This window comes from Kogia breviceps, chromosome 11 (assembly GCF_026419965.1).
Source record: "Kogia breviceps isolate mKogBre1 chromosome 11, mKogBre1 haplotype 1, whole genome shotgun sequence".
Taxonomy (NCBI): Eukaryota; Metazoa; Chordata; class Mammalia; order Artiodactyla; family Physeteridae; genus Kogia; species Kogia breviceps.
This window is the reverse complement of record NC_081320.1, coordinates 94,448,990-94,521,078: the sequence shown is the minus strand read 5'-3', so window position 1 is coordinate 94,521,078 and position 72,089 is coordinate 94,448,990. Positions and strand designations below refer to the sequence as shown.

The 72,089-nt window shown below is 44.9% G+C and overlaps 1 protein-coding gene across 4 annotated transcripts; it reads left to right on the top strand.

Annotated features, from left to right (window-relative positions):
- The first annotated feature begins 23,471 nt into the window (after window positions 1-23,471).
- On the top strand, window positions 23,472-49,104 carry TRIB2 (tribbles pseudokinase 2). 4 transcript variants are annotated; one of them, XM_067008093.1, is made up of 4 exons: window positions 23,480-24,211; window positions 24,516-25,102; window positions 29,962-30,254; window positions 46,670-49,104. In XM_067008093.1, exons 2-4 carry the CDS (start codon window positions 24,833-24,835, stop codon window positions 47,136-47,138), a joined length of 1,032 nt encoding a protein of 343 aa, XP_066864194.1. In that variant the 5' UTR covers window positions 23,480-24,211; window positions 24,516-24,832; the 3' UTR covers window positions 47,139-49,104. The 4 variants fall into 4 exon arrangements, with proteins under 4 accessions (XP_058934961.1, XP_066864194.1, XP_066864193.1 ...); XM_067008092.1 differs by having other exon boundaries at window positions 24,367-25,102; XM_067008094.1 differs by having other exon boundaries at window positions 23,491-23,562.
- The last annotated feature ends 22,985 nt before the right edge of the window (window positions 49,105-72,089 follow it).

The following is a 72,089-nucleotide window of genomic DNA, read 5'->3' as shown; positions in this document are numbered from 1 at the left end:
TGGCACCAAGATCTAATCAAGTAGTCACATGAAATTAACCATTACGTAGGGCTAGGAGTTGTGGTTAAGTTTTGCCTTTGCTGTTAACTTACTTGGACTCTGCTAATTCACCCTGCCTTTCATTTCCTCAACCATAAAAGAGAAAAGTTTGGAGTGACTCCAAAGTATTCCAGCAAGCTCCAAAATCTGTAGTTTATAATATGCAGATTCTAGGTTGTCCTGAATTGCTCCTCTTCCTTCAGGACCACCCCTGTCCATCAGCCATCGATTTCACTACCACTCCTGTCCAAATTCCCTTCCCTGAGCCCACTTCTTAGCTATAACCCCATTGATCTCAGAGGCATGAGGTGGAGAGACTTGATGCAGATAATAATAAACAAGCTGCTCTCAATGGACAGAACATGTATCTTGGGAAGGTATTTATTCAGTTGGCTGAGAGGAGAAATACCGTCTCCTTGAATGATACAAAATAAAGGAATAAACCACTTTGTTAAGCCTAAGCTGGAAGCAAACAGAGGACCATCAGCACAACACAGTTCCAACCCCATGAGTTGTCTGAGTTGTACCTGGTGAACAAATTGAGCAGACAGAGAGTGACAGGCTGTAATGAGCACACACAGATGCCACTTGAATCCTGTACATATGGCACCTTTTTTCCAGACATCTTATTTTCTGTAGCCCCAAAGTCTTCCTGATATTTCACATTCATGCTGTGATTTTTTAGCAGGATGAAATGACAGCAGCTCAAAATTATATCAATAATAATATTCTGCTCAGATGAGAATGATTCCAAGAGAATGTGTTCCAAGCTGCTACTGGGACCTCTAGCAACCATCAGGAAAAGAATTTCTTTGTGCCAAATAATTAGGTAGAGCATTTTAGCAAAGACGTTAAGAAAGAATGCTGTGAGGTCACTCAGACCTGAGGAATTTTGTCCCTGTCATCCATGAGCTAAAGGTTAAGTCCCTGAAGTTTTAGTTTTCTTATTTTTAAATTAGAAATAATAATATATCCACCTTATATAATTTTGATGATTGAATGAGAAATATATCATGTATATTGTAAAGTATATCCCCAAAAAAAGATGGTGCATAAGAAATACCCACAAAACGAAAACACTTTGATTGAGGTTCCCTGGAGAGTCTCTAGGTGGGAGATTAGGTTACTATTCAAACATATTGACTTTTTTCTCCCTTCTTTCAGGAGCAGACCACCTCTCCATCCCTTGACCAGACATTGGCCATGTGGCTGGCCTTGGCCGATGAGATATTAATTGACATGACTGCAGGCTTGAGAAGCAGTTGGTCTGGCCTCCCTCTGGCTTGAGCAAAACTCACTCAGGCTGGCTGGCCTGTCCTGGGTGAGGGCAGGAGAAGCAGAGATCAGAGAAGCCACGGTGAGCTGATCCCAGTGGACGCCTAGAAGTGTGTGGACGCCCAGAAGAAGTCACACCCTCAGCGGACCCACAGAGCCATGAGAACAAAGGCTGTTGTCGTAGGCTACTGAGTTTGAGGTTGGTTTGTTAGACAGTACTTTTGTGACATTAACTAACTTATCTTAGTTTACCCAGAAGTGGCTTGGTTTACACCTGTTTTTCAGTGTCTCATCTGTTTAACATTTTCTAGATGTTTCTTTTTCTTCCTTCCTTTCTTCCTTTCTTTCTTTTCCTTCCTTCCTTCCCTCTTTCCTCCTTTTAAACACAGTATTATATTTATTCATTGAACTGAAATGAGCTCAGATGGGTTTGGTAGACCTTCACTTTGCACTTGAAGCAAAGCCTCAGCCATGATCTATCTACTGGCATTGAATGTACTCAAAAGAGACCCGTGGTAACATATGATTAAATCTGAAGGATGGCAGAAAAAACACCACGCCTCTCTTTTCTTGACCCTTTCCAGACAGAATGTAACTAACCTCTCTTTCAACGACAACATGAAGGGGACTTGCAAATAAGACAAAGTGCGCTCAGACACTGGGAGCTGAGGACAGCTAACTCCTTCCATCCTTGAGTGGCAGTGAGAGGAAGACCTGAAGCTGCTGCCCATCACCTGGTGGATGACACAGCTGTGCCAGGGCCACGGTGAAGCTTGCAAGCTTCACGGTGCTCCTAGGCCAACTCAGAGGGCTATACAGGAAACTAGTAAAATATAGGTTAGATACATATGAAGTATGTGCAGGAAATAGTCTGAGAATCCTGCTTTACAGAGTTCAAAGAGAACAGGGTATCATTTATTATTCAGTTTAAACTTACAACTATTTTTAATGATTTTATTTGATAGTAATATGGGCATCAGAGAACTCAAAATAGTGCACATGCATGGTTAATGAAATATAAAGTAGAAATCTCTGTTTCTGAAGAAAGTTAACTATGACATGTGACAAAATGCTAGTAAGCATTTATCTTCCACCATGGAGGCTGTTGTGATATCACTAACCACACAAAAACTAAAAGAGCAATTGTACTGAAGAAGCATCAGTATCCATTTCAAAATTATTTTAAGAAGACAGTGGCCTGACAATCATGATTTAACACACAAAGTGGCAGAAGGTGTGTTTGTAATTATTTTACGGAGCATGACTTTGAATTTAGATCAAATCACAGTTCAAATTAAGTTGGCCCTTGTTGGATTCTGAGTTTTCTCGCTCACACACCAAATGTGAAACTATGATTTTTAACATGTTAGCTCTATTGAAAGAAGTTCACAGAGTTAAATGATTCCTGTTTTACATAGAAAAGATACTTCACATGGAAAGTCAGATTATTTCAATAATGAATCTTGTTTAAATTCATGAAATCAAAGTAGAGCTATTTAAATGTTACTGCAAATTCAGTTTAAAAGTTCCACATTACATGGTACAGCTGAACCTGTTTGCAGGGCAGAAAGAGAGACACAGATGCAGAGAACAAACGGATGGACACCAAGCGGGGAAAGCAGCGGCGGGTAGGGGCGGTGGTGGGATGAATTGGGAGATTGGGATTGACATATATACACTGATGTGTATAAAATGGATAACTAATAAGAACCTGCTATATATATATAAAAAGAAAGTTCCACATTAAAGATTAAAAAAATGTGTTTTCACAATGTAATATAAAAATAAAATTTTAAAACCTGCAGAACAGAACTGGAATTGGTTGTGAGGCAAGTATAATTAACAATGCCATTTACCCCTGAAACGAATATAACATGGTATGGCAATTATACCTCGATAATTTAAAAACAAAAGCCATTCAGACGAGCTGCAGTAATCTACCAATCAAAATAAAAGCTGGAGTAGTCAAAATATAAACATAAATACACGCATGCAAATAAACATCCCAAGTAACTAAACTACAAAACTGTTAACAAAACAAATGTTGAATATTAAAAAAAAAAAAACAGCATACATGTGTCGACAGTCTTTATTCCCTTTCTTTAATCAGATTTTACAAATGTTTGATTTTTGCAGAACTACTCTGTAAGTGAGCCTAAGTGCTCTGCAATGCCATTACACTTTTTGTAAACAGGCCTCTAAATTTTAGTTATATTCTGTTCAAAACCAAATGGGACACACACACACCCAAAATAAACAACAAAATAACTCCTGCAGCTTTTGAAGCTTTTAACAAATTCCAATTAATAAAACAAAGCTTAGGCTCTGTTAGTTTAAAGAGCTGTGATGGTGACAGCAGTCATGTCTGCTAATGTCACTACAGGCCCCGGAGGACGTAGGTACCATTTATTGTCCCCACTTGATGAAAGGAAAACACGTACACAGGCGAGAAGTGCCCACGGATCCAGGAGTAAGGCAGGAGAGGTCACGGCCTCGGTTTACACATGTGTAAAACGGGGGTGATATCAGTACCGCCGCCCTCACAGAGCTGCTTTGAGGATTGAACAAGGTCATTGATGGAAACTGCCAGGCTCAATAAATCTAAGTGACTGTTGTCAAAAAACAAAAACAAAAACAAATGAAAAAAACAAAGCTTACAAATAAGAAGACATTAAACTTTATTCCAAGAAAAGCAAGAGTAGAAATGAACAAGGATGAAGGTGTAAATGATGTATAGGTTTGAGTTCTGAAATTCCTTAATAAGTTTTACAGAATATTCTAAATGATTGTGAAGAGAAATAACTTATTTGAAGAGTCCTGTCTAACAATACATTGGAGGAAGAAAGGTACTCGAATGAGGCAAGAATAGGGCCTGGGACAATATTTGGAGTGAAATACTTATACCCTTGAGTATGAAGGAAATGTTTAAGGATATCCTTCAAAACAGAATTTGTCTGGTCCTACCAAATACTTCAGCATCCATAGAGAGTATTTTCACAATTAAAAACAAGGTCTAGATAAATGAGTCAGTTCAAAGTGTCAAATTTCAAATTTTTTGAATTTTAAAATGAAACTTTGAGTTGGATTGGAGACAATTCATTAAAATTAAAGCGCTAAGACTATTGACAAAATTCAGGAAAATATTGACATAATTTTGGAGACATAAATAGCTTAAAAACCGTTTAAATGTAGGAATACACTCTAAAGCTTTTTATCCAGCTTAGACTGTTTTTTGTTTCAGATAATCCATATAAAGATGTTTTGACATTTGTTTTAATGTACATGGACAAATATTGGTTTTCAGGGGTGTGTTATTTTTAGTTTAAAAAGAATTTTAGTTTTGAAAATAGTTTTGAATAGAACTACATTATAGACCATCAATGTTATAAAATTAATTTGTCAGTCAATAAATATACGTTTTTAAAGAATATCAAATTTCAGTGATTTTGGCCTCAAAATACACCCTTGGGTTGAACAGTAAACTTGAAAGTAACTCCTATTTTAAGTTCCCTTCCAGTGCAATATTGTTTTTCATTCTAAGTAATAGCAATTGATGAGTGCTTCAAAATTCCCGTTTGAATTGCGCAGAAATAAACAGAACAGAGTTTGTGTGTCCAGTCACCCTGGGCCCAGTAATGACAGATGCTCCTGGACAAGGAAGCAGAGGTCTGCTCCTAACAGCTTCTAATTTCTCTCTCTCTCTCTCTCTCTTTTTTTTTTTTTTTTGGACTTTTTGTCTCACCCCAGCTCCCCCATACTGAAATTTTCCCTTCATCTGCAACTCGTCAAAGTCCAGGATTTGGGTTAAGAAAGTTCTGTGTAAATATTTTTAATGGCAGTTTGTGACGGTGCAGGGTTTTGATGTGTTCATGAGGTACTACTTGCATTCTTTTAAAGGTCTTTAAACATCACCATTCACATTTACTTAGAAGAGTCTCGATTAAGTAGTGAGAAATGTCAACAATGTGAGTTAAAAACAAGATACTCTTTTGTTGTCACAATACAAAAAATGTTTTTTAAAAACTTACTTTAAGGCCATATCATTACCTATGTGCTAACTACCGGCTACGTGGAAAGCGTTAAAATCATTGCTCAAGTGACAACTCACGTGTCATGCCTGTTCTTAATTACATTACATTGGTCTAGGGGAAACGTGGTTTCGGGGTCTTTGCTGCATTACAGAAGGCCGCCATAGAAAGTCAGAGTGAAGTGGTCACCAAGAGTTTTAGAGAAAGTTATGATTAGCTTCTGGCACAAAGACCAAGATTTCTTCATCGTTCAAAGTGAATCTGATGGCTCACAGCACACAAACCTGTTACGAAGTGTTTTCTAGAAACCATGAATCATGTGTGGTGCAAGAGTGCGCTTCTCTGCTGCATCCATCTATTAGGCATTTCTATCTTTATTGGAGGTTTAACCCTTAATGCTTCAGGGTTAATACCTTTTGAAAATAACTCAGACGAGAATGCTGAGGTCAATTTAACGTGACAATGCGTGAGTGGCCAAGTATGGGTCTTTGCATGCTAGGATCTATTTCTTAGTATAAAACACACCTGTTCCAAAGGTCATAGACACTCCCAAGGACTTGAAGCTAAAATGAAGGCGATTTGCAGAGCAAATATCCAATAGCAACCATTCATGCGATTCTCAGGACATGACTTTCCAGATACAACTTTGACGCGTGGGCAGTGTTATCAGCATTCTCACGTGGCTGTGATCCTTCTCATTTTATTTTATTTTATTTATTTATTTTTTTTTTTTGCGGTATGCGGGCCTCTCACTGTTGTGGCCTCTCCCGTTGCGGAGCACAGGCTCCGGACGCACAGGCTCAGCGGCCATGGCTCACGGGCTTAGTCGCTCCGCGGCATGTGGGATCTTCCCGGACCAGGGCACGAACCCGTGTCTCCTGCATCGGCAGGCGGATTCTCAACCACTGCGCCACCAGGGAAGCCCGATCCTTCTCATTTTAGATGACACCGCTCTATATGTCATTTCATGGGATTTACAAAGTCACCTGTGAGGAGGATAGACCAATGTTACAATTCTCCCTATATTTATGTATCAAATAGAAAAACTGAAAAAGAGCCACATTCCACTTTTTCAAGTTTTACACGGCTTCATTTGATCCCGAATACAATCTAATAGGAAAAACAGCATAACCATTAGATTCCTTCTCTGCCCAAGGCTGTTGAAGTTGAAAGGAACATGACATTGTGCAAACTTGGTCAATTAAAAAGAAAATTTACTGTAAGGATCACCTGTCCAACCTAGATGTACAAGTAACATCATCCTGCCAGACTTCATAGGAACTGAGATGGAAACCAAGGCTGTCTTCTCTCCCCACCAAGGTCACCTTGAATTTCTTATTTCTGCTTTTCTTCATCTCCTGTTTGGCTCAACTGATTTCCTCCAGGACCTGCCACTGCAGGCAGCCCCTAGGTTCCCACACACAACTGCATAGCTACAGCTCCACCATCCTTGGGTAAGTAGTTTCAGGGCCTCATAAAAACGCAGAAAATCTGGATGACTCAACCCTTCCCATGAGCTGGTTCCCTTGGGGTAGAGTGTTATCCTTCATCATCAGCCGTGGCTAGGGGTACGCGAAGTTTTAGAACAATGCTGGGAAATTAAACATCTAATTAACCTCTGTTAATACTTGCTATGTGCCAGACACTGGACTAAATATTTAATATGTATTTTCTTATTTTCTCTAGTTGACAAACCTAAGTATAGATAGTATTATTATTCTTATTTTACCAGTGAAGAAACTGATTCACTGACTTGTCAAAGACTGCAGGTTAGAAACTTGTGAAGCCATTCTTTTTGTTCTGGGCAATTGATTCCAAAACTGTGCTTTTATTCACTCTACCATATTGCATCTCACAGTCTCTAAATTTAATACTATCTCAACCTTAAGGAATCATTCTGAGATGTTTATGGAGCTTAACATTTGAAGCCAAAGTTTATCTGGATACTTAAATATCTAAGAATTATTGAAGAACATTGGGAATACAAGGAAGACAAAAGAGGGGCACTCACATCACACATTCACACACAGTGAATAAGACAGTGAGACGCTGTTGTAAGGTGCAAGGTAATAAAATAAAGATTACAGAAAACAACCTATTTCATCTATGAGTACTTAGCATGTGATGAAGCTAATAATTCAAATCATCAGAGAAAGAATAAACTATGCCCCAAATGAGGCAGAGACATTAGCCATCAGGACAGTGTCATATTTCACAACATACAACATATTAAATGTTAAATTCTGGACTCATTAAAGGTATACGTTATTTATTTAATACATATTTATGAAACATCACTATTACCTAATGCTACACAAGGCAGCATTGACTCATTTCCAAAATGATTCTTTTGTCAGTTTTGTCATTTCAATAAAATTGATCCTCTTTGAGTCTAATTCTTTCACTCACCAAACGTTTACTGAGCATATTCTCTGGGTCATGCACTAGAATTGCAGTCAGTTAGCACAATCTCTGCCCTTAATTACCAAGTATGTTATGCTTCTGTATTTCCCAAGGTTTAATTCTTGTCTATGAAGAGTTTTGAAATATTCATTGATGGCCAAGAACTTTACTATACCGTTCCTTGAGCATATAGAAGAGGAACAAAAGAGGAAAGGGAGCAGGAGGAGGAAAGGAAAAAAGAAAGATAAAAAAAGGAGGAAGGAAGAAAGAAAGGCAGGGAGGGAAGGAGGAGGAGGAGAAAAGGAAGAAAGAAAAAAGGAAGGAAAGAAGGAAGGAAGATTATTGACTAGTCCCTGCCTTTATTAGAAAACGTATATTCTAGTTGGACAGATATGCAAACAAATTATTTCAATATAATATGATAGATGCCCAAAAGGATATAATGACTGACTGCTAGAATGCACAGAGGAAGAGCATTTAGCTGAATGTAAGGATCCCAGGAAGATTTTCTCAAGGTCATGATTCTGGAGCAAGGTTCTAAAGGCCAACAGAAGTCAGCCACTGGAATAAAGAATAGGTACAGCTTGAATAAGTACATACTGAATTGATTGAATAAATAATGAATGATTGATTGAATGGCTCAATAAGCAAGAGGATGGAAGAATCAAAAGTGTGTAACGTGATTCTGACCCCTAGGCTTTTAATTAGCCCCTGGAGAAAAGAGATAGGCACACAGGGACTCAGTTGTTCTCCCAGAACAAATCTAAAGAGAACTGCTGGGCTTCCCTGGCAGTGCAGTGGTTGAGAGTCTGCCTGCCGATTCAGGGGACACGGGTTCGTGCCCCGGTCCGGGAAGATCCCACGTGCCGCGGACCGGCTGGGCCCGTGAGCCATGGCCGCTGAGCCTGCGCGTCTGGAGCCTGTGCTCCGCGACGGGAGAGGCCACAACAGTGAGAGGCCCGTGTACCGCAAAATAATAATAATAATAATAAAGAGAACTACTCTGTTAGAATCCTTTTGGCTGCTTGTAACAGAATACATGACAAAACAAGGCGTAAACAGTGTTCTGCACAAGTGCTTGTAAATGAATCTCTAAGGATGCAAATGCTTAAGACAGGAATTTGGTTATTTCGCAGCTCAATTTCACAGGCCTCTAGTCAATGTCTCTCCAGTTCACTTGTATAAAAACAACATTCCAGGAGTCTGTTTCCTTCACACTCACACTATTCCACTACAGCACTACTCACTTCCAATGTGTGGTTTGGAAAACCCACACTTCAAACAGTTCTGTGACACCTGGATGTCATATTATTTAACTTAATTCTGACACTTTCTACCTGGAGATACTGGAGATAGTGTCAGACCCCACAGATTAAGGGCTCCATCCCACAGGACTACACGCCTCCACACACTCACACACACACACACACACACACACACACACACACACACACTTCAGACGCCAATTGCAAGTCCAGGTTGTTACCTGTGCTTCTGACCAATGGTCTATAAACTGGAGGCTCCCACAACCCCCTTTTAGGGTTCGATTAATTTGTTAGTGACTCACAGAACTCAGGAAACCAGTCTACCCACTGGATTACCATTTTATTACAAATGATATTAAAGGAGACTAATAAACAAATAAATAGCCAGGTGAAGAGATATGTAGGGTGGGGTCCAAAAGGGTCCTGAGCACAGGAGCTTCTGTCCTCATAAAGTTCAGGGTACTTCAGTTTCCAGGTACATGGGTGCCTCCTGGTTCAACCTGGAAGCTCTCTGAAACCGTCCTTTTGGGTTTTTATGGTGGCTTCATTACACAGACATGACTGATGCAATCACAGGCCATTGGTGATTGAAATCAATCTCCAGCCCCTCTCCCCTCCCTGGAGGTTAAGGGGCGGGGCTGGAATTTCCAATCCTCTAATCAATGTTGGTTCCCTTGGCAACCAGCCCCCATCCTTAGGGACTTTCCAAAAGTCACCTCATTATCATAAACTCAGGTGTAATTGAAAGAGTCTGGTTACACCGGACAAAAGACATCCATTTCACATTTATTACTGTTTCAGGAACTGAGGACCAAAAGAAATGTTCTAACAAAAAATGCCTTCGTTCCATTAGTCACGATTTTATCACATGACCCTGCTTAGATACAAAGAAGCCTTAAGAAAAAAAAGCATCTGCCATTTCAGCTTCTTTAGAAGGAACTGGATTTGACCATCACAGAAGTGTGGGAGAGCAGAATCAGCACATGAGCTAGGTGAATGCTAAAGAGAAGAATTGCCAACACGCACCTGTGATGACCCTCTGTATCCTAAGATGACACATGTGAACATCAGTTCCTAAATATGAACAGTAAGGGATAGTCATTTAGATGTGTTCTGTAACTTGTAATATGTCTTATGCTTCTCTTATGCATAGGATTGTCCCCATAACAAAAGACGTGACTTTCTGTTAAAGATGATTTTGATAGCAATTCAGAAAACATCTTTTCTCATTGCTGGTCTTACACCTTATGTCAACTCTAAGGAAATCAATGCCTCTACTAGAAAGATGGAGCTGAGAGCAAGGGAACATCGATTCCACGCTGGGCTTTCTACCAGGAACTTGACACCCATCCTCTCATTCAGTTCTTACACTGATCCTAAGAGGCAGCATTAAACCGGAACTGAGGTTCACTGGGTCAAGTTTTTGTCTCAAGTCAGAGAGCTGAGTAATGGTAGAGCTGGGTGTCCATCCATGGCTTGTTAAAGAGCATCCCTCTGTTAGAACATGTACATGTCAGGAGGTGATGCCACGGGTATTGAAATATGCTAAACATTCTACTTTTGCAAGCACTCCTGCTGGGAATCTCAGCACTGAGGAAAGCGGGAGATGTCTCTTTTAAGCCCCTCTTGCTTATTCATTTAATATATCATTGGGTCTCACAATGTAGGGTCCATTTTCCTAGTCCAGGACATTTATACAGCTTGTGCAATGATAACCATCAATCCCATTCGAAACAACTACGGGAATGCCAGTGGTTCGGACTCTTTGCTTTCACTTCTGAGGGCCAGAGTTCAATCCCTGGTCGGGGAGCTAAGATCGCACGATACGCATGGCGTGGCCGGAAAAAAAAAAAAAAAAAGAAAGAAACAACTACGAGAACAAAAATACCAAGGGTTTGCCTGAGCTTTGCAGAACCTATTATCCGAAAGATTTATGCAATTTGTTTTGAGTCTACACATTCATTATTCATTCAACAGATATTAACAGAGCATCATGACTTGGACACCTGTAGATGTTTATGAATGTGGATTTGTGATTAGCCTTTAATTCACCAGATATTTCCTGATTATCTCCTAGGTGCCAGGCATTGTGATAGATTCTGATGGGTTAAAGAAATCAGCAAAACCTGGTCCCTGCCCTCAGGAACTCTGTTCCTTGAGAATTATTCTTCAATCTCTCCAGGAAAAAAAAAAAAAAAAAGATGTGTTCTGCCCTTTTCCCTAATGTAGGAGCATAAACATATGTATAAAGCCATAGATTATGGGCTGGCTTTTGTGTTTTCGCCCACTCTAGATGCATTCTCTAGCCTTCTCCACACTGCTCCCGTCCCTGTGGCTTGCTTGATCTGGCTTCCCTTGCCTGACGGCATCCAGTTGGCTTTGCCAATGAGAGGCACCAGTGGGAAACTGGAGGGCGGAGCGGATAAGACGCAGTTTATTTCTCTTCTGCTCCCTCTCGGTGTCGTCAAGGTGTGCGGGGGAGGGACTGTGTCCCCCAGGGACTACGGCTCCCACTGGGTGCCCTCCTCCAGAGTCCGGGGTGCGTTTCTCCAGAGTTCCAACTCTCACTGGGCTCCAATAACACGGTTTTCCTTTCATTCTTTTGGCCGTGGGAGTGACAATGGCTTCTTGCCTTTACTGGTCTCTGGATGCCTTACTCTTTCTTATTTGTTCTCTTAACCTGGCACAGACATCTATAAAAAGTCCCTGTGTTAAAATCTCCTCATTTGAACCAGCTGGGGCAAATGCTGTGTCTTACTGGGACCCTAGCTAATCAGAATATCGAAGTTGACAACATTGGAAAAAATCATCAGATCTCTCCTGTTCATTTTACAGGGACAGAAATCAGGTCCAGAGAGCATGGCACTTGAATGAGGTTGCTTCGTCCACGGGAAGAAGAAATACCAGCTCACCTGCCTCTCCAGCCCCTGCTCCCGTGACGCACACCCCAGACCACCCCTCCCAGCCCGAGACGTGTTTCCTTTGTGGGGTCTGATCTTTCAAGCTTTGGACATTGTCCGCTTCTGCCAGCGTTTAAGCCTGCAAGCTAAGGACATGAATGAACTGAGTCATCCCCACAGAGCTTCATTAATTTCAAGGCAATTTAAGATTTCTGAGTCATAGGTTGCAGCCACTTAGACTTTCCCAGCTGGTACTGCATTTGCCCACACACATTTTTCTTTCAAGATTGCATCTGGGTCTAGCTGCGTGGCTTGCCCACTCTTCATCAGTTTAGGAAGAGAAATCGACCTCCTAGAGTGACCCGTGCCGGGCTATGCTTTTTCCATTTGCCGTGTGCATTGGAGTCTTTGCATGAGGACTTAATGGAATTAGCTGTCTGCAGCTCGATCCAGACTCAAACCACCGGAGACACGCACATTTCCACATTCTATATCCAACACGATATTTCACCCAGCCTCCCAAGGAAACTCAGTTATACCATATGGTGACTCCATTCTCTGAATAATATTTAGCAACTTGATGAACAAAGACTGAATCATATCTTAACTATCTTGGCCAAATATTGTTTTATATAGCCACCGTATTAGTAATATATATGTTTTATTTTTTAACACTAGTACTTCCTGCGACGCCCACTGGAAATGAAGAGCTAGACCTCACTGGAAGGAGCCTGCACCATCAAGGCATTCTCACTTATTAGCGATCTTCTCTTCAATATTGCATTGTATATATGATACATTCAGAAACTCTGCTTTTTCTTTTCCACCAGAACAGCTGCTGGATTGAGCAACAGTCTGCCGGAGTAACACAGCAGGAAATCCTGGGGCATTTCCCAGACGCAGAAAACAAAAGATGTGTATCCATGGGGAGGATAGGGCTGGAGCTCTGGCCCTCCCACCAGGGAGAAGTCCTATAGTCTCAGGATATGGGGAGGAATCTTAGCAAGCCTCTGTGGTGGGTCCCTGTGGTTGGTGATCTTAAGAAAGTCACTTTCCTTTCTGAGCCACAATTATACAAGGAAAATAATGAACACCTCTGATAAACTGTAAGGCAGTAGGCAAGGCCTACGTCAGTCATTTATAACGTGCAGGCACAGTTGAAGCCTTCTATGTGCTAAAATAGATAGCCAACAGGGACCTACTGTATAGTACAGAGAACTATATTCAATATTTTGTAATAACCTATAAGGGAAAAGAATAAGAATATATATATGTATATATGTGTGTGTGTGTGTGTGTGTGTGTGTGTGTGTGTATGTATAACTGAATCACTTTGCTGTACACCTGAAAGTAACACAACATTGTAAATCAACTCTACTCCAATTAAAAAAAGGTATTCCAGACAGTCAAGAGCCTGAGTCTCAATTACTGGAGAATATAATGCATTGCACAGAGTTGTGGGAATAAGGCCACATTTATAGTTATTAAGAAATATTTTTTATAATTATTAGAGCACTGGTGGTTTTTGAAAATCAAGGAAGGGATTTCTGGGGGAGTCCTCAAGGTTTGATAATACTCTCCCCATATCCATGGCAACTCTTGGGGCCATCTTCATAGGAAATTGTTGGCTGTAAAGTGCTGACCTTCTGAGAATTAGGAGACAGGAACCAGCCTAAGCCATTGTTTTCTGAATGGAATTGCATTTTCTCAGCATGCATGTGTACCCAGCACTGTGAGAAGTACAGAACAGAGGGGAAGGGAGAAGATGTGGCCCTTTCCCTCAGGGAGCTCCCGATCTATTGAGACAGCCATGTTCACCTCATATAATTACAGCAGATTAATCAGAATTCAGTATATAGTCACTGTCCAATGATGCCATGCCCATCAGGAAAGAGGATATTCTCTAAGCTAGACGCATCAGAAGAAGGAGGGCTTGGGAGTCATTCAACCTGTGTTTATTAAGTATCATCTTACAGTAGGAATTGTTTTTCTTCCTCTGGGTAAGACTTCATAGAGGAACTGCTTAGCAGACCCCGAAAGATGACTATACTACCTTGTTCCAGTTTTCTATTACCGAGTGAAAAACGGACCTGATACTTAATGGTGGAAAACAACCACCATGGTATTATATGGAGATTTTGTGCAGCAGGTATTTGGGCAGCTGGCAACTCCGTGGTATTCTGTTGGGGGCTGGTCTGGTCTGGGAGGATCAAGATGGCTTTCATTCTCCTGCCTGGAGCTTTGTTAAGGTTTGGCCAGATGACTTGGCTCCACTGGACCCGTCTCCCTCTCCATGTCATCTTTTGAGCCTTTCTGTGAGCTTTCTCCAGGAGGGTAGTTGATTGGATTTATTTGGAGGCCCAGGCCTCCAAGAGACTAAGGAAGAAGCTTCCAGTCTTCTCGAAGGCAAGACCTAGAACTGGCCATGCATCATATCCACCATTTTTTATTGGTCCAAACAATCTCACACGAGTTTATATTCAAGGTCAGGGCATGGGACCCCGCCTCTTAATGGGAGGAGTGTCAAATCTCTGTGGCCATCTTTAACCTGGCACATTTATCCCTTGACTTTGGTCACTTCATGTGTGTAAGACAATCTTGGTGATTTATGGCTCAAGCAAAAATGTGATAGGAAAAGGAAAGAAAAAAATCTCAGATGAGGAAATAGGGTAGTGCATGAGAGGTATCTTTCATTATACTCTGAGTTCCTATATGGTCCACTGTACTCTGCCCAGAACCTAGTACGGTGCTTGACACACAGAAAGTGATCCATCAACAGAACTGAGCTAACTGACAGACAGGCATTTATTACTATATTTCTAGTTGTGTGAGTTAATTTCTCACACTAAATCTCCCAGGAAATGTGCCAGGGGAATCTTATTGCAAAACTAGCAGTTTATTGGGTTGACAAAGAGAACATTCAATTAAGGAGATTTTCCGAACACAATGGAATCATTTTAGTTGTGAAATGTGGACTTAAAAAGTAATCATTTAGAAACATCCAAGAAGCACTTGAAGACTGGATGACAAGATGCAGCCCCTTTTCATTCAAGCACAGACTGAGGGTCCTGGGTGGGAACGGAAGTGCAGAGGCCCAGGCAGATGTGGGTCAATCCCAGGTCTCTCTGCTGCACTCCCACATCCAGGCTCATTCTACAACATCAGGCTTCTAAGAAATTGCTTTACCCAGAAAACAGTGATAACAGCCACCATGCATCCATCACTGTCCTAGCACTGTGGATATAGAGGGAAATTAAAACATGGCACTAGGTCTCCAGGGCCTCCGAGTCTCTAGATCGGGGCATTCTCTGCCCATTCCCAGATTCCAGGGAAATGCTTGGGCATCTCAAGGTAGATCGAGATGGCAGTGGGTAGAGAGGCTGAGATAGCCCATTGCCCAGCCATGGAGCCACCATGCCAGAGGGAAGAATTCTTGAAGAATATCAGAAGTGTACAAATTCCCTCAGGGTAGGCCAGCAGCTGTTAGCTTCCACCCCTTCCTGTTAAACATAATCATCTTCACCCCAAGATTCTGACATACCAGCCTAGAGGATGCTGAGGCAGGCAACTTCTGAAAAGGTTCCTCATGGTTCCTGGTATTCACACCTTGTGTAATCCTCTCCTACTGTGTTTGCGATGGCCTTGGTGGCTTGCTTCTGACAAGCAGACTATGACAAAATGATGTAGGATGTCACTTCTGGGATTAGGCCATAAAGACTTTGACTTCTCTGGCTCTTCTGGCCTATTTGCTCTAATCAAGCAAGATGCCATGCTGTCAGCTGCCATTTGGAGAGGCTCATGTGACTCAGAACTGAAGGTGGCTTCCAGTCAACAGCCAGGGAGGAAATGAGACCCTCAAGTCCAAGGACTTGAAACCTGCCAATAGCTAAATGAGTGACCTTGGAAGCTGAAGCTTTGGGGGGCAATTTGTTATGCAGCAACAGATAACTAATACAAGCATATAAAAGAACAAGAAAATTTAACTAACTCAGCTCTTGGTCTAGTGCCTCTTTCTACTACACCATGTGATTTCTGGGTAATAAGGATCTTTCATCTGGAGGACAGGGAACATCTGGTCAGTGGCATGAAGTCCTAGTATTTTAACTCAGCAGTCATATTTCCCCATGGTCTGACAGTGACCTTCTCTCCCAGTTGTCCTCAGTATCCATAGGGTTCCAGGACCCCTCCCCCACTCCCCCTCAGAAGCCAAAATCCACAGATGCTCATGTCCGTTATATAAATTTTTAAAATTTGCATATAACCTATGCACATCTTCCTGTATACTTTAAATCATCTCTAGATTACTTATAATACCTAACACAAAGTAAATGCTATGGAAATAGTTGCTGATGCAGGCAAATTCAAGTTTTGCTTACTGGAACTTTCTGGAATTATTTTTCTCAAATATTTTTGCTCCACAGTTGATTGAATCCATGGATGTGGAACCCGCAGTTAAGGAGGGCTGACTTTGTACAGGAGCCCTGTGGTCAGGGCTCACCCACACTACTGCCAGGCCCTAAACAGAGCTTCACCCACCTGTCCACAGTCCTGACACCCGGCAAGGTCTGTGCTATGATGGTGCCATTTTAAAGAAGCAGAAACCAAGGTTTAGGGATATTCTGTAATTGACAAAGGTCAGAGAGCTACTGAACCTCAGAATAAGTGCTCAGTAACAGCTTCCCGATCTCTTGAATGACGACGATTGGTTGACTTTTGTATCTAACTCTTTTCTAGGTGCGTTGCAGAGTCTGTCAGGGGTCAAGCGCTGTGGTCACTGAGCAACTGTGTGATTTAGAATGATGATTACTTCCCTGTAGCAAAATACCCTAAAAGTCCTAGCTGTTAGTAAGCTCTCTCATCATGCAAATGAAGATAACGAAGCCTGAGGCTTGATGCACCCCCCATATTTAGAACAAAGGACACTATTTCTTCAACCTTCCTCCAGTTTACACCCCCAGGATCATACACCATCCCCCAGGTCCACACATACAGAAGGACACATTTTCTAAAGTGTTGGCTTCATTGCTAGGAGCCAGCCATCCAGTGAAGAACAAGCCTCAACCTTTCTGAGTTCTGCGACACAATTTGAATAATATAAAATTTCACGTTGTCCCAAGGGATAGCAATTATACCTAGATATATTTTTAATTGCCTAAATGGGGAACAATACTACGAAATTAGTTGTTTGCTTAGAGTTTTATATTTTATTAACCCCCAAAGTACTCATGCATATTTGGATGTGAATTGCACAGATATGGGTGAGACATACCATTCATTCCATCTATGGTCTACTGAGTAGATTGCCCTGTATAGCGCTGAGTCTCCACGCTGCATACGCCCTACTCTAAGCCCACCTGGGGATCCAGGGCTGGGCTCACAAGGTGGAAACCACTATTCTATAGATATTGCCTTTTTGTTTAGATACGCTTTCCTGGTTTGCAACTATCCAATGAAACCATCAAACGAAATGCTATGCAAGGAGCCCCAATGGAGGACCTCAAAATTGTTTTAAATTTAAAACAAAATTTTGACACAGAAGGAAAGAGAAGAGAGAGAGGAGAAAGAGGGATGCAAGGACAAGGCAGAGGGGGAAGGCAGTGGCAGGAAGGAGAGCTGTGCTGTGAAATGAACGCAGGATTTGCTATCGTAAGTGCTGGGTTTGTGCTCAGGAGCTAGTGACTTAAATTCCTTGAGACACAGTTTCTTCTACCGAGGCCAGTAATGAACCTCCTTTACAGAACTATCGTGAAGATTAAATGGCACAAAATTCATGAGTACTTTGTAAACTGTCAAGGCTGTGGCACATATTAATTCTTAATAGACCTTAATCTGAGCAATCAGGGCCGTCCAAGGCCATGTTGCTACTTGGCCAAGTTGGGGCCCAGATCAACTCAATGTGTCCTTGTTCAGACACTGGTCTACTGGTGACCAGCCTGTCTTTCCCAAACTGAAGGTTGGCTTTTAAAAGCTGAAGAGGGACATAAATGATCATTTGATTCGGCCTATTCCCTTGGTAAGGAAATTATCGTTACGGCCACTCCACGACGGGCAGGGGACTGAAGTGCCACTCAGAGCCCTAAAGCTCATGAAACAGAGGTGGGCGCTCATCTCCCTCGAGGTCTGTCTGTGCGCCAGGTATGGAAACACATACTAGATTTTCCAGAACACCCTTCAGACGGAATCTATTTTTACAGTAACCTAACACTCTAGATAAATGTACATTTGCAGCACTTCCTGGACTAGCTGGATCATTTTACCTGTTTTAACTTTTGTTTATTAGCTAGCTGCCCAGCAATACATAACAGGATGGTAGACAATTAGCGATATCCAGAAAATTCCCATATGCTGGGTTTCCCAGCATCCTCTAATTTAAAAGCAACAACAACAACAAATTCTCCTAGGGCCTGGGGGAAAAAAAATGGTTCCAAAATGGCAATTTCTTCTGTATTTATACACGGGACTTTTCCTAGTGGACCATTTATCCAAAGAGAAAAACAGACCCCTTACCTAGCCATGGTAAAACAAACCATCACAAAGTCACGTTTTAACAGGTACTGCTAGGATTCACCTTGGACATAAGCAGCTATTTTTCAAACACAAGCTGTTTGGAAAAAATTGAGAAAAGAAATCACTATTATGGAAGGATTATAAGTGGGCCATTTAAGCCAAAGGTTTAGACATCTAAAAAAGCACGATAACAGGCAACGTGATGTAGTAAACTTTATTCATTCCCCTGCCCCCTTCTTCCCCAGAACACACACACACACACACACACACACACACACACACACACACCCCTTGGTCTCTTGGTCTCACCCATCACATACACACACACACACACACACACACACCCCTCGGTCTCACCCATCACACACACACACACACACACACACCCCTCGGTCTCACCCATCACACACACACACACACACACACACACACACCCCTCGGTCTCACCCATCACACACACACACACACACACACCCCTCGGTCTCACCCAACACACACACACACACACACACACACACACACGTGACCAGCATAGCCACTGAGTAATGGGCAACCATGGAAAAAGTTAACGAGTTTCTCTGGGTCCTGGTTTCTTCATCTGTAAAGTGGGGGTGATAATATCTATTTTGATGGGTTGTATAAGAACCAGAGAGAAAGTGGCTAGTCTAGCACTCAAAAGGCATAATTAAAGTATAATTATTATTAAAGTTAGTAACAGAAAAGACTCTCACAGTAATGGGGCTATTTATGTCATGAAGCCTGGAAGCAAAGCCACAGGCCTCATCACCACTGGAAATGCATCTCTCCATCACGACTGCATCCAAACGCCAGGGGCATAGTGAACTTGGCCAAATGCATCTCTGCAGCAGCGGCAGGGAAGCTGTGCATCCTCTTCCCTGGGTCTCTCCCTTCCTCCTTACACAAAGGAACGACAGAAACTCTTCCTAGAGTTCACATGGAGGAATAATTAGGGGCACTTATCTTCTTGGCGACTTTTACTGATTCTGATACTAAGAGATCTGTAGATTCTATCATCAGGAATATCTAGATTGCAACTCATGCATTAACGCCACCAACCTCCTCGTTATTGACTAAGCACACCCATGCCTCCCTGATCTTGAACATACCATTTAAAACCTGAGGCAGCCATAAAGCCAAATAAGAGAACTAGGGAACATGGTTAGAGCAATGTAGAGGGAACACCTTGGAAAGGAGTAATTCCAGGGAAACATAGGGGCACCAACCATCAAGTAGGGTATGACTCAAGTCATAGGCATAGAGGTGGGAAACTGGAGTCCACAAAATGGTGTGAGTGGCCAGTGGGCATGTAACCAAGAGGAGTGGGAGATGTTGGGAAGTTCTTGAGTTCCAGCCCCGTGTCTATACCCAAGTTTCCAGGTATGGTCAAGAAGATTGCATTTTGCACCACCCCAGGGGTGCCATTCACAAAGACTTCAATGGGGAATGGAATGTTCTGGACTTCCAGTGGAATGAATGGAATGTTTAGTCCATAGCCTGCACATCAACACATGGTAGCATTCTCTACAGTTCGTCATGGAAGTCTGTCACAGATTTTTGAGCCTAGGTACGGCTTGCTGTGAGAGTTGTTTAAGAAACATGAATGTCATCACCCGTGGTAAATGTCAGCCTTCAAGTGATGCAGTAGTCTTAGGAGTTGTTCTCAGAAACCATTTATTTGATCAACGAACACAGTATTTAGCCTAGGCTTTCATACTTAGCAGGAAACTACTGTACGTTTGCTAAGTAAATGAACTAATGAGTGATGAAGTGAATTAAGGAGAAGTTAAGTACATTTCAAGACAGAGAATGTTCTGGAAAGCATGCAGAACAGATTAGTGACCTATGGCAACTGGATCTGACTGTTCTACAGAGTGGACTGGTTAATATTTCCCTGTAATGATATAATCCTTAGTTTAATTGGCACATCACCTTTTATCATAGCTACATAATTGTATTTAACCATACCTACAACCGTATATTTAACAACTCCTCTACATTTTATTGATACTTTAAGCATTTTATCTATTATTATTATTATTAAAAGTGGATTGCTTTCTGTGGACATATTTCAATAATAATAATAATATTCATTTATGTTACATGCAAGACCTTGTGCTAGCTGCCTTATATACATCTTCCATAATTTTCACGTTAGGTAAAATTCAGATTATAGTTCTATTTTATAATTAAGGTATTCTAAATTCATCTAAGGTCATATAGCTAAAAAGTGAATGAATGAAGTGTCCCACACAGATCTTCCTACTACATGTTTTTTTTTTTTTTCAATCTGAGAAGAATTACTATCAATCCAGGTAAAAAGGTTTAAGGCACTTGGTATAACTTATGTAATTTATCCTGCACTACAGTCGTTTCCAAAGGTCATGAATTTGGCCTTCAAGAATGGGCAGGACTGTGGCCACTGTATAAGTTCATCAGAAGTAATGAATGTATCAATACTATCAATCGTTTACAGCATCGGTTACCCATCACTATCAGTTATTTTCTCAGTCTCTCCAGGTGACAGTGCTTTCTCTTTCCTTGGAAGTGCACTGATATTTACTCCATGTGACCTCCAGCGTGATCTTTCTAGAACCCCAATCAATCATGCTACTTGCCCCACTTAACGGTAGCCTTGACTCTACATCTCTTCTATTCTGGCTGGTCTATCAGCCCCTCCCCATTCTAATCCCAACTCACTTTGCCTGCCACGTGCCTGGCCACTGCCACCAAGCTGCCAATACCAGAGCCAGGGGGAGTTACTAGAAATTTCAGAACATCCCACTCCTTTGCTTCTGCACATTCTTTCTCCCTGCCTGAAATGCCAATGACAATCTCTTATTTATGTTATTGCATGACTCATAGAACCTTTTCAAGATCCATGAGCACAGGAAGTACGTTTTTTAAATCACTGTATCTCTTTTCTCAGTGTCTGGTGCACGGTAGGTTTCAATAAATACTTGCTCTGGATTAATTCAAGGTGAAAAAAATCACATTTTCTGGAAAATTCCCTGAAGCCCGGGAAAAGTGGTTCCTTCCCCTACACTCCCTGGATGCCTTGATATCTAATTGCCACATTGTTACACAATGAAATGATGTATTTCCATATGTCTGTCTGAAGCCGGACTAGGAGCTCCTGGGTATCAGAGACCAAATCTTACTCATACTTAGATCCTTAACACCCAGTGCAGGCCCAGCTTATGGTAAACCTTCATAGATTTCCTGGAATTGAAAAATATAATTCTAAAGCTATCACATGAGCTGAGCAGGGCGGGTGTTAGGCGTCTCATTTTACAGTTGAGAAAAGGGGACCCAGGGAGGAAAAAAAAAATGTTGTGACTCAATTTTCTTTCAAAAATCAGAGGCCCAGACAGGGCTGGAACAGGGTCTCCTAAACCCCTAGTTAGAAAGCGCTGTTGGTGGCCCCTGAACAGAGGAGGCTGGCACCTTTCTTTCTGACCCCTCAGCAGAGAAACAGAGGTCTGTTCCTGAGACAGGGACCAGCACAGGTGTCTCCATGGGACCAGACTGGGTGAAAGGATACTGCTCACCACTCATGGTGATGGCCTGGCGGAACCGATGGGTCCCCCTAGGGTCAGGCACTGGGTCCTGGTTTGTGAGGAGTAGGCTGGGGAGACCTGCCAGGAGGCATGGGACCACTCCTTGACCTTTTCAAACCCTGCGGCCCTGTGGTGGCCAGTCGTACAGTCTGTGTCTTCCCTGGCCAAACTCCCAGGAACTGCTTATCACCAGAGTAACTTGTTTGTGCATAATTATAAATTATAAATATGCTCCAGGGGGCATAATTATACAGAGCTCTCTTTTTGGCTCAAAAGTGTCATACTGTGGGCAAGGCATGATATAGTCCCCTTTTCCTCCTCTGCTAGAAAATATGCATACATGCATGTAAAAGCTCAGAGGGCTCCAAGAGTCTTGTAAACGCCCCTTTCCCAGCCCCTTGGCTTTTATTTATTTATTTATTTTTAAAGTTTGTCCCCCCCACCCCCGACCAGATTGCTTGATTCACCAGGATACATTAGGTTAAGGCCTGGAGGTCCCTAGCCCCTTTCCTGACGTGTGTCCGCCTAAGCCAGAGGACTGGCACCTCCTGCAGAAGTTGAGAATAGCTGGAGTGAAAAGGCAGCCCTCACCTGATTCTCAGTGTTGAATGCCTTTTTGCTCCACGTGTGCGTCGGGGCAGGGGGCGCCACTCTGGCTAGCGGCCTGGAGCCTCGCAGGAGGTGTGCGTAGGGCATTGAGGTCATTGTTTCACTGGGCCAAGGCCCTCTGGGTACTGTCTCGGGAGAGGAAGAATTAGTGATTACCTTTGGTATGAGTTAAAAGGTGCCTTCAAGCTGGTGTTCTGCAGAAAATACTCAAAGCCTTGGTGGGGGGCGGGGTTTGGAGGGTGACACCAACTAAAAGTAAGCAATCGATTTCTTTTCAAATGGGGAGAAGAGTGCTGGAAAAAGATAACGAAACTAATTTTTGAAACTCCGTGCGGCACCACTGATGCAAGCACATTCTCCACGGAGAAAAGCTACATCTGAGCAGCGGTGTGCTGATGCTCAGAGGATGCCCGGCTTTCCGGGGAGAAGCGTCGGGAAGACGAACGGGTTAGAAAATCCACTAGCCACTGCTGGAGCTGCTTGGGTACTTGTGACCGGGCGACTCCTGCCCAGCCGCGCACGCAGTCAGCCTGTGGAGGCGCCGGGACCCTCCCTCCCCGGTCCGGTGCTCTACCTCCCCAGCCCCGGGCCGCGGTTGGATAATGCACTTTTGTTTACCTCGCCCGGGCCGAGTCATCCAACTGGGAGGCAAGTGCCCGCGACCGGGGCCGGGAGCTGCAATGGCAGTGGCAGCCGGCCGCGGACGCGGGAAGCCGCCCGGGGACTGGCAGCGGCGAGGCTGATTGATGGGCCCCCGGCTCAATGAGGGCGGCCCGGGCGGGGACGGGGCGGGGCCCGCTCTGGGCTGAGCCAGTCGCCGGTGCCGCTGGGAGGTGAGGGGGTGGAGGCGCCGTAGAAATGTGTCGGTGACATTGAATGGGGAGACTGAGCGCGAGCGAGGCGCGCGCGCGCACACACGCGCACACACTGCCCCGCTCGCTCCGAGATCCCCGGCCACGTAAGTAACTATTAATACCGCCTCGCCGAGAGATGCGGGCGTGCTGAGCTCGGGGATTGGCCTCGGGCACCGTCGGCCGTCCCCTTCAATTTTAAGTACACATTCCTCTTACCTCCGGTTGGGGGAAGAACAAAATAAAGAAGAAGAAAAGCCGTCAATTTTCTCCAAAACAAACCCCGCCAGGCAATTTGGGTTGAGGGTAGGGGGAGACGGAGTGGTTGCAAATTATTTCAAGGCGAGATCCAGTTACCGAACGAGAAAGGAGCAGCGCGGGTTGACTGGGCTGGGGGTGCATCCCCTTCCAGGGCCGGGAGGACCCCCGGAAGCTCGTGCCGGGGAAATCGGAGACCGTTGATCTACCCTTATCCCTGCCCGCACTTCTCGCTTTATTCGGAGGACGATCTGGAGCGCGAGGGAGCGGCGACAGCATGAGCCGGTGCTGACCTCCGCCCGGAGGGCCAAGCCCTGGGCTTTGCCGCGGTACCTGTGCCCGGACCACAACTCTGTACCCAGCTTTTGCAATCTTTTGTTGGCAGCGCTGACCGCTCTAAGTTAAATGCTCCCTTGCTATTTTTTTTGTCTGTTTGTTTAAATTTTGGAGCCCTCTCGCGGTCTTGGAAAAGACTCAGACGCCATCTACAGTTAAAACGTAGGTAACTACCCTCTCCGGCACCCCCCCTTCCACGCCCCCCACCCTTTCCACCAAAAAAGGGGGTGCAGCGCGGATTCTGTCTGCGGTGCGGCGCGAGCCGGTACCCGTGCTTATTTCCTTTTTCTTTTTTGTTTGGTTTCTAACGCGCTGAGACCAAGCAGCGGCCGTGCGCTCCCCGAAGATTGCACAAACTACAGCCGGGCTCCTCCGCCCCGTCTGCGGTTCGGAAGCCTGCGTGGGGATCGCTTCGGGAGACCCGGCGCTGCAGCTCCCCACCTTAGCAATCTGGTTACTCGTCTAGATCCACGCTGGAAGAAGAGAAAGAGAGAGAGAAACTAAAAGTGCGAAGATTCTGCAAATCGCTGGCGGCTTTGGGGTAACAAAAGGACCCGAGTTGCTTCCGACCGAGGACCCCCGGGAGCCGGGCTCGGAGCAGACAAGGTGCCCGGCGGCGCCCATTTGGGGGCTTCTGACTCTTTCTCCACGTAGCCCCCTTCCCGTCCCCTCCCCTCTCGTTCCCTTTTAAAATCCGTGGCACCGAGGCGCCTGCAGACGCACTCGCCAGCGACTCGTCTCTCCAGCGGGTTTTTTTGTTTGTCGAGTGCGACCCCCACACTCATGAACATACACAGGTCTACCCCCATCACAATAGCAAGATATGGGAGATCGCGGAACAAAACCCAGGATTTCGAAGAGTTGTCGTCTATAAGGTCCGCCGAACCCAGCCAGAGTTTTAGCCCGAACCTCGGCTCCCCGAGCCCGCCTGAGACTCCGAACTTGTCGCATTGCGTTTCTTGCATCGGGAAATACTTATTGTTGGAACCTCTGGAGGGAGACCACGTTTTTCGTGCCGTGCATCTGCACAGTGGAGAGGAGCTGGTGTGCAAGGTAAAGAGCCCGGGGTTTGCTTTTGCTTTTTTTTTGTCTTTTAAGAAGATGCCCCCGGCCTTTTGGAGGGGGCCGGAGGGGGCGGAAGGTTGCCGAGCCCTGCAGTCCGGGGGGGAGGGAGATTCGCGGGATAATTATCCGTGGTCTCGTTAAATGGGGTTATGTATTTATTTGTTCCTGTTCGACTAGTTGCGAAGTTTTTAGAGCGTTGCGGGCAATGCGGCGGGCTGCGGCGGAGGCGTTTTGGGGAGAGCCCGCGGCGGGGAGGGCGGCGGGTCTGCGCGGGGGCCACGGCCACGCGTGTTCCCAAAGGCTCGTGGAGCTCCTCCGCGCGACGCCGGACCCCGCTGCTCGGGGATTGCTCCCTGGGTCCAGCCCCCTCCCCTTTACAACACCGAGGAGGGAATCCCCCGCTAATTTTAAGGCGTTGATGACTTGGTTCCTTTCGCAGCCATTGTTCTCAGCAGCGTGCAGGTGTTGAACCTTTGTTCCGTAGGTGCCCCTTCAAAGAGACACACAAAGGTGTCCCCTCTGGCTGAGCCCAGGGGCCCAGCGCGGGGAAGGAGTTCACAAAGAGCTTGCTTCTGCCAGGAGCCTTGAAAGGAGGGTTGGGGGTGGAAATCAAAGCCGCCAGCGCACCTTTGGGTGCAGGAAATTGTGAATCCTTTGGGTCTTTTCCTCTTGTCTCCGTTCCTTCTCGTCTCCAGCTCTCCGAGCCGGAGCCCCCCTCGACCCCGCTACTTCACCCCCCAGCACACACCGTTGCCTGTATGGTTGAGAGGCCAGCATTTGGAGCCTCGGGGATTCACAGTGCTAATGCAGAGATGGACTCTTTCCTTTCCTTTTCGTCTCTGACCCCGAACTGGTTGGTGTCTGTGTTGAGTGTGTCTGTGTGTCTTTGTGTGCGCCCACAAGGCTCCAGACAAGGGGATGAGCAGGAGACTAGTTGCAAAAAAAACAAACAAACAAAAAATGAAGACGGTAGAGAAGGCTACCCAGGAATTGGACATAGATCAAGAATTCACTGTCGCTTAATTTTAGATTTGCTCACTGTTGTTTTTCCGGGGGAGGGAGGTAAGGAGGTAGTAAGGAGTGGGGACCCCTGATGTCTTTGAAATGGGCACTCGGCACAGCTGTGCTACAAATAATGCATCACACTTTTACCATCAACCGCAGGCTGCTTTGTGAACTTGCTTTCTTTCATAGGGGACTGGAGTATTTCATTGTGAAACATGGGTTTTGTGAAGGGTCTCCAGTCTGTTTTGCAATTGTTCAGTTCAGACCTCAGGGGAAAATCAGAGACTCTTTAAATATTGCTCTCTGCTTGTACTGAGCATTTGGTATTTTGCACCTTCTCCAAGCTATTGAGACTCAGAGCAGCTATTCCCAGTTAACCAAAATTCAGTAGGCTATTCAGAGCTGGATTGAATTCTCAGAAGACCTACAACGTTGTACAATGGGGGTAGTCATCCTTTGAAATGAATGAATTCCACAGAGCTGCCACTCTCATATGAAATATGCACAATCACCCAGCAGTGAGTGTTTTCACTCCTTTTGCTAAACTTCGGTAGAGCATTTTAATATTCTTCAAAGGCTGGAGACGCGTTTAAGTCTCCAGCAAGAAGCATCTTGCCCGCTATTTCTTTGTTTAAAGGCAGAGGTGACTCTGGCCCCTGCTGTTTCTTTCTCCCTTCAGATTTTTCAAGACATATTTCACTTTGGGCTGACCTTATACTGTCATTCGTAGACTTGCTCTCTGGCCTGAAACTGTACTTAGTCGGCTGGTTCAGTTCTTGCAAAGATTGAATCAGCCCCTCACCAATTACTGTGTGGCTGCAAGTGGATTTAAGTGCAGTATCATTGTTCTGCTTGACAGAGGTCATCCCTTTAAGACACAGCGGCTTCTGTTTGCCTGCCTTTTTACCAGAGGTGATGTGGGTGACTTCTTATGCAAGCATCGTTGTATATATCCTAGGAAGCTCCAAGTGGTTTTATAAGGCTGCTTCTATGAGCTACCCTCACATATGCACTGTGCACTCTTGGCTTACTGCAAGGCTCAGTGAAATCTACACATTGAATTCCAGTTCCTTTTGACATCTTAGAATATAGAGGTCATGTCTCCTAGCTCTGTGTTGACCCAAGAAAAAAGTCTTTGCAAAAACAGATCCAATGTAAAATGCCACTTACAGAGAACTCTATAGAATTCTGTAGGACATAATTTGGGAGAGAGAGACTGGACGGTCATTTAACCAAAATAATCATGCCTGTTTATTGTCTCCCTGTGCCTACTTTAAGCTAGGCAGACGAAGGAAGGGGACTTTAGGGGGTTCTTAGCTTACTGTTTTCATGGAAATGCTTGTAGCTACTGTGCAGATTGACATAATTACTATCTTGAGAAAATGAGCACTTTTTTTTTTTTGCAAGGGCTGTGAATGATGGCCTAATCTCTGCCTTATCTGAACTGTCACATTATATAACTAAGGCTCCAAATTAAACATTTAAAAGAAGCTGGCAACCAGGCTTATGGCTTGATTTTGCACTTGAAGGTGATGGTTTAAATACGAATCCAAGCCCATAAATGCCTGTTATAGCTACTAATAAAAGTTTGGTTCCTACCCATTTGGGAAAACATAAGTACTCGCTTTATTTTTCATACTCTGTCCACCATCTTGGAATTTAATTTAGTCTCTTCTACAAAGGGTATGGCTGCATTTCGAAGCTGCCATGAATTGTTTGATTTTTTTTTTTTTTTTTAATTTTAATGTCCATCTAGTTTTTCAGCAGCAGGACAGGATAACAGACTAAAGGTACTGAGCAAAAAAATAAAAATCACCTTTTATTTTTAAAAAATGCAGCTCGAAGCAGGAAGTATGTTATAAATAATCATAACTCCATGGGTACTGGCGACACAGCCTGAAGCCTGGCGCTTCAGATCCCAGCATCCTCCTTATATAACGCAGTGTTTACATTAGCCACTGCAAAGCCTTTATTACTCTCTGGGAAATTTTTGAGGCTTTCCTGGGTTTCTGCTGCCTGCAGCCTGGGTGTTAAAGTTGACTCAAGCATTTCAGATTCCTAATTGAACGGACCTCTGAGGTCACCGCTCGCAGGTCATCATTTGACAGTATCAGGGTGTGATCTGTGGTCTCTGGAGACACTGAAGTATTCATTCTTAAATTCTAGGTTATAGTGGCAGCAGCTGTGCCACTTTCCTGAGGCGCCTCATTATGGTTCATTCACAACGTTCCTCGCCGGGGTTCGCACCAGCCCTCCCGAGGTTCTTAGGAGGCCGGTTTGACTTACAGATTTGGGGGTTTTGTTTTTTGCAGCTAAGAGAGACTTAACTCATGGATTCTTAAGTAGCAGCCTGTGTCCCTGGCTGGGTTTTGGAAAGCCCGTGAATCCCCTTAAGACAAATCCAATATCATACATGCTTTTGAGTGGTCATTGTCAGCTAAGAGGGGACAGAGCTTTTATCAGCTTCTCAGGTGGGATCTGGACCCAAAAAAGGTCAACCGTGTTCTAAAGCAATGTCTTCAGTTGCTGAAGAGGAGGGAGGCCCAGTGATTCTGAGTGCTTTATCCACCTCGTGCAGGTTATTGGTGGCCAAGCCAGGATTAGATTCTCAAATTTGATGATTTCTAGGCCAGCGTTTCTCACACACACTGCAAAATGCTGATCAAGGAGAGTATGTTCTCACTAATGAAAAAGAAATTTAAGACGCTAAGTGATGGTGAACCGATAACATTCAGTGTATCGTTAGAGCCATGCTGGCCTCCCAGGCTTCCCAGCGAGGCACCCTTGAGCCTGCCCCCCTCACTTCTGCTGCACCAGATAGACACATCAGACTCACATTCCCAGGCGGGTAGGAAAGCCACATTCCAAACCCAGAGATTTGTATCCCTGATTTAGTGGAGCTCTTGAAATGAATGAAGGCGTTTTTCTTGTAACCTCAGAAAAATCTCTGTAGTGTTAATTCCTCTTAGATCTGTCTCCAAAAGGTACTGAGGATGGATTTTCGTTCTAAATAACCCCACAATGAGGTGGCATTTCACAGGCTCATTCTGATTCATAGAAAATCATTGCATAACTGATTCATTGAGCTAGATATCTGTGGAGGGAAGAGAGAAAGGAGCGTGTCTGCTTTCTTAATAAGAAGGACTGTGTCCTTTCCTAGCTCTGCCACTGGGGGCTTGATTTCACTTGTCATCTGAGCCTCAACTTCCACGTCTGCGAAATGAAGGTATTGAATTGGATAACCTTCAGTCTACGCATTTAACCTACTAATTGCTATTAGGTTGTATACTGCTATACAGCCCAATTATGCAGCACAGAATGTGTTGTCTACAGTTGCTGTAGCTGTATAGTGTTGGCGTACTTTTTTTTTGAAGGGTAATAAGGTGTTATCTGTGCAGCTTGGGATGGGTCACTTTCTCTCAAATTTTATCTTAATTTTTCTACAAACAGAGGGGATTAGGATAGAGAGAAGAAAATCATAAACTTGTTTGTGATTTGTTTTGTGTAATTGTGTATACAGTTTGTGTAATACAATCCACAAACTGTGATACACAACTTGTGTATTGTATTACATCTTGTTAAGCATTCTGACCTCTGTTTTCTCATATAATCCTCCCGACACGGTGAGTCATTCACTTGCCCTTTTGCACATGAGGACTCGGAGGCTCAGAGAGGTCGAGCGAGTTATTCAATGCCACACAGCTGGTAGGAGGCAAGGCCAGTGTGGTCTGGGTCCAAGTTTGGCCCATGTCTATGGGAGGCATCCACATTCTGTGACTCGGTTCTACCTACAGGCTTTGGTTGTACTCTGACTCTTGGTCTTGTTGTTCATCCTGCCCTAGGTGTTTGATATCAGCTGCTACCAGGAGTCCCTGGCCCCCTGCTTTTGCCTGTCTGCCCACAGCAACATCAACCAAATCACCGAAATTATCCTGGGGGAGACGAAAGCTTATGTGTTCTTTGAGCGCAGCTATGGGGACATGCATTCCTTCGTTCGCACCTGCAAGAAGCTGAAGGAGGAGGAGGCGGCCAGGCTGTTCTACCAGATCGCCTCAGCGGTGGCCCACTGCCACGAGGGGGGGCTGGTGCTGCGGGACCTCAAGCTGCGGAAATTTATCTTTAAGGACGAAGAAAGGTGAGTCTCGTTCCTGTCCAGGCCCGTGTACTATAACAGGCTGCTCAGAGAGGTTGGAGTGGACACTGTTTTTTGCTGCCTGCTGTCCAGGTGAGGAGGAGGGAGCGTGGAAGGACAAAGGGAGGTGGATATCGCAGTGTTTGAAGTGCACTTGGAAACCAAATTGCCGCTCCTCTAAGAGATGTTATCAGATGCTCTCAAGTGCCAGATTATTCTGTGACCCAGTAGTTATTTTTGTCTTGGTGTCTTGAACTCTGAAGGTGGCTGCCAGACTGTGTGGCATTTTCAGTGTGAATAAGGCAGGATTTTGAAAAGCTTGCCTTCGGAAAGCTCCGTGCCTGGCATCAGTTGTTTGTCATTCATTCATCACTCATTCAATAGACACTTCCTAAGTCTGTTCCTCAGTGTGAATTACAAGGCTCAGTACCGTGACTATCAAGTTGCATTAGCTAGTCAATGACCTATAAAGGAAATGTTACAGACCCTACGTACACTTATGTGCTGGGTCAGCTGGCAGCTGGGGGCTGGGATGTGAGTTCTAACTAGGAATTGGAGAGTCAAGAAAGTTTTTCCAGGAGAGGTGATTTTGGAGCCAAGACTTGAAAGTTGAATATGTTGTAGACAGTGTGGGAAGGACCAATGTTCCCGGTGAGGAACCTGCCTGTACAATGTGAAGGTCTCCGGTATTTTAGGAGACGGCCGGACAGGATGCTAGGCATCGGGGCTTCATTCATGGTTCTTCCATTAACTCATTACATTCTATTTAGCAGATCCCACTGGGGCCCTGCTTTCTCCTCCGGCTGACTTTGATTGTAAAAACTCTTTCAAGTTACTTTTTTTTCTTTTTAATAATGTGCTTTTTTAGAGGAGTGGAAGCAGCCGATTTATGTCCATTGCTGACTCTTCCAAGGATGGTTCCAGGGGCTCTGCAGACATGATGTCACGGCATTCTCGTGACTGCCTTGGGCATCCTCAGCTCCCGTTAGCAAAAGCGTTCAGTGAAGTGAAGGTTCCATTGTCACAAAGCTATTAAGGACCATCTGAATACAAGGCTAGTGCACATCCCTCATGCATTCACTCAGCAAACATTTCGGGGCTACCTTTTATCCGTCTGGAACAGATTTACTATCTTCCATTTAGTTGGTCATCGATCCCAGTGGCCTGTGGTATATTTAGGCGATTGCTTATAGAAGTCTCATGGCATCCAAATGAGAGAGACCTCGTGGTGTGTGCTTTGGTTTTTCCTTCTTCATGGTTTGAGCTAATTGGGCAGTAAATGTCTGGGAAACCTTTGGGGATTAGCACAGGTCAAAGGGCCTGTGGTTACTTAACCCAAAGGGAATAATTTCATGAACTTTTATAATCCAGCTGAGTATCCAAAGTGCAGAGGGCCCCTGGATTTCCTGGACCCACAGAAGTTGATTATTGTTCCATATTTTTACCCATAAAGGAGTATCATAGGAATCTGTGGTAGCCAGTATCCCGGTCTCTGACAGTGGATGGCATTTACCTTTATTAACAAACAAAAGAAGGTCGCGGGCGCTGTTCGAAGATCTAGAGTGTGGGACGATGGTTACTTTTCTTTCAGCTCAGGTGTGTCTGCCCTTGGAGCCTGGAGACCCAGGTTCTTATCCTGTTTCTGCCTTTACTCCACTCTGACCTTATATTGGTCCCTTCCCCTTGGCCTCAAGTTCCTTATCCTTTTATTGTCTGGCTCAGTTCTACTGGCTCTAAGGTCTTCCCGAGTTCCAGCACTCAGGCATGTGCTGCTTTGAATATTCGCATATGCAAAGATAAATATACATCTGGCCCCAGCAGAATACTGACAGAGAGGTATCCTCTTTGCCCTTCAATATTCCACCGTCCTTGAAGATCTAATAACTCTAACTACAAAAATAAGAGGTAATATTTGGTGACCTCTATAAGCTCCTACCATAAGGTTATCATTTAACACACTTAATTCTCTCTGCAAATTGGAGAGGTGAGTATTAGCATGTCCATTGGGTAGATGAGGGCTCCGAAGTGTGAGGTCTCAAAGTTACAGACAAGAAAGAGCAGAAATAAGGACATATTATCTCTGTTAAGTCGGCTCTCAAGAAATTCATTTGGCCGCCACCAGGAGTCAGGACAATCAATGCTGTCTCCCGTGGGGATCTGCATTTTTAAACATCATCTTTGATTCTGTCTCTTTAGAGAGGAATTTCAGGCATCAGCAAGGACATGGGGTGGGTGGCCCATCATCTAGCACAGCCGTGGGAGACACAGATTTGTGAAGTGAGTCAGAGTAGGCTGGACGTCCCCAGGTCACAGGACATGGGACCAGAAGCGGATGCTAGGGGTTCCACGCTTCAGCCCTTTCGTTTTGCCACCAAGAAGCAGAGCCCCAGAGGTGAGGGTGCTCACCTCAGAGCCCACAGCCGTCTGGAAGCAGATAAGGGCCGAGTCCGACCTCACGTTTTGCTGGTGCAGAGATTCTCCCCCAGGCCTGCTTGTCCTTTACGGGAAGAAAGACGCGGAAGACTGCTGATCAGTGCATATTGTAGCAAAGCCAGAGTCTTTGATGTCGCGGGGGCTGGGGAAGAAATACCCACGCGTAAGACGCTTCCAACACGAGAACTGTGGGGCTCTGATGCTCAGTCTGGAGTTATGTTTGACTTATGCAGAAGAGCAGACCCTTTCTAGAAAGAACGAGAAAGAGGCGTCTCATGTGGATGTGAAACCAGGACACCACTGGAGCAGGGGTGTCAAAGCTCAATCCTTTTTAACTCCAAAGAGCATTTTCCTTCTGAAAAAGACAACCTAAGTGACAGGCTTCCTCGCCTGGTCTTCATCTGTTTCCAGCATGTCTGAGCACCTGAGCCCGAGCAGCCCAGCCTCCCGAAGGACCATCGCGGGGAAGGAGAACTCCCCATGCCCCAGGCGAGGCGGCCGGGCCGCACAGAAGCTAGGTGACCTTGCTCAAGGTCTCACAACCAGTCCGACGATGGAGCTAGCCTAGAAATCCTATCATTTCCTCCCAGAGCTCTTCTTCTGCCCCGAACCATGCTGAGGTCCTGATGAACTTGCTGTGCTGAACACGACATGTATCTCTGCCTGGGCAGCTCTGAGAAGGTTGCTGCTTGCCTTTTCAAGGACATTCTAAATGTTTTCATCAGTAGCTGACAGGACCTTTTTAATTTTCACCCAACCATCAACTTTTTGTAAAAGATGAATCACGCTTAGTGGCCTTCTTTCATCTTGTTTGGTTTTTAACCTCTCGACTTGGGACTGTGGGATGGGTTTTGTCACTCAGCATATTCTAGTTCCCAGGGGCCACCGAGTTTCATGGTAGAGTCTCTTTGTGGGTCTGCATGGTGGCTGTGTGGCAACCTCGCCTGTATTTCCTGAGAAGAACAGGAGTTCAGGGGCCCTGGGATCTCTTTGGGGCCATATGCTCCTGGCAGCCTTCACTTTCGGTCCTAATCCATAGGACCTAATCCATAGGTATTTCAATAGGACTAAAGCGTCTTCCTCGCTTGACAGCATCGAAGAGTTAGAAACAATGCATTGAATTTGAAAGACTTTTGAAAAGTTAGACGACGACGACGGCGTCTCTGACTGTTTTCTGATCCTTAATGCATTGGTCCTATGATGGGGGGGCGGGGCATAGAAGAGACCTTAGGAAGCACTGCTTTATTAAGCTTCAAATCACCAGACACCTCTTTTGCACTCTATTTTTTTTTTTTAATTAATTAATTTATTTATTTATCTTTGGCTGCGTTGGGTCTTCTTTGCTGCGTGCTGGCTTTCTCTAGTTGCGGCGAGCGGGGGCTACTCTTCGTTGCGGTGCGCGGGCTTCTCGTTGCAGTGGCTTCTCTTGTTGCAGAGCACAGGCTCTAGGCGCACAGGCCTTCAGTAGTGTGGCACGCGGGCTCAGTAGTTGTGGCTTGCGGGCTCAGTAGTTGTGGCTCGTGGGCTCTAGAGCTCTCAGGCTCAGTAGTTGTGGCGCACAGGCTCAGTTGCTCCGCGGCATGTGGGATCATCCTGGACCAGGGCTCGAACCCATGTCCCCTGCATCAGCAGGCGGATTCTTAACCACTGCGCCATCAGGGGAGCCCCTCTTTTGCACTCTTTTGCATTCTTTTGCATCAGTCTTCTTTCTCTCAGGGATGTGCTTCTTGTTCCTTGAGGATCTTGAAAGTGATAGAAGCTGAAAGCATTACGCAGTGAAATTGGCTGTGCCCCACGTGGTTCAGAAAGAGACCTGCCTCTGGGCTGACTTCTTATGCACAGATTTTCCGTTCTGGACCATCTGTAACTCTTGAGTCCATGGCCATCCATGGGAACATTCTTAATGGCACTGTCATCACCGCAAGTCCAGTTTTCCACAAGTGGCTTTGCAGACATCTTATACAGCTGACACCCAATGTTCTGTTAACCCTGATGCTAGGGTGCTGCCTCTGTGTTGAATCAGCAGCACCTCAGATTCTTCTGCTCCTGTTTTATTTGTTTATTTTTATTTTATTTATTCTGTTTTATTTGAGCTAGATTCAACTTCCTGCTCTACCACTTATTAGCTACCTGATTAAGTCATTTCATGCTTCTGAGCTGCACTTTCTTTCCTCAAAGCAGAAATAATAATTGCATCTCTGTAGGGTGGTTGTGAGAGTTCGGTGAGATGATTCTGTGACTCACAGGGCAGGGCAGGCACTTCCTAATCAACAGCTGCTCCCAGAGTCATTGATAAAATGGTACCGTTATAGGGGAGCAGTTCCCAGAGAACGGAGAATGCAGTAACCATTTCCGTGAAGGTGGAGCCCTTGCGATGGAAGGGTTCAGATTTAAGCCACATCCTCCTCTTTCTTTTGTGTAATTATAATCGCTGGATCCGTAGTATGAGGGCACCTGACAGGTCAAGTACATGTGGTGTGTGGTGTGGAACCTGACGCTCAGAAGCGCTAGAAGATTGACGAGATGTACCAAAGGCAAGGTGGACAAAAGCACAGGCAGGGGGTGAGGGATCCTGCCCCAACAGGCCTGGACCGGCCACTGCGCTCCTGCCCCTGTGCTGCTGCCTCTCCTCCACGCCGAGAGGTTTCTGGAGGGCAGAGCCTCAGTCATTTAGTTTGTGTTTTGAGGAAGTTAAACCCCTATCCTGATTGAACTGGCCCTGGACACACCCTTTGCCTCCCCAGTTCCTGTCGTAAAATCTGAGATGGTCTGTGTGAGTAGGAGGGGCCCCCCGTTGGCCGGGGCCCCGAACCTGAGGAAGACAGTGCTCGAATTCCCAGAGGGTGTGCCCGCGTCCTCCAGCCCCTCTCGCCCTGCTCTGGGATTAGAGGGGTCTGCTTGGTTGGCCTGCTCCTTGAGGCCCCATGGTTCAATCCCAGCCTCTAAGGGACACGGCCAGTTATGCCCGTGGAAAGTGAGTTGCTGTCTGGATTCCAATCTCTCCTCTTGCACTTACTCATAACCTTGACTTTGACAAGTTACTTAACCTCTTCTGCCCCATTGCCTCATCATAACAAGAGGACTTTGCTCCTGAAATTAAGTGAATTAACAGCAGTGCAGCTGATGCTGGGTGCACAGCTGGCCATCAGCACGAGATCCTGCCGCTGTCCTTAGCCTCTTCTGCACTTGCTATCTGGCCCTCTGGGTGACACAGGGCCAGTCTGCTGACTCAGGACGTAAAGAGCCCTTTATGCTGGTGCATCCTGGGGCTGCAGCGGGGCCACCTGAAGAAGGCGGCAGGGGCAGGGCTTGGGCCTACAGCAGTCCCCGTTTGCCAGCTGGATTTCTCCTCTCCCTTTGCCATCCTTCACCCCAGCTCCCTGCCTGCAACCACAGTTCAGTGTTGACATTTCTCTGCCCAGAAATACCCCATGTGAAGGAGAAGACGGCATCTGTACACGTTTCTTCTTTGGTTTGAAGATCGTTATCTCTTGACGTCACGGGTCTCATTTCCTCTGCTTTGTGGAAGCCGATCAGTGCCTGCTTCTGCCAGAGGGGACTCTTTGTAGGAGCCCAGCGGCCTGGGGTTTTCGGTAGAACAAAAGCCCTCTCTGCCCAGGCACCAGAGGACGTGCACCTCCCTGTGGGGTGAAGGCCTCTTCCCTCCCACACCAACCGAGGTCAGCGCCCTCTTTCCCAGGTGTTAGTATCTATATTAGTCCTCCCTTTAGATCTTTCAGGTTTTTCTCACCTCTCTTGGGGCTCAGTATCTAACAAAGTACAGAGGGCAGGCATTGGAGCCCTGGAGACCAGACTCTGCTTTCTTTCGTTAATAGTGATTTATGTTAAGTTGTAGGCTCACTGGATTTTTGGGAAACACCTTGCCTTTTTGCTTTGAAGGAGACAGAACTCCTGGAATCGTCTTCTTCGTGTTGACCGCTTTGATGTACGTCAGTACCATCCTTAGGGAAAGCTCCTCTCCCCAGATCCTTCTTCTGAGGATGTGTCAGTGACACCCTCCGGTAGCATCCACACTTAACCTCTGTCACAGCGTGTCTCCGGCTCTGTTGTTATTGTCTGTGTGCATCTCCAGACTGTCCTCGTCTCCTGCTGGCCTGGGAGCTCCTTGGGGTCAGAGGCTGTCTCACGCGCACTGTTCCGGAACGTGGTGGGCACTGAATGAATGAAAATGCCTTTTACTGAGCAGGAGCCGCTCAGATTGGATTCTGATGACAGAGTGAGAGGGGCAGTGAATGTATTGATCTAATGGTCATCTCGGTCACTGCCCAGATGGGAGCCCAGAATGACTGAAACTTAGGATCTCCCACGTAGACAACTTTTTTCAAGAGAACTATTTACAGAGTTCTACATCAAGTAACAAATCATTCCCATTTTGATTTAATGATTTATGCAAAAGTGACATCTATCTAAGATACCATTATCCATGTCTGTGGTGGGTGTCGTTTTATTTATGAAGGGCTTCGGGTCACAATTAGAGGGGAAGGCTTCCTCAAGGTTCTGTGCTTAGAAATAGACTAAACGGTAGGAAATCCCAGCAGGATTTCCGGCTGGGCTCTTTACTGTTGGGGCTTAATAAATTAGCCCATGGGCTCGACTGGGACCCCTCAGGCAAATGCAGCAGAGGGCACAGCGGTGAGATTTTTTGATCCCTCCACTTGACTGTTGGACCTTGGCCTGCCTTCTCTGACATGGGTTGGAGATAATAAACTTAGAGTATCCAGCACAGAGCCTGGTGCACTGCAGGGACTTAAAAAGATACCTGTCATGACTGCTGTCCGTCATCTTCTATGGTTGTGAGCCTCATACCCCAGCAACCTGTAGATTCATATATCTGTTCAACAGATCTTTATGGAGCACGTGGTATGTACCTGGCACTATTCTCGGTGCTGGAGATACTGCAATGCCGAATGAGACAGAAGGCCCGCTCTCATGGGACTTACATTTTAGTGAAATAATATCTAGGGTCCACCATGTACCAGGCCCTGTTCTAACTACAACACTTAAATGAATTTCATCTGAATTAATTACTGTATTTAAGTTAAGCCATTTAAACCCCATAAGTGAGTTCCTGCAGTGGTTATCCCCATTTTACAGATGAGGAAATTGAGGCTCAGGGTCATACAGCCAGTCAGCACAGACCTGGGGGTTGTACCCAGGAGACCTGGCTCCCAAGGTTAGGTTCTCAAATGCCACGTACGCTGCAGAAATAGATGCCACGTAAAATACACCCTTGTGCTCAACTCGTGGAAGGGATTTTGGATATGCAGTCAGGCAACAAGTGAACACCACGAGGAAGGACCTGGCCGGCTGGAGTCTAAGCGAAGCTCAGGACTCGGCTTTCTCTGAGCAGGCTTGGCAGGCATAGACTCGGCCACCAGTTAACTAACCCCACGGGCAGTCCTAATATGTCCTGTTGTTCCACGTTACGGAGCGGGTTTGGTTTCCTCTGCAGAACTACAAGCTGGGGTCCATTTCTCATTTGGACCCTCATGCCTAGCACAGGACTTAGCATTATAAGTGCTGAGTGAATGTATGACATTTGACTCAATGGGGGTATGAATAGCCCCATATACCCTGGAGGCATAAATATTATAAGAAAAATCCCCTAAATATACTGATGGAAGAAGACAGTGGATGGAAACAAATGTTAAACGTCCTTTATCCAGCGCTCTTGGGAATTTCTCTAAACCATGGACAGAATCCAGTCTATTTGAAATTTCTTTGCATTCTAGACATTGCAGTTCTTGAGCAGTCACGCCAAGATGCCCTGAGCTCTAGACAGCAGGTTAGAGCTGGGGGCATCTCACAGACGTGAGAATCACGCTAGCTTGCAAACGTTTATTAAGCACCTGTTATGCACTACTTGCCGTGCTAGGTATTGGGGATACAAGACTCAATACCAGAGTCCTCACCTAATGGAAGACACAGTGCAATGGTTATTTTTAACACCATGTTAGAGAGGAAGGGTGTGCGTTAGAGAGCTATCTGGGAGCAGGAAGAGGATATTCCAACAATGGAGTGGGGTGTAGAGAAGGATTATGTCAGGGAGGAGATGGGCTCCTTCACAGGGTTGATCGGAGTGATGTAGGAGGGAAGGGGAGGGGTCCCGACGGTGCCAGCAGTAGGTGGGGAGGGACTGCTGGGGAAGGGTGCTCTGGGGCGGGGTGGGGGCAGAGATGAGGTTGAAGAGGTCTAGGGCCTTGGCTTCATGCCTGGGACCTTGAACTTGATATGAAATTCAGGAGGAGCCATGGGAGTTATTTTCTAGTCAGGGCTGGGACGGGGTCACATTGTGACTCCGGAAGTGTGTGTGTGAAGGATGCACTGTGGGTGGACATCGACTCCAGGATGCTGAGCCGGGATTCAGGCAGTGGGATGGGGGGGGGGGAGGGGAAGGGGGCATTGAAATCCAGCCCTTTTATCTTAGCAGGTAAAGAAATCAGAAATCCTTCCCCAAAGTCCTATAACGTGTTAGTGACACGGCCAAGAGCAGAACCCGGGTTTCTGACTCCCTGAACTTGTTCCTTCTCTGCTCAGGCTACCTGGGGAAGCCCCAGTTTAGGACCCAGCCAAGGGAAGCATCCCCGTCCGGCCCAGTGTGTGGACCAGCTGCTCACAGCGCTGCTGGCGGTGGCGGGGTTGGAGGGACTGGCCAGAGCCCTGCCCTCACCCCACCAGTGGGGCATGGATAGGAATGTTCTGGGCCCCAAATCAACCGAAACGGCACCTCGGGTTGTGCCTGCCTCTTCCTGGAAGAATCCGGGCTGGTGGCCCCCTGGGGCAGCGCTGCCCAGCGTGGAGCAGGGACGGTTGCCTGGGGAGCTTTCCTGAGAGGCTGAATCGACTGATCTGGGGTCGGGGGAAGCTCGGGGACCCGGGTCTCAGTGCAGGGCAGCGAGAGGTGGATGGAGGACCGATGAGGAGTCCGAGCTGCGTCGCCTCCCTTGGGTTTCCTGGCTGTTGCTGTGACGACGGCAGGCAGGCTGCAGGGGGAGGGGGGCGTGGTGTGGCTTCCCCAATCCCACCGTGGCCCTGATGAGTCAGACACGAACGTGCCTCTGCACGCCAGCTACACAGGCTTCTACATACTGGCTGGGCAGCCGGTGCCGTGGAAACACCTGGGTGCTTGAGGCCGCTTGGGTTTCTCCCCGCAACGGTGCTGTTTCCCAGCAAGTGACTTCATCTTTCCAAGCTGCAAAGTTCTCTGAATCAAAGCGGTGCAGGAACCACCACGTCCCAGATTGTGGGGTGGTGTTGTAGGGCAGTCAGAGGATATACTGCCTTCTAGAACTTACCAGCCCTCCCTAGGTCCCCCTTCCCTTAGACTTCTCCCCTCCCCACCCACCCCCGAGTGGTTCCCTTACTGGCTTACCTGCTGCTCTCTTGCTAATTTGTGAGCAGCTTGATCTAAGTGCTAGGTCTGTTCACTGAACCTCTAGGAGCTGGCGCATCGGTGGCTCTCAGAGGTGACTGCTGGAAAAATCTATACACACAAGAAACAGAGGCTCAAAGGAGTAATGATTTATTGGGCAGTTTAGCGACCTAGGGAGTCCCACTGGTGGCTGCCAGGCTAGCATAATGCAGCCCATGGTGTTCAGAGGTCTTCCTTGAGCCCCCCAGCAGTAGCCCCAGCTGGGACCCTTGCTTGACAACTGGACCGGCAGCCAAGGGTGGCTTTGCGGTAGCGGCTGTGGCTGACTGCGGCTGACCTTTCTCCCTCGACCCTTTGCCTGCTTGGACCCACCCCACAGAACGGCCTTCAGTGACTTCCGGACTTCCTGTCCAGGCCAAGCCCACTTGGTCTGGCTGAACTCCCAGCCTGGCCCCTCCCTGGCCCACCCTGTCCTGATCTCTTCCTGCTGAGAGCACAGGGTCAGTCTTGAGGTTGAAAAGCAAAGGATGATTTGCTTGTGTATACACCTTTTTTCTATTTTGGATGGAGCACTGAACACGGAAATCCAGGCTCTGTCACTCACTTTCCAGGTGGCCTTGGACAAGTCACATCTGCTTTCTGTACCTCAGTTTCTTCATCGAGTAAACGGGCAGGTCCAGCTACCACCATCCACCTCATACACTATAGCACTTAGCTCATGTATGTGATGGTTTTGTAGGTGCTCTGGTGCTGAATAAACCCGGGGCCATATTTGTCTCCATAAACCCAGGGTCTCCCTTAAGAAGTTTCTCTGTCTTGGACACCACGTCAGTCTGTGATGTTGGTGCCAGCATGTCTTTTGGAAGGACACTGGCATTAGAATCCTCCTGACGTGGATTAGAGCTCAGTTTTTTTCAGTTACTCTATGTATAACCTAAAACGTTTCATTCTCTGCGCCTCAGTTTCCTTATTTTTTAGGAAGTGGCACATATAATATTTGCCTTTCAGTTTTGTTATGAGAAATAAGATATGTAGACTGAAAAAAATCCCAGCATTTTATAGATGTTTAATTCATGGTTTCCTGTTACCACAATTATTATATCAGTATCAGGATGTTATATAGGAAGGGTTGCAGTCCTTATAGCTTAAGAGTTAAAGGAAAGGTAAAATCGGGAAATATGAAGCTGGAAGTGCTCTCTTCAGGCCACGTACCATTGGTTCTCATTCTACAGAAGGGAAACTGAGGCTGAGGTCGATTTCGCGACCCACAGGGAGCCACGCAAGCCTCTGCTGAGAGTGGGTGGGACATCAGGTCGGGGCTTTCAAGGCGGGTGCGGATGCTCTGTGCGGGTGGGGAGTGGAACTGCATCCTGCTGGTTCTGGCTTCCTCACCTGGCTCAGGATCCGAGGACAGGAGGCCTGGCACTGGGCTGGGCCTGCACCTGGGACACAGGCTGCCCCCGTGTGAGCCTTGTTCATTCAGAGGTTGAAAGCAAAGCAGGCTGTTCCCCGCCTGTGCCAGGGACAGGTTGCAGAACGCACACAGGGATGCAGCTTGCAGGCCAAATCAACCCTGCCTGGGGCTCATGGCTCAGGGCTCTCTCCTCCAAGAAGCTGCAGGAGATAACCACTGTCATTTACAGCTCTTTGGCCACACAAATCTCCACCATCCCCCCTTGTCACTTTCAGGAGTCTCTGGTCTCATCACCTCCATGAAGCCCATCTTGATTACCTTAGTCATTACTGAATAATGTGAGCAGGAGTGAGCTGGGCACGTAATTTGGGGGAAGAACATTCTAGACAAGGGAAAAAAAAAAAAAAAAAAAAAGTGCAAAGGGCCCAGGAAGGTACCGGGGGCACAGAATTCATGTCCATTTCAATCTGTCTGAGGCTTGTTCATCTGTCTTCCCCTCTAGGCTTTGGGGCTGAAGGTGGGTTCCTTATCGTAATAAGAAGGTTAGTTAGAGTTTCCGCCACTTTTTGCCGATTTACTATGCTACGCTCCTTGATAGATGCTGTACTTGCATTGTTTCATTTAATCTTCACAAAACCCGAGACAATGGGTGTGACTTGTCCTGTCTCTGTCTCCCGTGAGTAGTTTATTTGAATGACTAGGACCATCTGATGCTCCCGTTGATTTTTATGAAAATCGATTTCTCTGCCTTGTAATTCCTAATCCCCAGACTGATCGGGAGCCCTCGGAAGCTGGAAGACTGTTCATTCATTTCCTCCCTCTCTGGCGGGTGCAGGCGCTCCACCGGGCACTCCCTGCAACGCTCCTCAGAGGAGAGGGCGAGGCCCCCCCATCCCCGGGGGTAAGCTGAGCCCCAGAGACCTTCTGAAGGGCTCTGCAGTTGTGTGGCACGTCCGTGGGGACCGGAGCTGGAACTCCAGCCCGGCTCGGGCCCGCGACCTATGGGCACCCCGGAAGGTCCTTGTTTAAAGACGTAATCCAGACTTCTTGCCTCGACCCTTGCCTGGGAGTGATGTAAACAAGTTCAGGATGTTCCCAGAGAGGCAAGGTCAGAAGAATGCCTGGAGCGCCGCATTTCCTCCCCATCCTCTTCTCGGCTTCTCTCAGCCCACCCCGGGGGGATGCCTGCACGCTTGCGCAGAACAAGCCGGCTCCCTGACCCTGGGGCGCATGCGTGCTGCGCCTCGTGAGGGGTAGGCTTCGCAGCCCCGCCAGCCTGGCTTGGGCTCCTCCGCCCGGAGCTGCGGTGGCGCGGGTCTGGCATCAGCTCCCCGCCCGGAGAAAGGCGAGCGCTCAGCCGCTAACGAGTCTTCCCGAGAAATAAGCAGACCTATCCTCTCTGAGTATTAGCCTCGGTGTCCCCATAAAGGAATAATAATTCTTGCCTTGGAAGTTGATTTTATACATCTTAAAAAGAAAATATATGTAGATACCTACTCATGCTTAAATGCAAAGACGGTGTTTGATACTTGGCGCTTACTAATTGTCAGAGGCAGCATTTGAACCCGGGCCTCTGACCTCAAGACTCGGAACTGGCCTGACTTCTGTGTGGCTGTGTCGCTACCGGCCGCACCGAACGCCGTGTGACCACAGATCCGGATGCTCCCAGCCGGAGGCTCGGCCTCTGAAGGGAGGAGGAGGCAGGGGCCCACGGATCAGCTTAGGGGCAGCCGACGTCAGCGGCGCATGGAGTGCTTTTTGACTAATTGTTTTACCGCCCTCAGATTCCTTAGGTATTTGCATAGCTCCTGAGTCCTTGTCTTGAGTTGGGGGAGGAGAGAGGTGAACTCGGGGAGGGGGTTAATTGACAAGAGGGAGACCTTAACCATTTTCGAAGGCCCTTGTCCATGATCTGGAGGAGTGTTCCGGAAGAGCGGTGAGGATGAAAGTGGGGTCCCTGCTGCCCATGGGAGGGAGGGGGTGGGGTTAACGGGGTGAAGGAGAAGGTCGGAATCTAGGGGTGTGACCCGGAAGGACATAAGAATGAAAAGGGGGCTTTAGAATTGGCTTAGCGCGAAGAGCTTGAGGTGGGGAAGCCCGTCCCCTGAAAGGTCCTGGACGCCACATCTCCCTCCTGCCCTCACCCTGACAGGCACCGGAGGTGTTGTAACTTACAAAGCCCGCCCCCCGTAGAGCCTTCACCTGGCCTCCACTTAGTCCTGGGAAGGTGTAACTCCTTTACCCAGAGCAGGGGCCCTTGTTCCTTTCAAGGTGAGCTCACGGGCGCTTGCCCTGCAATAATTCTTCCCATAGCTGCACTGCTGCCAGCACGGTGAACCTGGAGGTGAGGGAGCCTGGCTGGTCCCGAAGCTGGGCAGAAGCTGCTGCTGGTGAGGGGGCGGGGAAGCTGTAGAGAGAACCCACTGCGACCTGTGCTTTGCGGCCCTTCCCCTCTGCCCTGTGGGTTTCACCGACTCGCCTCCAATTTCTGAACATCTGGTGAGGCTGGTGTGAGTCAGCTCCACCTGCCACCTTAGATTAGAAAAAGGAAAGGGAAGAAGAGATTTGTTTTTAATCCGCTCAATTCCAGATTAGCATATCTAGGCCCTTCCTATTTTTACAGATCATTACTAAAGGGGGAGGAGAAGGGCATGTGCACTACAGATTATAATAGAATATGGGTGAGCAGATAAAGAAGATGTGTTGCTATATATGACAGAAGCCTAGAATGTTAAAACTGGCAGAGACTTTAAGACCGTCTCGTCCAGATGGATGCACAACTGTGTGCATGTACTTAATGCTACTGAACTATACACTTAAAAATGGTTAAAATGGGGGCTTCCCTGGTGGCGCAGTGGTTGAGAATCTGCCTGCTAATGCAGGGGACACGGGTTCGAGCCCTGGTCTGGGAGGATCCCACATGCCGCGGAGCAACTAGGCCCGTGAGCCACAACTACTGAGCCTGCGCATCTGGAGCCTGTGCTCCGCAACGAGAGAGGCCGTGATAGTGCACAGCCCGCGCACCGCGATGAAGAGTGGCCCCGCCTGCCACAACTAGAGAAAGCCCTCGCCAAGAAACGAAGACCCAACACAGCAAAAATAAATAAATTAATTAATAAACTCCTACCCCCAACATCTTCTAAAAAAAAAATGGTTAAAATGGTAAATTACATCTTATGTATATTGTACCACAATAAAAAAAATAAAATTTTAAAAGAAAAAGACTGTCTTGTTCAGTACTCTGCTTTAAGGCTGAGAACAGAGAGGTTTAGTGACTCACCCACAGCCACACAGCAGATAAGAGATGTAGTCTGGCCTGGAATCTGCTCTTCTACCTCCTAGCCCAGCACCTTTTCCAGTGACCACAACTATTTCTTGCTCATTGCTGGAAATTAGGACCAGGAAGTAGTCACCCTTTGGTCTTGGAAACTCCTGTAATCCAAATATAGGATCTTAGAATCAGCCCAGGGTTTCATCAGACCTTTTGCTCTAGAGAGCCCCGAGCAGTTCTCCTTGGAATAACTTGAGCCTCGCCTCCCTTCAGTGGCTCTTAGGGGAGCTGTGGTGACTGCCTGGAAAGGCTGAGACCTGCAGTTGGAGAAAGAAAGAGAAGTAGCGGTGGATAGACCCGAGTCACGGGCTCTGATTTAGGAATAAAGCCTGTGGTGGTTTCTCTGAGCAGTTGCCTATCCTCTGCCCATCTGAGCCTCCTGACACCTCAGGGCAGCAGGGTAGATGCTTTGATGGGCCCTTTTGAGATGAAGGAACCGACTGATAGGAATGATACCGACCTTGTAGGACCTTGTTGGCACTCTCCATGCGGTCCCAACCCCTAACTCTAGCCCCTCTTCCCCGTCCCATGTCCCCTTCGTGGCAGGCCATCATCAGTGTGATGGAATGGGATTAACTGAGTTTACAGGGCCTGAGAACTATGGGGACTTGGCGGGGAGGTGTTCTGGCCAGGAGAGTGAGAGGAGAGCGTCAGTTTTAATCACTGAAAGGTTAATAATGCCTAACTTGCCACTCGGAGGACAGCAGGGCAGGGACACAGGAATTCTTGAGAGGCCCCTGGGCTAAGGAAGGGATGCTAGGCTAGGAGCTTGGGGGCACTGAACACACACTTATTTTGTACTTGGTGATGCTATCAAGTCCTTCTGCATAAAGGTGAGTGGTAGGTGCCAGGGACTCAGAGTTTAATGCAGGATTTCTCCACCTCTTTTCTTCCCCATCGTACCCGGGAGAGTCCTGCATCCATCAGCGAGCTCAGTGGTCCTTAACTGGTGGGGGAAAGATTCACACATACACCCACGTACCCGTGTGGGACAGAATCACATATGTGCTGGCGCAAGTGGACTATCTAGGTAACCGGAGTCACATAAGTACCAGGTCAAGGACCAGACCCTCGGAGTGTGATGGGCAGGATAGGAGGCGACGTCAACAGGAAATCTTGGAAAGAAGACGAGGGTGTTGGCTTTGGAAGGACTGGGTAATGGGATGCACTCCTGATTGAATGTTCCCTGGCTCTGCCTGCGTCCTAAGAGAGGCAGTTTGGTGCAGTGGAAGGAGCATCAGGGTTGACTTAGGAATATGTGAGGTCAAGTTTTCTCTGTTTCCCAACTAGAAGGCTCTGGGCAAGTTACTCAAACTCTCTGAGCTTCCGTGTTCTTTTCTGTAAAATGGGGTAATAAAATCCTTTACGTCTAAGCAAAGGGCTGTCGCGAAGTCAAAATGCCGTTGAGTGAAAAGTCCTGCTCCTGTGTTGTACCGTGTTAACCACAAGTTTGCCAGAAGTTGTGGACAGAGCTTCCGTGAGCTTCCCAGCTGGTTGGATCTGAGTTCACATCTTGTGTCTTCCCATCATGACCCAGGTGTGACTTTGAGAGTATGACTTAATCTTTTGCTTCCTTATCACTAAGATGGGGCGACAGTAGTGCTATTTGTGGTTTGTTTCCTTACCGAAGGTTACAGTCACCCCGTAGAGATCATAAGTTTCATGCAAAGTCTTTGCCTCCTGGGTCCCCAGCCCTGGAGTAGGGTCTGGCACCTAGAAGGTGCTCAGTAGGTAATGTTTGGCTGGGCCAATGAATGAATGGTCATCGGAAACATGAGATGTAATGATGGGGTTCGTGGGTCTCAGAGGGACCCTTATGCGCTCACGTTTTCCTTCCTTTCTTGCAGGACTCGGGTCAAGCTGGAAAGCCTGGAAGATGCCTACATTCTGCGGGGAGATGATGACTCCCTCTCCGACAAGCACGGCTGCCCAGCGTACGTCAGCCCGGAGATCTTGAACACCAATGGCAGCTACTCGGGCAAAGCAGCTGACGTGTGGAGCCTGGGAGTGATGCTGTACACCATGTTGGTTGGGCGGTACCCTTTCCATGACATTGAGCCCAGTTCCCTCTTCAGCAAGATCCGGCGTGGCCAGTTCAACATTCCAGAGACTCTGTCGCCCAAGGCCAAGTGCCTCATCCGAAGCATCCTGCGGCGGGAGCCCTCAGAGCGGCTGACCTCGCAGGAAATTCTGGACCATCCTTGGTTTTCTACAGATTTTAGCGTCTCGAATTCAGGATATGGTGCTAAGGAAGTGTCTGATCAGCTGGTGCCGGATGTCAACATGGAAGAGAACTTGGACCCTTTCTTTAACTGAGCTCACGCCCCACAGTGACTTAGCAGGTACCAGGAGCAAGAGAGGGCAGTGGAGAGGACTTCTTCCAGGGAACACGTATTGCCTGGTTGGGTAGCAAGAAAGACACTGACACTCACAGGCTTCTTGGTTCAAAGAAGGAAAACCGTCAAGGAGCTGACTGAACATGTAGCATGGGGACCAGAGATGCGGGATGGGGGCGGGCTCCGGGGTCCTGTCGGATGGGCGGGAGCCCCCTGGAGCTTCTCTTGCCTAATGGAGCCCCCCGGAGACTACCCCTGTCAGTTAGGCTGCTTCCGCCTACCCCACTTTCCATTTTGTTCCAAAATAGTTGCAGATCCTGATAGAATCAAAACTCTCTGCCTCAAACATACATCTTGGCATCGCACTGTTAGCATTTAACTTCTTGTCATGATTCAGGGAAGGTACCATTGGCCAAGGGTTTTTGTTTTTGTTTTTTTTCCTTTTTAAACAAGCCAACCACCTATCTGATAATTCACGGGGTTCATTTAAAAAAAATTCGGTGCACACAGACTGACATGAAACCTGGGTGCTAAAACTAAAAGAAAATAAAAATCCATTTTGTGTCTCTTAATTGCGTTCTTCAACTCATTTCTTCTAAATAAACTATTGAATATCCTGATCAGGAAATGACATGTTAATACTTTGCTCCCTGAAGGGGGAAAAAAATCTCTCTCCTTTAACCCACTATTCTGTTTTGTGTCAGTTGGTTTATGGCAGGAAGCTATTAGAAGTCAAACTTCCAGATGCATTACGGCTATCGTAGTTTAAAGAAAGAAAAAAGAGAGGAAGATGAAAGGAAAAGAGAAATTCAACTCCTTTTTTTTGTTTGTTTGTTTGTTTTTTGGTGAATGATGAGGGCTGCGTTACTGGCATGCCTCTTTCCTGAGATGATAGTGTTAGTGTGAGATCCTGGATGCTCTCGGAGTCTGAAGCTTTTGTAACACTGATCTCAACTAAACATTTTGTCTTTGTTTTATCGGCAACTAGTGAAACGAAGCAGGTTGTCCCACACGTATAAAATACAGGGCAGCTATTGAGTTTTCTTTACGGAGTGTGATCTCTTTTGGCTTGGAAGGCCCTCTGGTTAGGACAAAAAAACCTCAGTCGAGACAAGCGGGAAGGAAAATAAGCTGAAAGCTAGGATGATATAAATAAAACAAGCTCTCTATCCCCATACGCACCTTTGTATTTTCAAGAACTCTTCTATTTATTAAGGAAAATGTCACATTGTGATGTATTAAGCCAGTACTTCAATTACGGGTTAACTTGGGTAACATGTTACATGCTGTAGTTAACATTTATATATATTTTTTTTCTCTGAGTATTTCTGTCCCTGAAATAACCTTTTATTTGGCTTTTCTAGATAGCTTTATTTGATTTCGAGTGGCGAATTTTTTTTTATGGCTTTTCTATTGCTGTATGATACAGAACTCTTTTGGCATCAATATTTGTCTTTCCAGTACCTCAATTATTTGGATTTTACTGCCTGTATACGTTTTGTAAAATGGTCATGTTTTTGGGTAGGTGACACGTGGACTCTAGTATGTAAATGTTACTTGAATCTGTGCTTCATTATAGTATGTGGCATGTATGTTCAGACCTTGGATGCTTCATTCCTACTTAGCAGGATCCCCGGCCTCACGTTCCCAGGAGGGCGGCTAATCCGTTCATTGTTGGGAGACAAGGAGGCCATGGATTTGCTCTTGATTCTATTTTGGTAATGGAAGATAAAAAGGAGAGAGGGTTTTTTACATTCTGAAGATGGGGCTGAGTCAAGAAGGACCTATTTTTCTTCCCTCTCCCTTATTTTTTAAGTCCCCTGTAGGAGGAAAGATTGGTGACATGCATGGTGGGAATCTATGGCCTCTGGTGCTTTGTCCTGTATTTGGTTTCATGTTTTTGTCCTAATCTCTTCAATCAATAAACTTGTGCGTATTTAACTAAACCCCTGGGGTCTGGCAAATGATGATTTTCTGCTATCTGGGGTTTGAGGCCACCTCACAGCAGCCAGGAACTCACCCGTTCTCTTAGGTTGCCACTGTTTTTTACGAGGGAACCACTATTATTATTTGTACAAAGCAAAACTACCTTCCGTCGTGTTTGGGCATATGCTGGCCAAATTAGATGTAATACCTCACTGAATTCACACTTCAGAGGTGTGAATTATGTTCCTATCACAGATTAGGAAATCAGCCCAGAAAGTTGTATAACTTGCCCGATGTGAAACCACCTTTAGGCGAGTGAAGAATGAACCCCGCCCCGGTCCATTGAATCCCAAGCTGGTTACTCTTTCTAAGATTTTCAAGCCCAGAGTTTCTCAGGGCGAGTGTAATAATAGCTCTGGAGTAGCAAGGCTTCCCTGGGACTCAATGCGGGATTCCACATGATTCCCCAGAGAAAGCATCTGCTGCAAACCTGACTGGAAATCTCCAAGGTCCCAGAAACAAATGTCCACCCAGCATCCCTTCTCTCAGTCAGAGATCCAGGGCGTATCAGAGCTAGGTGAGCTCTGTCAGCAATCCCACCTACCGTCTACCGCATTTAAGAGACGTACCTCCAGCCCAGAGAGGGTCAGTTCAATCCTGAAACGTTCAGTACGTGCCTCCTCTGTCATTCCGATGCAGGTTGGGGAAACAGACCTGGAAACAGACAAAGACAGTGGTGGGTAAACACAGGTTCATGGCAGCCCGTAGATGAGTACCCCACCTGTCTAAACCGGTCAGGTGGTATCCTGGAAGGGGTGGCCGCTGAATCAGTCCAGAAAGAAATGGCTTTGGGTGATGAAGGAAGAGAAACAGCAGTCCTCTAAGCAGAGGGAACAGTGAGAGAAAAGAATCTAAGAGTTGCCTAAGTGAACGTCCCTCAGTGCCAAGCTATGTACAGTGCTCATCAAAGCCCTTGCAAAGGAGTGGGTCTGTGGCATTCGGGGGGACACGGCCGAAGCGGCAGATTTCTAATCAACTGCACGCATCTTCTAAATTCACAGAATGCTTATCATCCAGTGACATCACCGCTGTATCCCCAGCAGCCCCTGACCCCATGCCTGGCTCATGGGGGGCATTCAGTAAACGACTGTTCATTGATGTTTCATTTGTGCTGGGCGCTCTATATACTGCTAAATTTCCTTCCGAGCCTTCTAAGGGGTGCATCATTAGAAAACAGCCTTTGCAAGGACGGAAGCCCGCCAGTAGTGGCTTTTGCTAGGGCACAGATAGGCTGATCCAATTTCTTTGCTCTTTCACTGCCTGTGATTAAGCAGAAGTGGGCCTGCTGCCTAATGAGTGCCTGTTTGAATTGTGTTCTGTCAAACCTTCCCATGTGTGGTTACTGCGGGGAGGGAGTTGCTGGCACACGCACTTCCAGCTTCTATATGAAAGCTTGCACCTTGGTGGGGACCCAGAATCAGCAAGCTCCCTTTTTCTTAATGTCTCAAGGCTTAGCCAGCAGAAATCTTGGATTCGATCATGCCTTTGGGGATAGGTGCTACATCCCATCGTTACTTAATCCGGTCCTGGGGCAGGGCCAGGGGCCTGGGCCACTGGGAGTGAAGGCGGGGGGGGGGGGGGGGGGGGGGCTGGGAAGGTAGAGGACTCGTGCTCTGAATCCTCACCCTCATATTAAGTGGGACCAGGCAAATCATCACATTTTTATTAGGACCAAGGGTGTTATGAGGATTAACTGAGATGTAGGGCGTGTCAGGGGCTTAGTCCTGAGACAGGCTGACACGGTGAGTGTTGGTAATAGCAGCTGAGGGCCTAATAGGGCAGAGCTCTGACAACTGGGGAATGGCCCTGGAGTTGAGAATTTATCAAGTGCCATCCAGGAGCGCGCCACTGAGACCTCTCCCCTGCCACAGCCAAAGCAGCTCCACTTTTACAGTTTTACATGCGTGTAGTTCCAATGTAGACATATAAGGGGGAAGATGAAGGTTCGGCTGCTAGATACGCTTGAAAATGATTGAGCGAGTCTAACTCCTGATTAAGAGCTTACAAAGCAGCTTTGATAAAGCAACCAAGGTCCAGAGAAGTCAAGGGCATTACCAGAGGCCACCCCAAGACTCAGGAATGGACCCTGAACTGGAGGACGCAGGTGTGCACGAGCTCTGTCGGTGGATTGCGCCTTACAAGCCTCAGGGGATTTGTTATTCACCCATCTCCTCTCACTTTGATCTTAGGTCCTTCCCAGTGGCCTTTTCCCCTGACTCAGTCCATTCTCCTCTGCGACTAACCCAGTGAACAGTATTTAATGGGTATCAGATGATCATCAGAAATAATTATGAATTATATATATATATCAACATATCAAATGTCTAAGCCAAAGTTTTCTTATTCATTATCTATGCCTTTAGATGATCCCATTTATACAAATCAGAGAATTGTCCAGTGTTGTAACAACAGATAAAGGCCAGGTAACACAACTTTGGAGATGGAGCCCCTTGCTGAGCCCATGGACAATCCCTGTTGTGTCTGTGTTACTTCTGTGCATTTGAGTCCCTGGGTGTGTGTATACTACAGGAAACCAAACTTTGAAACGAGAGATGAGGGGAAGGAGGAAATAGGAACCCACACCTCCTATTCAGTCTATTGCTAAGTCTTTCAGGATAGGCAAGAAGTTTTACAAATGAGTAAAATGAGCCTCTAAGATATTAATTGAAGGATGCCATCCAGCTAATGTCGAATCTTCTGTTTGAACCGTGGTTTCACAATCTCCAAAGCCACTCAGTGCTGTCAGAGGAAACCCTGATGCCTTTCATCTCAGAGACCTGAATATTAAAATTTGGGAGCTGTGACCAATGCCCCCTCTCCCCTGTTCCACCCATTCGAGAATGTTTTCTTGCAACTCCCAGAGGTAAGGGACTAGAGAGGAGTTGAGAGTCTCATTGAGGCGAAATGAAGTTTTCACCTTTTCCTGAACTTAATCACAATTCAACTGGATGGACAGAAGCCTTGGGAAGGAATATCTTTCCTTCCTCAAAGAGAAGCTTTGCGGGGGCGCAGGGGTGGGAAGGGATAAATTAAGAGGTTGGATTAACAGATACACACTACTATACATAAAATAGATAAACGACAAGGACCTACTGCATAGCACAGGGAACTATATTCAATATCTTGTAATACCCTGTAATGGAAAAGAATCTGAAAAAGAATATATATATATCTCCAAGATCCTCCAAGACATAATCATAGCCTTTCTTCACTCATCCTGTGATGAATTGTCACCACCTTACCTCTACATAGAGACCTAGTAGACATTGTGCTTTCTTCTCCTAAGTACGGTATGAAAGATGCAGCCATTGATATTTTACTTTGAAGATGATGTTCCTGAGCAGTGAAAACTGGTTCCTGACTTTGAAAACTTTGGTGATGTGGCAGGGCCCTGAATCTTCATAAGGTTTATCTCCTGCTCTTTACAATTACTGTCACCTTAACAAAACTTGCCTTCCTGATCAGCATAATGTTATCCAGGTAATGGATGAATGTGATGCTCTGTGGGGGTGTCCAGATGGCCCAGCTGTCTTCAGAGTATGTTGTGAAAGAGAGCAGTAGCATTAATATGGCTCTGGGCCAACTGTGAATACTTTTTGTTGTCCATTTCATGTCAGTACCATGATATGGATAAAAAATAATGCATTTATCAAAGCAATGGCCACATAGTATATACCTGAGGCCATTTGAATCTGCTCTCACAGTGATACCACATCTGGTAAAGCATCTTTGACTGAGGCTAATGATTGGTTGACCTTGTGGTGGTCTATAGACGTTCTCCAGTGTCCCTCTGGTTCTGTAAGAAGTAAACTTCTATATTAAATGGGAATGTGAGAGGAACCATCACTCCTTCATTCTTTAGACTCTTTTGGGTAGCACTAATTACCACCATCTGCCTGTGGATGTGATGTTTTTGTTATTTACTTTCCAGACTTGGGTGGGGTAGGTGGGTAACCAGTTTCAGAAGACTCATTTGGGCTTCCTCACTATGCTGGCTCTTAACCCATAAGTCAAGACTCAATGTGAGAGGGCAGACAGAAGAAGCAAGAAGAACTACAGTTCTGCAGCCTGTGGAATGAAAACCTCATTCACAGAAAGATAGACAAAATGAAAAGGCAGAGGGTTATGTACCAGATGAAGGAACAAGACAAAACCCCAGAAAAACAATTAAATAAAGTGGACATAGGCAACCTTCCAGAAAAAGAATTGTGAATAATGAGAGTGAAGATGATCCTGGGCCTCGGAAAAAGAATGGAGGCAAATATCCAGAAGATGCAAGAAATGTTTAACAAAGACCAGAAGAATTAAAGAGCAAACAAACAGAGATGAACAATACAATAACTGAAATGAAAAATACACTAGAAGGAATCAATAGCAGAATAACTGAGGCAGAAGAACGGAATGGTGGAATTCACTGCTGTGGAACCGAATAAAGAAAAAATAACGAAAAGAAATGAAGACAGCCTAACAGACCTCTGGGACAATATTAAATGCACCAACATTCACATTATAGGGGTCCCAGAAGGAGAAGAGAGAGACAAAGGACCCAAGAAAATATTTGAAGAGATTATAGTCGAAAACTTCTCTAACGTGGGGAATGAAATAGCCACCCAAGTGCAGGAGGTGCAGAGAGTCCCAGGCAGGATAAACTCAAGGAGAAACACGCTGAGACACATAGTAATCAAAGTGACAAAAATTAAAGACAAAGGAAAATTATTAAAAGCAACAAGGGAAAAATGACAAATAACATACAAGGGAACTCCCATAAGGTTAAAAGCTGATATCTCAGCAGAAACTCTACAAGCCGGAAGGGAGTGGCATGATATATTTAAAGGGTGAAAGGGAAGAACCTACAACCAAGATTACTTTACCCAGCAAGATCTCATTCAGATTCGACAGAGAAATCAAAAGCTTTACAAACAAGTAAAAGCTAAGAGGATTCAGGACCACCAAACCAGTTCCACAACAAATGCTCAAGGAACTTCTCTAAGTGGGAAACACAAGAGAAGGAAAGGACCTACAAAAACAAACCCAAAACAATTAAGAAAATGGTAAAAAGGCACATACATATCAATAATTATCTTAAATGTGAATGGATTAAACACTCCAACCAAAAGACACAGGCTCGCTGAATGGATGCATAAAGAAGACCCATATATATGCTGTCTACAAGAGACCCACTTCAGAACTAGGGACACATACCGACTGAAAGTGAGGGGATAGAAAAAGATATTCCAAGCAAATGTTAATCAAAAGATAGCTGGAGTAGCAATACTCATATCAGATAAAATAGGCTTTAAAATTAAAAATGTTACAAGAGACAAGGAAGGACACTACACAATGATCAAGGGATCAATCCAAGAAGAAGATATAACAATTTTAAATATATGTGTACCCAACACAGGAACACCTCAATACATAAGGCAAATGCTAACAGCTATAAAAGAGGAAATAGACAGTAACACAATAAAAGTGGGGGACTTTAACACCTCACTTGCACCAATGGAAAGATCATCCAGACAGAAAATTAATAAGGAAACACAAGCTTTAAATGACACAAATAGACCAAATAGATTTAACTGAGGTTTATAGTACATTCCATCTGAAAGCAGCAGATTACACTTTCTTTTCAAGGGCACACAGAACATTCTCAAGGATAGATCACATCTTGGGTGACAAATCAAGCCACAGTAAACTTAAGAAAATTGAAATCATATCAAGAATCTTTTCTGAGCACAACACTATGAGATTAGAAATCACTTACAGGGAAAGAAACATAAAAAACACAAACACATGGAGGCTAAACAGTACGTTACTAAATAACCAAGAGATCACTGAAGAAATCAAAGAGGAAATTAAAAAATACCTAGAGACAGATAACAACGAAAACACGATGATCCAAAACCTATGGGATGCAGCAAAAGCAGTTCGAAGATGGAGGTTTATAGCAATAAAATCTTACCTCAAGAAACAAGAAAAATCTCAGATAAGCAATCTAATCTGACATCTAAAGGAACTAGAGAAAGAAGAAGAAACAAAACCCAAAGTTAGTAGAAGGAAAGAAATCATAAAGATCAGAGCAGAAATAAATGAAATAGAAACAAAGAAAACAATAGCAAAGATCAATAAAACTCAAAACTGGTTCTTTGAGAAGATAAGCAAAATTGATAAACCTTTAGGCAGACACATCAAGAAAAAGAGGGAGAGGACTCAAATCAACAAAATTAGAAATGAAAATGGAGAAGTTACAACAGACACCACAGAAATACAAAGCATCCTTATTGACTACTACAAGCAACTCTATGCCAATAAAATGGACAACCTGGAAGAAATAGGCAAATTCTTAGAAAGATATAACCTTCCAAGACTGAACCAGAAAGAAATAGAAAATATGAACAGACCAATCACAAGCACTGAAATTGAAACTGTAATTAAAAATCTTCCAACAAACAGAAGTCCAGGAAAAGATGCCTTCACAGGCGAATTCTATCAAACATTTAGAGAAGGGCTAACACCCATCCTTCTGAAACTCTTCCAAGCAACACTCCCAAACACATTCTACAAGGTCAGCATCACCCTGACACCAAAACCAGACAAAGATACTACACACACACACAAATTACAGACCAATATCACTATGAATATAGATGCAAAAATCCTCAACAAAATACTAGCAAACAGAATTCAACAACACATTAAAAGGATCATACACCATGATCAAGTAGGATTTATCCCAGGAATGCAAGGATTTTTCAATATATGCAAATCAATCAATGTGATACTCCATATTAACAAACTGAGGAAGAAAAACCATATGATCATCTCAATAGATGCAGAAAGAGCTTTTGACAAAATTCAACACCTATTTTTGATAAAAACTCTCCAGAAAGTGGGCATAGAGGGAACCTACCTCAACATAATAAAGGCCATATAAGACAAACCCACAGCAAACATCATACTCAATGGTGAAAAACTGAAAGCATTTCCTCTATGATCAGGAACAAGACAAGGATGTCCACTTTTGCCGGTGTTATTCAGCATCGTTTTGGAAGTCCTAGCCATGACAATCAGAGAAGAAAAAGAAATAAAAGGAATACAAATTGGAAAAGAAGAAGTAACATTGTCACTGTTTGCAGATGCCATGATACTATACATAGAGAATCCTAAAGATGACACCAGAAAACTACTAGAGCTAATCAATGAATCTGGTAAAGTTGCAGGATACAAAATTATTGCAAAAAATCTCTTGCATTCCTATACAATAATGATGAGAAATGTGAAAGAGAAATTAAGGAAACACTCTCATTTATCATTGCAACAAAAAGAATAAAATACCTAGGAATAAACCTAACTAGGGGGACAAAAGACCTGTATGCAGAAAACTATAAGACACTGATGAAAGAAATTAAAGATGTTACAAACAGATGGAGAGATATACCATGTTCTTTCATTGGAAGAATCAATATTGTGAAAATGACTATACTACCCAAAACAATCTACAGATTCAATACCATCACTATCAAATTATCAATGGTATTTCTTACAGAACTAGAACAAAAAATCTTAAAATTTGTATGGAGACACAAAAGACCCCAAATAGCCAATGAAGTCTTGAGGGAATAAAATCGAGCTGGAGGAATCAGACTCCCTGGCTTCAGACTATACTACAAAGCTATAGTAATCAAGTCAATATGGTACTGGCACAAAAACAGAAATATGGATCAATGGAACAGGATAGAAAGCCCAGAGATAAACCCACACACCTATGGTCAACTAATCTATGACAAAGGAGACAAGGATATACAATGGAGAAAAGGCAGTCTCTTCAATAAGTGCTGGGAAAACTGGACAACCACATGTAAAAGAATGAACTTAGAATACTCCCTAACACCATACACAAAAATAAACTCAAAATGGATTAAAGACCTAAATGTAAGACCAGACACTATAAAACTCTTAGAGGAAAACATAGGAAGAACACTTTTTGACATATATCACAGCAAGATCTTTTTTGATCCACCTCCTAGAGTAATGGAAATAAAAACAAAAATAAACAATTGGGACCTAATGAAACTTAAAAGCTTTTGCACAGCAAAAGAAACCATTAACAAGATGAAAAGAGAACCCTCAGAATGGGAGAAAATATTTGCAAAGGAATCAATGGACAAAGGATTAATCTCCAAAATATATAAACAGCACATGCAGCTCAATATTGAAAAAAACAAGAAGCCCAATCAACAAATGGGCAGAATACCTAAATAGACATTTCTCCAAAGAAGACATACAGATGGCCAAGAGGCCCATGAAAAGCTGCTCAACATCACTAACTATTAGAGAAATGCAAATCAAAACTACAATGAGTATCACCTCACACCAGTTAGAATGGACATCATCAGAAAATCTACAAACAACAAATGCTGGAGACGGTATGGAAAAAAAGGAACCCTCTTGCACTGTTGGTGGGAGTGTAAATTGATACAACCACTATGGAGAAAAGTATGGAGGTTCCTTAAAAAACTAAAAATAGAATTACCATATGACCTAGCAATCCCACTACTGGGCATACACCCTGAGAAAACCATAATTCAAAAAGACACATGCGCCCCAATGTTCATTGCGGCACTATTTACAATAGCCAGGTCATGGTAGCAACCCAAATGCCTATCGACAGATGAATGGATAAAGAAGAAGTGGTACATATATACAACGGAATATTACTCAGCCATAAAAAGGAATGAAATTGGGTCATTTGCCGAGACGTGGATGGACCTAGAGACTGTCATACAGAGTGAAGTAAGTCAGAAAGAGAAAAACAAATATTGTATATTAACGCATATGTGTGGAATCTAGAAAAATGGTACAGATGAACTGGTTTGCAAGGCAGAAATAGAGACACAGATGTAGAGAACAAGCATATGGACACCAAGGGGGCAAAGTGGCAGGGGAGGGGTGGCGGGGTGGGATGAACTGGGAGATTGGGATTGACATGTACACACTAATATGTATAAAATAGATAAGTAATAAGAAACTGCTGAATAAAAAAAAATAAATTAAGTTTAAAAAAACCCAATGTGGGTGTTATTATCTGTTCTAAGTATGTCAAACTCTATACATTTGATGGATGGTGAAATGATAGTCGGGTATGTCTGCAGACCCCGTGGACTCAATATGAATTGGTCACGGGCTCTAATTATCACCCCCCACTTCTCCACTCTAATACGGAGCCATCGCGACACTTTGGATTTCTGGATATCAGGGTCAATCCTACCCTGTGTCCAAAGATCTTTGAAATGTCTAGATATTGCTGTTTCCTCAGCAATAGCCACCCAAGTAAATGGCTCTAGTTCCCTTTAGGAAAGGACAGAGGAATCATTATATGCATTTCTTGGAGATAATATGGGTTCCATTGCAGACCACTGCAGTTAAGCAAATGTCACAAAAAACTGAGTCACACACATTTTTTGGTTTCCCAGTGCATATAAAATGTATGTTTACACTATACTGTAGTCTATTGTGTGCAATAGCATTATGTCAAAAAAACAATGTATACACCTTAATTTAAAAAGACTTCATTCCTAAAATATGCTAAGGATCATCTGAGCCTTCAGTGAGTTGTAGTAGTAATATCAAAGATCACTGATTACAAGTCACCATAACACATATAATAATAACTAAAAAAAATTGAAATATTTTGAGAATTACCAAAATGTGACACAGAGATATGAAGAGAGCAAATGCTCTGATAAGACTTGCTTGACCCAGGGCTGCCACGAAAATTCAATTTATAAAATATCATAGTATCTGTGAAGCATAAGAAAGCAAAGAGCGGAGAAACAAGGTCTGCCTGTATAATATACACTTGTTTCGCCGCCGCAGGGCCCTTTCTCCTGAGAAACCAGCTCCCTTAAATGCCAATAGGTCTGAGTCTGAAAACTGACTTCCAGTTTCCTTACTTTGTCTGCAACTGCACAAAGCATATGACACTTTATTAGAGTCATTTTTTGCCATTAGTCTCGTGCTCATCATTCTTATTTCCTTTTTAACGCACTGCAGACATCATGGTAATTGTGGCCTTTTGATTATTGGCAATTAGCTGTCCACACATTACCTTTATTGCTTTGGGGTATCATCACTCCCATTGCTACCTGCAAGCCATCTCCATGACAGCCCCTCTTCCTGAGCTGTGACCTCTGAAAAGAGCCACCACTGAACTCAGTGATGACTCTCACCAGCACGTTCTTGATGGCCTTGGTGGCCTTTGAGCCGTCATGAAACGTAATCCTCTGCTGGGTCTCCTGGCCTCAGGTAATACATCTGTTCCAGTGTGTTGTCCTCCCTGTGGCTTTAATCCCTTTCTCTGCTGTTTCCCTCCTAATTCAGGCATCTAGCTTGGCTCATTTTTGTCATTGCTTGCTCCAGTTTTCTGGGAAGCCCCCTCACGGCTTGTGTGTGTCTTTCCCAGGACTCTTGCTGGAGTGGCGTCAGAGTTTTCTATTGCTACTGTAACAAATTATCATAAACTTAGAGGCCTAAAATAATACAAATCTATTATCTCATAGTTCTGTGGGTAAGATGTCAAACACAGGTCTCACTGGATTAACACCCAGGTACCAGCAGTACTCCTTTCTCCTCTGGAGTCTGGGAAGAATCCATTTCCTTGCCTTTTCCAGCTTTTAGAGCCCAGCTGAACTCTTCAGCTAGTAGCTCCCCTCGGCCAGCATCACATGGTTTCTCTGCTTCCATCATCACAGCCCTTTTTCTGACCTTTTCTGCCTCCCTCTTCTACTTTTAAGGACCTCCGGAATTATACTGAACCCACTTGGATAATCCACGATAATCACCATATTTCAAGGTCGCCTGATTAACCATTCTAATTCCATCTGCAGCCTTAATTCCCTTTTGCCATGTAAACTGACATATTCACAGATTCTAGGGATTAGGACTTGGGCCTCTTGGGCTTGGGGGTTACTATTCTGCCAACAACAGACAGTAAACCTTATACCCAAGGAGAGTGTCCCCAGGTCAATACGGTCTCCTGATGTACTTTTAGGTTCTAATCCCCTTGACCAAGAATCTTTAAAATCCAGGACTGCAAATACCATTCCCACCAATGCATGCTGGTTGATTATTGTCTCTATTTTGGAATGTAGTACCATTTCTCCCTTACCGGATGCTATGTGGAGCCATGATGACACTTTGAGTTTCTGGATTTCTCTGTCAATCCTACCATGTGACCAAAGGTTCTTGAAATGTCTAGGAAATCATTATAGTACATACTTATATGGGTTACGTAGCTGGGTCATGCAGCTACCTAACACAAATTATTGACTTGGCATCTGAAAGGGGACTCCTGTCGTGCAGTGTCTTCCACACAGGAGGGGTGCTGGCTTTTAACAGGAGAGCTTGCTCTCAGACTGTGAGACATCAGGATTCTGGCGAGCCAAAATCTTTGGGGGAATCCATTAAGATATATCAGGGATCCAGATTTTCCCAACCAAGGCCTTGACCTTGGTATAACAGAGCTGTCTTGGCTGCATATTCAATTGCCTTTGAAGCTGTACACTAAGGATTACACCCTGAATTTGAGCATTTTCTGTTCTCCCACTAAACCAAATATGACCTTCTTTGTAAACTACCAAAGACGACCTCTGGTCTTCACACTCAGTTTTAAATGGTTTGTTAACTGCCCTCAACTTTCCGTTGTCCCTTTGAACTGCAGGGCAATGCCACTGTCCTTCCTGGGCAAGGATGTTAATCAGTGTCCCAAAGCTGGCCTCCTAGAGCAAAGCTCTTCATCTCCCACCTCTGCGTCCCAGGGCACCACGGGAGCAGTAGTGCGGGGGTGGTGAGAAGATGAATATCACCAATACTCATGAGGTGGGTGGATCTCCTCTGGCACCCTTTCCAGGCACCCCCTGCCACCCCAGGAAATCCTCCCAGGCCACCTTTCTAGATTCCTCTAGAGCCCCAAGCCTCTGCCTCCAAAGCCAGGGTGGAAGGGGATCTGGAGCTTCAGAACCTGCCAGGCCCATAGACCTCCACTCCCTTCCCAAAGGAGGAAACCTGGCCTAAAGAGGTCACCCATTGTTTCTCCGTCCTATGGGAGGCATGTTCCAGGGAGGATGTGTATTTCACTTTGAAGTCAGAATTTATTTCTTCTTAATGATCAGAGAACTGGGAATCCCACTGGCTCTCAAAACGGAATGCCTTAGAGGCATGCTTAAAATATAAGCTCCTTATGAATTGTAAAAATGAACCCTCATCTTAAGTCTTTTACATACCTTCCAGCATACGGGTTCTATCTTTACATATTGCTAATTGGTTGGCAAAGAAACTTCAGAATCATCTAGTTTGACTCCTCATTTCCATGGATGAGGAAGGACACGGAAGGTCAGGGAGGGATAGAAACATCATAGCTGTTCTCACAACATCATCCTTCAAGACACAGCTCTGGGGTCACCTCTTCCAGAAAGCTCTGCGCGCTGAGCAGCCACCCTGCCCGTGGGCCCTGCTCCACATCCCGACTGTGGTCTCCTTGAGGGCAGGGTTCTGTCTAATGTGTCTCTATATTCCCAGTGGCCCGCATGGGTCCAAGCACAGAGTCAATATTCATCGAATGTGTGTTGAATGAGTGAAGATGGCCCAGAGATGTCCTCAGGGCCAAACCAGAGACACGTGTCTCACACGGTGATTCAGAGCACAGGAGTCTGGTGTGAATCTCACAGCCAAGATGATTGTACCAAGGCAGGGAGGATAGTAAGGGAGGAGGACAGGAGGAAACAGCTGGTGAGCTCGAGAAAGCATCCTTTCTACAAATTACCAACCATTCTCTTTATTGCACAGGAGGCTTTGTAGTTTTTTTAATATATTGAATCCACCTGGCAGCTGGGGTGGTGGGCAAAGTCCTACAGACACTATCTGATTGAATCTTTAAATTCTTTATGCTATTTAAGGGACTGAAATCTAGAATACAGGTCTCCTGAGCAGGTACTGCTTCTTTATTACATGCTATCAAATATTATACCTTTATTAAACACTGCTTTATGACAGGTACTCTTTTTTTTTTTTTTTTGAAAATATAACTAAAGGACATTTATTTGTTTCTCACTAAGACTTTGTCTTGAGGACATAACTAAACCACGTCACCACCCCCACCCTGATGTGAAGAAGGGTTAGTACAGTGAATGTTATAAAGCAGATATGAACAGTCTGAAGGACTGGAACCAACATTAACTGACAAAAACCAACCTCCATCTAAATCATCATAAAAATGTTTAAGTAAAAAAAAAAGGAGTGGAGAGAAGGGGGCAAAGGGGGTTTCAGATTGAACGAGATCCTCATATCTCATCTAATACATTCAATCCTGGCTAGAGTGTACCAAAATGGAAACAGGATTACTATAATACAAAACTTCTACTACAGCACACTGTATATTACAGGTACTCTTGAACCTTCATATAGAATCTGGGAAATGGCTGGCCATCAGCAAATATTTGCAGAAAGAATGAATAAGGGGTTTAACAGACCGCTGGATCTTCACAAAGGCGATGCAGCTTGCTATCATTTCGCCAGGGATGGTATTCTGAAGAGTAATTTAGAAGCCATCTCAACGTGAGTTAAATTCTTTTATATTACTTTGACAATGTTCACCAGTTTCAGTATGAAATCTATGAAGATGCTTAGAGAAATGGCCTCGGGAAGTTCAATGTACACATGAGGCTGCTCCTGGAAGACAAACCTTTTAAAGGACGGTCCGTGCTTTTTGGGGTAAGTTTGGCAATTTCTGCACCCCATCCATGGAGCTGGATTTTCTGATATTTTCCCCAAGTGTTTATCTTCAGCTTATTCTCATGATGAGGAAGCTGATTTTGTCAAATTTTATTTTCTGTTGTTAGTATATTTTTTTAGAATGAACAGCTCTCATTTTCTAAATATAAACTTGCTATGTTATTAAATGTGCCTTTTTTTAAAGCCACACGTATATCATCCAGTCCAAATGTGATTCTGACATTCCCCGGGGGAGACTTAACTGACCAGATAACGAGGGCAGACCACTGGACTCAATGACCCCTACCATGGACTCCCATAAAGGTTTCAGTGGCCCTGGGCAATTAAAAGGCAGTGTGATGAATGATAAAGGAGAAAATAGTGGCTCAAATTCCAACGCTGTTACTCTTCCAATATGAGAGTTTGGCCAAATCATTTAGACTCTGAGCCCAAGCGTGATTTATAAAAAATCGGAATATTGACAGCTATGTTGCTGATTCCGACAGCGCCCTGTGGACAGAGCTAGCCTGGTGGGAGTTGGGGTGGGAACTGCAGATACCAAGGGCAGGGAGAGGGCCAGGCTGACGGGCCGGGCGCCTTGCCTTTAATTTGAGCTGCTTTGTTGCGAATTGTCCTGAGGGACCCTCTCCAAGTCATCAACATTCCCACGGGCTTACAAATGCCTTTCCCAGGAAGAAGGCTCTGGAAGTTACATCTCTCATACAAGAAAGACCTTGGCAGTTCAGATCCACGAAGGCTTCTGACTCAGTTTCCCTGTGGCCCACTTACCTCCCACCGTACAGATGCACCCACAGTTCACAGCTATGTGATGCCGGTGCTGTGAGGAGTCCCGGGGTTTGCAAAGCTGTCAGTTGTACTGGTATTATTACAGCTAGGTCATTGCACAGAGATCTTATACATAGTTATAAACTTATGCCACTTCACTTCTTCCTTGATGAAATAATCATATACACTTTAAGGATAGAAACCAAAGAACAAAAGGATAAAGGAGGAAAAAGTAAGTAACTTTTTAACTTTTTTTAGTAAAAACCTAGGATGTTCATCTTTAACATTGAATGTCAGTTTAGTCTGTCCTTTTATCTTCTTTTCCCATCCCTCTTATCCTTTCTCTCTCTCTCTCTCTCTCTCTCCCTTCCTTCCTTGGTGTATTTATTTAATCAGATGTTAAATTCCTGATAACTTATTCTGCATCCTGTTTGTACAGGAAACACAGACTTGAAGGACAGATGATTCCCACCCAGAAGGGGCTCAGGGCATAATGGGGTAGCCGACAAGACTGGGCCATTGCAATGCCCTGTGAGCTCCTCTGGGATAGAGGTAAACTTGAGGAGTTGTAAGGCCACTTAATCCAGCCTCAGGGGGAGGTAAAGAAGGACTCACTGAGGAAGAATACGGCCAGTCTGAGTCCTGAAGGATGAGTAGGAACACGTGAGCCAAAAAAGGTAGAGTCATCAGAAGGCCCATCAGTATATACTATAATATACGCATATATTGGGACTGCCCTGGTGGCGCAGTAGTTAAGAATCCGCCTGCTAATGCAGGGGACACGGGTTCGAGCCCTCGTCTGGGAAGATCCCACATGCCGTGAGCATCTAAGCTCGTGAGCCACAACTACTGAGCCTGTGCTCTAGAGCCCATGAGCCACAACTACTGAGCCCACATGCCACAACTACTGAAGCCCGTGTGCCTAGAGCCCGTGCTCCACAGCAAGAGAAGCCAACACAATGAGAAGCCCGTGCACCACAACGAAGAGCAGCCCCCGCTCACTGCAACCAGAGAAAGCCGGCGCACAGCAATGAAGACCCAATGCAGCCAAAAAAACAACAACAACAACAACAACAAAAATACATATATATGTATATATATATATACTGTATATAGACATATATAGAAATATACTCTGGTATATTTCTGACTGCTACTGTCCAAAGCTAAGCACAATTGGTTATAAAATGCAACATGTCTGAGTAAATAAAATGTAGTAATTATCAAAAACACACTTTTCCTGCCATCAAGCTCTGAAAAGCACTTTTTTTGCACATGTTAGAAAGAGCAGTGATGTAAGCAATGTTTTCTGGATCAATTTTGTCACAGACATAGATACAGATTTTGCCTAGTTATGTTTCCATTCCCTAAAAGTCCCAAGGAGTGTGTGCTGGACATTGAAATGGTGGCACAGCCTATTGATATAATAAAAGGCAAGTGTGTTCCATGGGGACTGAGGCCATCTAGGAAGACTGGGGAAAGAAGCCTCTAGATGCTAGCTTTGATTGATTTCCTAGGATTAAAATTTCTGCCAAATGGGGTTATGAATGACTCTTGCCACTGGCTTTGCTGAAAGCCGGGCCTCCGCCTCTGGTTTTGCGATGCTCGCTCGTGTTGTTGAAGAACCCAGGAGGACAGCCCAGATTAGGCTGAATCAATGCAGGAGTGTTTACAGCAATTCCATCCCCGGCCATCTGCTCAGAGAGTTAAACAGAACTTCATGCGCTTGGGCCTTTTTCCTTCCGGAAATCAGGTCTCACCCTATAAATGACCTGCCTTCACCAATACTCACAGTTTGCACTGTCAGTACTGTACCAGTTGGAGAAAACAGTTTCCCCCTGATTTTAAAAAAAGCTTATTTTCTCACATTTACTAAAGGAAAACGTAGCTTCGAATGCTATAGACATAGTAGGGGTTGAAACACAGAAATGGAGTAAGAAACTCTGGCTCCAAATTCTGGTTCCACCTCTTTGAAGCAGAGTAATATTAGGCAAGTTTCTTAACTTTTCTGTGTTTCAGTTTCTTCATCTGTAATTTGGGGGTGATATTACCTACTTCATACGTCTACCGTGATAGTCACAGTGATAGTACATGTGAAAGATGCAATAACGCCTTCTTATTATCAGATGGCCAGGTTCAGTCTATCTTAATTTGCTTCCTGTGAGCCCTATAGGAACCTCGGGTGTCAACATTTGCTTAGAGGAGAGAGAAAGGCAGTGTGATGATCAACTGGCAGTGAATGAGTCCACCTATGGGCTCCCTGGGACACCTTTGGAAGGGAGCCCATGTGCTCCTCTCTGCAGCTCAGTGCAAAGGGTGTGCTGGTCTGGGTGGGGCAGGGGCAGGGCTGGAGGTGACCTCAGGTGTCCTGAGGCACGGCAGCTAAAGCACTCAGGAGACATCCTATGGAAACAGGGGTGGGAATGCCAGGAGGTGTTGCAATGTTACTTTAGAGGATTCATCTGCTTAGTATTAGAGTTCCCCTCGTTTAACCCTCAGAGGTTTTGGACTCTGGTGTGAAAATTTTTTTCTGTTTAGAAGGAGTTCCGCACATCGCTCATTACTTTAGCAGACTGCACATTGTGCGAGCTTGTTTATTCTGCTAAGTGAGTCATCAATATCCTCCTCTACACTCAGCCGCGGAATGGGAGACTTGGAAGAGAGTTGAGGGCTCAGCTAGCTCCGCCCTCTCATTTGACTGGTGGGGAAATGAAGGCCCCAAGGGGAGAAGGGTTTGCATGAAATCACATCGTAATGGACCTCAAATACAGGGCGCCTGATTCGAAGTCTGGCATGTATTCTACTAAATGCAACAGACTTTTAAAGAGTTTTGGAGGGAATCGGTGGAAGAAGAATCATGTTAAATACTCTACGTATTGTGTTCCAATTAAACCTCTCAGCAGCTCTGGAAGAAAGTCATATTTAGGAAGGGGATTATATAAATCTCCCGTGTGAAAGGTACCCTCCCTGCATTAAGAAGTCGAGAAGCATCCTCATGGCCAGAGGTAGGGAATTCAGGGTCAAGAAGGCTCTATAAACAAACTGCTTAGATTCTCAATTCTCATAAATGCATTGTTTCTTTGTCTAAAACGTATGAAAGCTGCCTGCTTTGGTAGCTTCTTAGGTCTCATATCTATGAGACCTCCATAAATATGAAATTAAAACTTTTTTCTTCTGTTTAAAAAAAAAGAAGAGGGGGCTTCCCTGGTGGCGCAGTGGTTGAGAGTCCGCCTGCCGATGCAGGGGACGCGGGTTCGTGCCCCGGTCCGGGAGGATCCCACGTGCCGCGGAGCGGCTGGACCCGTGAGCCATGGCTGCTGAGCCTGCGCGTCCGGAGCCTGTGCTCCGCAACGGGAGAGACCACAGCAGTGAGAGGCCCGCGAACCCCGCCCCCCCCCCCCCAAAAAAAAGAAGAGTATTATAGCAGTTAGTTAAGGAGACACAAATAGAAAATAATTACATCATTCATTCTACGTAAAAAATATTCTACATGGAAAATATTTGTGTACTTACTCCCCATTCATTGTGCTAAACACAGAGATGTGGAAGAGAGTAATACAGATCCTATCCCTGTCATCACTGACTTTATAATCTAGTGAGCTCTGGAGTCTGTACTACACAGGTAGTTTTAAAATTGGAGCGCTCAGGTGCCACAGAGGTGGCTCAACGGTTAATTGAGGCTGCACAGAGGATCACACTGGGGGCCACATCTCTCCTCCTCCCCATCCCCGCGTCAACTATAGAGATGCCATTCTGTCTCTTTCTACACTGGGGCTTCGTGTAAGATTTCACTTGAGGACAGGATTCCTTTGATTCATCCACTAAGCTGATTCATGCTGCCTCTTTCTCTTATTCAGAAAATCTTCAGCTGCCAGTGCAAAAACTCAACTCAGAGTATCTCAAGAACAGAAACAATGGAATGTACTGGAAATCTTTGGATACATCAAATTTGCGGTTCAGCCAGGTCGGGAAGCTCAAACATTGGAAGGGCTAGCCCCCTCTTGTTTGGCTTCAGATCAGTTCAGATCTAAGAACTTGAATAAGAACATCAGATTTTGCTCTCTCCTCCTTTCTTTCCTTATCTTTCCACTTAGCTTATCTCTGCTTGGCTTTATTAGTCATAAGTTACCTCCAAATAGCAGATGATATTGGAAGCCCCCGATCTGTAACCTTCCAGCAGAAAGAAACATTTCCTCTCTTTATATCCACATAGTCATCTCAAGGAAGAATATTATCGGTTCTATTTGGGTCCAACAAGTCAGTGGAGCCAAGGGCATAAGGATACTCTTGCTGCTCAGCAGATGCTCAGGTGCCAACCCCGGAGGAGAGGGTTGGGAACTATGATTGACAGTTCCACCAGCATCAAGGAGAACGACAGATTAATTTATAGAAAGAATGGATGAGAATGTGCAGGTGGGAAGACCAATGCTAAGGTAGCTTAGTCTATTACATCCTTTCTTAAGTTGACACAGATATATTCTTTGATAACCTATTGCTTTATTCTACTTATTGTATTTTCTTTAATATTGACTAATTGCAAAGATGATTCTAGGCAACTGAAATTAAAGTATGTACAAGAAAGATGAAACTCAAACTCTTGAGCTCAAGGTAAAAGGTAAAAGGGGGTGATCGTAACACTATATCCAGATACCCTAGCTAGGAGAAGACATACACGTTAAGAAGAAAGCTTACCTTTGAGTTTCCAGTTTCCTTCCAGAAAAAAGGAAGAGTGGGTTCATAATTCTCATTGTCTAATATTAGAATCTAGTTGCCAGGGGCTAACAAACTTTTTCCTACCACTGAGATCTGAGTTTAGTTTGTCACAGACACTTTTGTCTATAAGACATTCATGTAGTTTTTTTTTTTTTTTTTAATTTTCAAAATTTTTTCAAACCAGCAAATAATCCTTCTACCCAGTGTCTACAATCCTGGATGGTTCTTTTTCAAGCCTTTTGTGAAAAATATATACAGCCAGCATCTTTGGAAGATGTCATTTGAATGAGAGCACCATGCTACTAAGAGACCTGGAGAGTGTTGAGGAAGAATGGCCCTGCTCAGGACCAAATGATCCATTTAGAGAGATAGAAAGGACCTGCTATAATCATCACTTCAGAGGGAATTATTTCCTTTCTGTCTCAATAAGAAGATGGGAACCATGAGAATCATTGTGAATTAGTACAGTTTCATTGAGAAAGGCACTGCAAAGGAGTCACACTTCTAGAAAATTTTGACATCGGCAGTGGTAATGCTGGGTGCATTAATACTGCATTATTGTTATATGGACAAGTGATGAAAATGAGGAGCTATCTCTGTATTTTCCAGGTAGGAGAATGCATGCAAAGTCTACAAAAAGGCAGAAAGAGCTTGGTGCACATAAAGATTAATGATCCTGAGAGCCAGGAAATCTAGATTCTGTTTCTGGCTCTGTCCTTATTTACTGTGTGGCTCTGTGAAAATCCCTTCTTATTTAGACTTCATTTTCAAAATCTGCAAAATACAAGAATAGGTTATGTGATTACTAAGATTTCTTTTGGCTCTAAATGTCCATATCTAGATCGTATTTTTAATAATACAGATTCTAGAAAACTATGCCTGTTTGGTTATTAAGTGGCAATATTGTTTTCCGCATGTAGCTTTTGGAAACTGGTCCTGTTAATTGGCAGAAAACTCGCATATTGCCAAAACACTCTTGTGTTTCTGAACAAAACTTATATTTTGCTGAGAAAGATTTTGAATATTTCTTGCTCTTAATAGTTTTCTTACAGAGACGCAGATGTAGAGAACAAACGTATGGACACCAAGGGGGGAAAGCGGGGGGAGGGGTGGGGTGAACTGGGAGATTGGGATGGACATATCTACACTAGTATGTATAAGACAGAGAACTAATGAGAACCTGCTGTATAGCACAGGGAACTCCACTTTGCTGTACAGTAGAAACTAACACAACATTGTAAAAAACTCTACCCCGATTAAAAGAAAATAACAGTGATTAAAAAAAAAAAGTGAGGGAGAAATAAAGACTTTCTCCGACAAAAAGACAAACAAACAAACGTTTTCTTTTTATGAGCAACCCTCCTCCTGCACAATATACAGAAAACAATGAAAAATTCAATGTTTCCCTGAAGCTCTTTATCTCTGTTGCTTCTCTTTATGACATACACTAGCCTCTGTCAGTTACCAGAGACTTGTTCCACCGACCCTGCCTTGTAAGAGGGCATCCCAAAGTCAAGGTTAGCTTTTCCTGCCTCCAGAGAAAGGGCTGGAGATTCCTATTATAAGACGGAGAGTTAACATTGGAAAATTGGTTCTTCTTATCTACATGAGGGTGTGTAGGAATGAAAATAGCAATGAAGATTCCACCTAAGAAGACTGAGACTGAGATTCTTCCAGTTCTGCCAATAAACGAAATATATAAGAATTGCTAATACTGATATACCGTTTTGCAGTTTACAATACACTTTCATACGTATTATTTCATATGATCCTCACAAATACGCCTGCAAATAATCGATATTCATTGTGTTTCTTGATGAGGCAATGGAGACCCCTATGGTTTAACTGAAGTGACAAGACAGCTAGTGGAGAAGGAGGGGACCAGGGCCCGTGTTCAGCTCTCATCAACACAGTGCAAGAGCCTGGGCTACTGCTTTACAGCCCTGGGACTCGGTCTCCTGGCTGGTAAACCAGGAGTCATAACCCCAGTCTACCTAATTCACAGGTCTGCGTGTGTTCTGAGGAAACACAAATGCCATTCATTTCTTACTGACTGAACTCCAAGTCTATTTCCATAGCTCAGAAACATGGTCAAATATCAAAGACCTGAATTTAGCAACTTCTAACGTCAAAACAAACCAAACACCACACAAACTCTGCCTTCTCCTCGTAACAAGGGAGTAGTATTAAGCCCAGAGCTGACCTGGGATTCTCTCCAGTGGGACCCAAGAGGGGAGAAACAAACCTTACATTTGCAATTTTGGTGTGGTTTGAGACTCCATGTGCAAAAAGAAGTCACTTACGAAGGAGGAGAAACATTTTTGTGGATGCAAAAACTGGAGACAAAACAGGAAAAAAAAAAAATCATAGATTTGAAAATCTTACAAAAATAACAAATGAATAATTTACAGCTTTTCCTCATTTATTGAAAAACATTGGAAAATGTTCTTACTCAATGCAGCTCTTGGGTTCTCTTCCTGCAGCTATTACTCAGTCAACTTCATTTCTTTTCTTTTTTTAAAAAAGACATTTATTTGGTGACTTGTTCCTGGCTTTTCATAAGATACCATCTGAGCACCATCTGTATGCTCTTTCCACCCAAGCCTTCAGCCTTCAGAGACCGTGTCTATTTGCCTCTGCTCTCCCCCCGACACCCTGCCACCCATCACACACACCGTCTCTCAGACCCACCCTCCCGATGCTGCCTCTAGCCCCCCACGAGAACTTTGTGAATCCCTAGCCTCAGATCACCATTCATTCACCTTTAATAGGACCCTTTGAAAATTCCCGTGTCTTATTCCTCTGACCCAGAGTGCCCTACACCTTACATTTGTTGATCCCTGTAGTTTCCCTAGGGTTGCCAGATTTAGCAAATAAAAGTACAGGATACCCAGTTAAATCTGAATTTCAGATAAATAAAAAAAAATTCAGTGTAAGTATGTCCTGTATACACTCGTGATGTTACACTTGTAGAAGCGGAGCCGGAATCACTATTTCCATTTCTATGGAGAAGAAAACTGAGACCCACAAAGGTAAGAGAAATTGTCAGAGATTACACAGCCAGGAGGTGGTATCGCTGGAATTTGAATCAGGCTGGCTGACCTCAAAGCCCAGGCTTTCTCCATGGCAGCGGGCTGCCTCTGTTAAATATAACAGGGTATCTATGGTACTTGACAGTTTTCAAAACACTTTCAGATGCATGATCTTAATTAATCTTCCCAGGAACCCTTTTGAGATAGGTGCTACATTTCATTTGTTTTAAGACACTTTTTTTTTTCCCTTTTTAACACTTGAACGTCTCTGATTGCATGTATTTCATTGTCAATAGTGTGTCAGTCTAATTGGCAGTATTGTTTTTTTTTCTTTCTTAGAAGGGCTTACCTAATGGCATCTTGGATTCAATTAAATGCAACATTATTTATTTCCTCAGGGAAGTCTGGCCTCTAGGCTAAGGTGGCAGACATTGTAATTAAGCCTGTCTTCCTGACCTACCACCCTCATGTTGAAAAGAAATTATACATACTTTCTCCCCAAGACTCACAATGGAGCCAGGATGGGTTCAGTGAACTACGCAGGTATCACACTTCTAGCAGGAGGGTGGAGGCGTGTGCTCCCCCTTTGCTACGTTTCCCTGTAAACTTAGAACTGAAAGACTAGGCAGGTGAGGTGAAGAATCTGG

Bases quoted from the DNA above. Each gene is read 5' to 3' on its own strand.
- TRIB2 (XM_059078978.2), top strand. From the start codon at position 24,833: ATGAACATACACAGGTCTACCCCCATCACAATAGCAAGATATGGGAGA. The intron at 25,103-29,961 runs GTAAAGAGCCCG...ATCCTGCCCTAG, and splicing joins GAGAGGAGCTGGTGTGCAAG to GTGTTTGATATCAGCTGCTA. The intron at 30,255-46,669 runs GTGAGTCTCGTT...CCTTTCTTGCAG, and splicing joins ATCTTTAAGGACGAAGAAAG to GACTCGGGTCAAGCTGGAAA.